This window comes from Capricornis sumatraensis, chromosome 4, assembly GCF_032405125.1.
Source record: "Capricornis sumatraensis isolate serow.1 chromosome 4, serow.2, whole genome shotgun sequence".
In the NCBI taxonomy this organism is placed as follows: Eukaryota; Metazoa; Chordata; class Mammalia; order Artiodactyla; family Bovidae; genus Capricornis; species Capricornis sumatraensis.
In genome coordinates, this window is record NC_091072.1 from 88,332,118 (window position 1) to 88,404,206 (window position 72,089).

General features: G+C 41.9%; 1 protein-coding gene across 1 annotated transcript; it reads left to right on the top strand.

The window, feature by feature from the left end:
* The first annotated feature begins 6,875 nt into the window (after positions 1-6,875).
* BEST3 (bestrophin 3) lies at positions 6,876-58,777 on the top strand. Its single transcript, XM_068971220.1, has 9 exons — positions 6,876-7,027; positions 10,324-10,418; positions 10,884-11,117; positions 24,491-24,645; positions 26,177-26,254; positions 26,364-26,516; positions 30,176-30,256; positions 31,939-32,090; positions 57,859-58,777. The coding sequence occupies exons 1-9, from the start codon at positions 6,876-6,878 to the stop codon at positions 58,775-58,777; spliced, it is 2,019 nt and encodes a 672-aa protein (XP_068827321.1).
* Positions 58,778-72,089: the final 13,312 nt, after the last annotated feature.

A 72,089-nucleotide genomic window follows, 5' to 3' on the forward strand; every position in this document is an offset into this window, starting at 1 on the left:
CTTTAAGAGAAGTATCAGTGCCAAGCGGATTCTTTACCACTGTGCCACCTAGGAAGCCCTATGTCTTCCCCTTATCTACACAGTAATATAATTTCCAGAATGGCCATCTTCCACCATTAAGGTACTGAAGTAACAGAATTTCACAGCTGTTTGGAATAAACATTATACTTGGCTTTGCATGCCTTTTCTTATAAAATTAAACTGATCTTTGATTGGCCCTATGTTGCAATTTTTTCTTTAGCCATCTGGAATGTGCCTGAGCTAAGCAGTACCATTGATTTGAGAAATATCATTGATTACAGAGTACAGGATACACTTTAAGCACTATCGTAATAGTTCTCTAGACTCTAGGCTTTCACCCCTAAAATAGAACAAAGTTTCCGTACCTTCCATTAGAAAAACTGTGGCCTTCAGAATGTGAGCTAATGCATTTCTGTTCTGTTGAGCTGGTAATCACTCTGTGTAAGGAAAGTAATGATGACTTCTCAAATAGCCAGTCTTCTGAGTTCAGACCTTCATCTGCAATAAAACTCAATAAGTCTTTCGAATCATCGGAGTTCACTATTTCTTCCCTGGAATACAGAGAAAAAAAGTAATTGAAAAAGAAAAACAATTCAAATCCACTTTAGTTTGATTTTTGACAGAGTTCACTCCAAGACCATGTAGCAGAAACCTCCATACATCTGGATTGACACACGGTTTATCCCAGTCGGCTATCTGTTATACAACTATCGCATCCATCATGGTAGCCAATAAACAGGGAAGAAAAAAACAAGAAAGAGTAAGGCATAAGTTCTCAAGAAACTTACAGTTCCCCTAAGCCAATAAAAATTTATCTTTAGGGAAAAAATATCACTGTGAATGATTCTCAGACCAACTGAACCAAGTATTCTGCTGACAGAAACAGTAATGTCTGACTGTTTGCAATTGAAAGTTTACTCTATGAATTTTTCTTGCACCTTTAGCGCTAACTGCTGTCTTTTTCTAGAGAGATCCAGCACATAACAAAGTGAATAAGTGCCAGAAGCAGTAACAGAAACTGAAGCTCAGCCAATTATATTTAATTCAATAACTTGATTTTTACAAACACATGAGTTCCTACTTGTGATTTTACTTTGCAACCATTTTTTTTCTAATAAAATGTTCCTATTTGCAAGATCAAATAAAACATGTCAAAATTACATGGCACCCTGCAAAGAACTGTGTCACCTGAACAAATTTGTTCTTCATGTGCAAACGGGCTCAAAGGACAAAGCAAGGGTCATATCAGACTTCTTCCTCCTCCTCCTCTCCCTCCCCCCACCTCCCTCCTTTCTTTCTCCTCCAGTTGTAGTTTGCTCTGGGCTCTCTCTCACCATCCTTCTTGTACTTTCCACTCACGCACCACCCCAGGTAATACTAGAACAAGCATAATAACTTCCAGACTGATTCCCTTCCTTAGTCCCTGCCCACTTAAATCCAGCACATTCTCATCTCATAGACTCATCTTTCTGCAACATAGACTTTTGTCAGACCCTTTTCCTGTTCAGGAATGTTTACTAATTCCTTGGTGGCTCAGACCGTAAAGCGTCTGTCTACAATGCAGGAGACCCGGGTTCAATCCCTGGGTTGGGAAGATCCGCTGGAGAAGGAAATGGCAATCAACTCCAGGACTATTGCCTGGAAAATCCCATGGACAGAGGAGCTTGGTAGACTACAGCCCATGGGGTCGCAAAGAGTCAGACACGACTGAGTGACTTCACTTCACTTCACTTCACTTCACTTATTCCCCATTTAATAATGCTCAACAATCTTAGAGTCAGAATAAAAAATTACAAAATACAACCATTTCTAACCTTTGGTTAATATCTGAATGCAAAGTTTCACATACATATGACTATGTTCAACCCAGTGCTCAAAAGAAATTTGGTAAAAGATTTTTCACATCAGTGAAAATGAATAGCTGGTTCCCTTTTAGGAAGTGGCGTGGTCTATTTAAATTTTATGGGTTTTGTTCCCTTAAGGAATAAAGGATGATTTATCTTGACATCTATGGATGAACATCAGCATTTCCATCACTTAGAAATGATCAGTTATTCTTTTTTTATGAATTGTCCTGTCACTAGAGGTTTACTGGAATTAAAGACAAATGTATTTATCAGGACTGCTGAAAACCAGAGTGGTCAGGATGGCCAAACTTGATGCTTGCTGTCAAAAGAAAATATGGCTAGTATGGTTATTTCATAGAGCCCTGACATCACATAAGCATCTACCACATTGTTTGCTATTTATTAGAGAATTTAAAGTGTCATCTGCAAAAGTCTAAAGAGATTAACTTTATAACTAAATGATTACCACCCCCCTAGGGAGGCATTATAGAGTATCACTCTGTGCTTTATATGTTGTTTTACATTTTATTTTTAATACACATGTTAACTTTAGAATCCAGAGGGGAAAAAATAGTATGCCTATTTAAACAAGAAACTTTAAAGTTTCTTGAAAAATTCATATAGGGACTTCCCTGGTGGTCCAGTGGTTAAGACTTCACCTTCCAATGCAGGGGGTGAGATTTCAATGCCTTGTTAGGAAGCTAAGATCCCACATGCCTCATGGCCAAAAAAAACAAAACAAAAAACCGAAGAAATGTAAAAAGCTCAACAAAGACTTTAAAAATGGTCCACACCAAAAAAAAAAAAATTTAAGTCATATGAATAGTTAGCTTTGCAATTTGGTGTTTGCCAGATGTTTGAAATTTGCTGTAGGAGTCGGTCCCCTCTAATGAATTAATTTCTGAATGGCATCTTGGTACCTGTTAGAAACAGCCACCAGACTCAGGGCTCAACAATGGGAGTTTGTTCATTCAATCTAGTCATTACTGACTAATTTGCATTTAGAATGCTAACTCAACCGTTACTTGGTCATTCCTGAAACCAGCCCGATTAGAAAGATAATTTCCCCTGCTTTAAAGTGAGACCAGCCAACAGTGGTCCATAGAGGAGGCCAGTTCCCCTGTTATTCAGTCATGACTGCCGGGAATTCAGCCACGTTTCAGGGCCACCATATATCCAGTAAGACACCCAAGAGTGAGATTCAAAAAAAAAAAAAAAAAAGCTCCAATGTTTCCATTTCATAAGCACTTGGGTTTAGATTTGCTCAAATTCTACGACGATCAGCCTTGAAAGCAACATCGGGTCTATCCAACCACTTTTCACAGTAATCCAAATATAAAATGTGCAGCAGTGTAGCTGTGCTTTTAAAATGTTCACAAACTCCCCCAAATGTACTAACAGTAGTATCAGAGTGACAAGGTGATAATCAGACGACAGATACATATTCAAAATCCAGTATGCACTGGACTCCGTGCTGGAGCTATGTACAGGGATGGGGGCAAGAAATCAGACACTTACAGCTCTATTTTTGCTCTAAGATACTTACAGTTTGCTAAAGAAATCAATCGAGTGCAAATGAAACTTGAGAACACTGTAGGAAATTTTTCAATTGTATTTACTTTAAGTTTTAAAATAAGCATCTTTTTTTCTACATCTTTCACCACAAAAACACATTTTCTTTTTTACAGTCATCTTATTTAAGCTTAAGGCACAATGCTTAGTGCACATGTTACTTTAGAAGATTGGAAAACTCCCAGGAATTGACCCTGAAATTATTTATTTCATGATTTAAAGAATGCTGATGAACACTCTCTTTCCAGAAGGCAAGTATAGAAGCATAATCAACCTGAGAGAAGGCATTTTGAATAATTAAAACATGTTTCTAGCAGACCACAGACAGATGAAATGAAAGGAAGTGTTGGTTGCTCAGTTGTGTCCAATTCTTTGCAACCCCATGGACTGTAGCCCTCCAGGCTCCTCTGTCCATGGGATTCTCCAGGCAAGAATACAGAGTGGATAGCCATTCCCTTATTCCAAGGGATCTTCCCAACCCAGGGATAGAGCCTGAGTCTTCCACATTGCAGGCAGAAGCTTTACCATCTGAGCCACCAGGGAAGCCCCCATGGAAGGATAGCACACGTAGTGAATCAGTGTGTCGTCAGTTTCCATTACTGTAATAATTGTCTATGTTGTTCTAAGATATACAAAACACATCACTCGCAAACATATGTGCATTTTGTTTTTAATAGAAGAGTGTCCTCTGCTGCTGCTGCTGCTAAGTCGCTTCAGTCGTGTCCAACTCTGTGCGACCCCACAGACAGCAGCCCACCAGGCTCCCCCGTCCTGGGATTCTCCAGGCAAGAACACTGGAGTGGGTTGCCATTTCCTTCTCCAGTGCATGAAAGAGAAAAGTGAAAGCGAAGTTGCTCAGTCGTGTCCGACTCCTAGTGACCCCATGGACTGCAGCCCACCAGGCTGCTCCATCCATGGGATTTTCCAGGCAAGAACACTGGGGTGGGGTGCCATTGCCTTATCCTCGATACTCCTCAAAAGAGTGAAAATACCGTTTACGTTCTTGTCTGCCCCAGTTTATGGCTTCACGAGAATTTGTTCTCCTTTTAAGCACACACAGACTGTACTTATTCCCGTTTTTGGTTGGTGGAGCCTCTTCAGAGCATGTTAGGGACAAAGGACTTTCTTCCTTGATCCCAGGATAAGGTCAGAATGAAAATAACAGTCTTAAATGACCCCAGCTCCTTCACGCCACCTCCAACTCCTCATTCAAAGGGGTGCTTTGGGTGGCAGGTGGAGTTATAATTAGAGATTAGAAAAAAAAAAAGCCATCTCAGCAGCTGTTGCTCCTGTTTGTTCCCGGCTATGGCTGTCACCAGTGGGCAAACTGGCATAAATAGGCCTTCGCAAGTGGAAAGTCATTTAACCCCTGTCCTTGTCACACTCCCAGTCCTCTCAGTGGCCAGAGAACAGAAAGAAAATCTGACTGTGCATGCGTGGAGGGTGAGCCGAGAGTACAGCCCCAACCCGAAGGCACCTCTGCAGGGGGAGCCTGCAGCCTGTCTTTCCTGTCGGAGAAGCCGGAGACTCCAACCCAAACAAATAGGTTAGTGCGCAGAGTAAACCTATGCATTTTAGCTCTGACCTCTTGTCGATGTGACCTGGGTTTTTCTGACAGAGCTGTAATGGAAGGGTGACTGTTAATGGAGAGTTATTTGAGGACTCATTTAAGACTCTGGTGCATATGATAACAAATTATGAAATTGGGCTTAATTTATGTTCCTCTCCCAATTTTGCTGTACTCCTATTAAACAAATAGACGAGATGAAGATGGAACAGTGGAACTGCTTTTCTAACCTGAGTCCCACAAAAAAAGTAATGGCACTTACTTTTGCCAAAAAGTCCTGTTTTCTTTGTTAAAAATCAGTCATGTTGAAGGCTTAGGTTGGTGATTACAAAAAATACAGCTTCAGAATATAGTTTCAAAATTTCACTTTTTTTTTTTTTTTTTTTTAGGGAATTTAGGTAAATGGGAATTAGATTGTTTCTTTACATCTGAATAAAGACAGAAGATGTCCTTATGGATGGTAAAATGTGTGCCATGTGGTACTATGTATATAAAAAATCTGCTATCGGATTTATTAGTTATGTCTAGTACAGTTCTACCTAAAAATTTCATAATTTCAGTCTAAACAGCTCTGTAAAATCCTCCACATAGATCCTTTCCAAAGCAAAAGGTTTCAAAGAAATTTCATTTTCTGTGTGCTACATGTCAGAGCTGTAGAGCAGGATTTCCAAATAAAGACCAGCTTCAGGGCATCTTCTCAAAGCCTGAATGTTTAGTGTCTTGGTGAAAAGCAATGGAATTCCAGAGAACTCACTGAAAACTAGGATTTGGGGCCCAGTTCTCATCCTACTTACATCCATGGAACAGATCCAGGTGGAAAGAGTCCTAAATAATGGCCTCATTTTTTTCAGTTCCAAAGAGAAAGTGACCTAAGCATTTTACATGAGACTTTTCAGTGGGAAAATGCACCTTACTTAGAATCACCGTGGCCTGATGTTTTTTCTACCTTTTGAAGTACACAGAGTGCACTCGGAGCTCCACTAAAGAGACAGTTAAATTAAAACCACCAAAAGTAACCCATCAATTAAATTCCCAAAAGGGGCTTGCTTCTCCTGATTTCTAAGAGAGCCATAACTTCCTTCAAGGAAATTTAAAGGCGAAATAAATGCCTATTTACATACTTCAGCAAATAAGACCCAAACTGATTTGGGTTTGACTATTGATTTTGAAACTATCAATGACAAACTGAGAGAGTAGTATTGAAACATATGCATTACCATATGTAGAACTGGATAGCCAGTGGAAATTTACTGTATGATGCAAGGAGTGCTCAAATCCAATACTTTGTGACAACCTAGAGGGGTGGGATGGGGTGGAGGTGGGAGGGAGGTTCAAGACGGAGGGGACATATATATACCTATGGCTGATTCATGTTGATACAACACAATGTTGTAAAGCAATTATCCTCCAATTTAAAATAATTAAACTTTAAAAAACAGCAAAAAAAGAAAATATCAATTAATATAACATATATCAATACCTTAAATCTTCCCATGGATGCAGAAAATATATGATAGATGATATTACAATGTATTTCATATATCTTATTTAGTCATTCAAATATTTATTGAGTGATAGTCATATAGTCCCTAAATAATATTTAGACATGAGGGCAAGCTTAAGACATCTAATATTACTTTTGCCAGAACTACTTTCCTCCCCTTTTCTACTAAAAGATTTAGTACTGAGGTCGCGGTTATCTCCAAATTGTTCAAGCTAAGAAAGGCAAATTAGTCAAGAAGACTAACTCATGCTGACTAGGATTTCTTTGAGATACAGATTTATGCTCTGTCTTAGACATCGCTTTTTACTTGTGTTTTGTCTTCTTGCTCTTCTAGAAAAACAAACAAACAAACAAACTGTCCAAGATGACTGTCACTTACTCCAGTAAAGTAGCAAATGCAACTTTTTTTGGATTTCATAGGTTACTCCTCAAGTGGAGAGGCAGCATCTACAAACTATTGTACAGGGAATTTATTGTTTTTGCTGTACTTTACACAGCAATAAGTTTGATGTACAGGTACTGTCCTTTGCATGTGTTCTTAAATGGCCATCAAGTAGCGTATATGAGTACAGTCTCAAAAATCCAAGTCCTTTGGTTGCCTCTGACTTTTGCATTATGTAATCTCCTCCTTTGCATGATTTTCTGTCGCCTTCTTCTCCCTGAGACTGAGTATCGGCCTGGCGTGCTGCGATTCATGGGGTCGCAGAGTCGGACACGACTGAGCAACTGAAGTGAACTGAACTGAACTGAACTGAACCATTTTTGAGATGTTAAATGGACTCTAACCCATCATGCTTAGGTGGCTCCCATTCCAGCCCCACTTTAACTGGTCGTGATGAAGTATTATTTGTGCTTCAGGAATTTTGCTCCAGGCAAAAAATGAAAGATTTATACCTAGATCCTTACTAAGTGATGATTTTTACCATTCAAAATCATTATTTTTGCCTCTCTGAATGATATCATTCGTAGTTTGAGTTTATGATTTGACTGCTTGCAGCGACTACTTACATAATTAACACTTTCATAAATAGTGCATATCAGGCAACTTTCGTTCCTTTTTCCTGGAATGACAAAATCTTATCTAAGATGGTGCCCCCAAACTTACCAATATCTCAATTAAAGAAAAAGGCTAAAAATGAATTTATTTTTGCATTATCTTCAAAGTTGAAGGCACATTATATCCACAAAAGATGTTTATTCTTTATAACATCACAAACTTTGCCTGTCAAATTGACAGGTAATTTCAGCAATATTACGTCCATGAAATACTTTTATGACTAAAAATTATAGTCTTAATAAAATTTTATCAGTATTATAAATGGGAAGCTCTGTGAGTTCTTTTAATTAATATTGATTGCATAATTTCTTCTCAGGGAGAAGTTAAAACTTAAAATAGAAAAGTTAAAGGTTTTTGAGGCTGTATTTCCACCTTTTCTGTGCTTATCAGTTTGTTCTTTCCCTTCTGCATACCATGAACAAATTTGCATGTCATTGCTCTCACCTGAATTCTTCCTTACAGTTACAGGACCCCATGTGAAGAAGAGGGAAGTTAATTTGACTGGTCAATAATGACCAAAAGTGAACAGTTACTGTGCTATATATCAAAACTACTGTTCCAAAAAATGCATATATTGGTATACATTTTGGCAAAATATCTTTAAAACGGAAGTTTTATTAAAAACCTCTAATGATTTTTTGAATACATCCTCTAAATACAGTATTATTTTGACAATTTATTTATATGTCATCCAATCCTTCACAATATCAAATGGTGGAAGACACATGACGTTTCAGGATAACTGTCTCATTCGTTTATTTTTACTAATGTGTATTTATTGCTGCTACTGCTGCTTAGAATAGAATAGCTCTTCGAACAGTTGCATCATAGCCAGAGATGCTCCACTGGGCCTTAATTTTGGTTCCAATGTCTTATTTATTTCCCACAAAACTGTATGCACATATTTTTTATAAAGACCAAAAAGTGCTTGTGTTTATAACAACCATTAGTTCAAGCCATTTTTCATACTTTAAATTTCAAATGTAAAAGCTTATTAAAATAGATCCTTTTATCTTGATCAAAGCTCTACCAAGAACTACAGGCTGAATCTGTTAAGAAAGTCAGACAGACCTGTAGACAAATATAGACATAGTTTCATTCTCATATCCACTAACAATGCTAAAGTTTTTTAATCCCATTATAAGCAAATAGTTATGCTTGACAACAAATCATAAGATAGAACCCAAATTCACTAGTTTGATTACCTCTCTTTGTATTTTGGGATACATTTGACAAAATACTTGCTGTAGTACCTTCTAGCTAGTAAAATTTCTATGTATCTATTAGCTTAATATTTTTTCCTTTGGCCAATTATTAATAGTAACAACCACTTTATTATTGACTATGACATTATACGCTAAGTGGTTTTGTATATCATGTATTCTTTAATCCTCCTAACATCTCTGATACACAGGTATTATTATTATTATCCTCATTTACAAATGAGAAAACTGAGACTCAGAGAGATTTAAAAATATGCTCAAAATCCAGATCTGTAAGTGGCAGATCTGGTTCTCAAACATGACTCTGTAAGGCTCTATGGTCCATGCTCTCCACATTTAATTCTCTCTGACCAATTCAATCTGAGTACCGGAAACCAATCTGGCTGTAACTTGTCATCAGCCTCACCTTGAGAGGCCTATCCACCAGGTGATGCCTTGCCTGTCATCTTCTCTTGACTGTAGAATTTCTGACATTCCCTCCAAAGCTAAGGCTGCGCCCTCAGCTTTGGGCACTCCAAGCCCACCCTGAATCCCACACACATTCTCAGCACCAGCTCCCAGCTCTTCACCAGCAGTCTGATTGGTGGCTCACTGTCACCTCATTATCCCTTCGCTTCCTTCCTCAAAGCTCTACTGACCCAAATAGGCCTCTGACATATGCCATAGTGTTTCCAAGGGAGTCCTGATTCTTTTGGAACAGGTGCATTCATTCATTTATTCAAATTCATCTGCTTTCTTTCCGGATTTTGATCATTATTATTAGCCTGCCTTGAGATATCTCTTCTGATTCTGAATCTCCCCCTTGAAACATAAATATCAATAATAGCTTTATTAAATGCATTCATGTTTACCAATACCAGAAAGTGGGTTTCTGTCAGATCTATAATATAAATTTTGACATTTTTATACTATAGAAATAAAAACTCACCACACATAATAATAAAAATTTCACTTCTAACTGTTGAACCTGTGTTGTTGTTTTATATTTTAAATAACTCTAGGCTTTAAAATAAACAGTTATAACATCCCTTGAGGTATAATACACATAACCAAGAATGTACTGAGTAGAATATTCATGAGAAAGTAAGATCAAGATGTCAAATCCAGGGTTATTATTCAATAATTACTTAGTAAGCATATTCCAATAATAAACATAATTAAGACATTCTTTTTTAAGTACATATGTTTAATAATTGGATAATGGACTCCTTTATGAAGTATTTTGCTCCAAATCCCATGCATTAATCATGTAAAAATTTTAAAATATAAAACATTCAAAATAAAATGGATTACTGTGTCCCACTGTCTAATGACCAATAACATTTATGTACTAAAAACATCAGTACTTAAAATGTTCAGCAGTTAAAAAGCTTTTGAGATATATCAGCTTAGGTATAAAAGGAAAAGCTACTGCTCCTTTAAAAAAAAAAACCGAGATTATTTTTGCTTAATTGTTTGCAGTGAATGTCACTTGCAAAGCAGGTGCAGAAGTATAATATCATAAAGGGCTGTGCATTTTATTTTTGCTCCAGATTGTTACTTACAGGAGCCCAAAAACGTTTCTTTGAAAAATTATCAATTTACTGTGACAGATATGCTGAACAAATTCCAGTAACCTTTGTGCTTGGTAAGTATAGGTCACACACAGCATGCAGCCACACAGCTGTCTCCGCAACAGTGACACCAGTGACTCTGCATGGGAGTGTTTCCAAGCTGAGAGGCATGCCTGAAAAGTCACCGCTTGCAGTAGAACCAGAATCATCCATAAGGTTTACCTTCAAGACTGCTTTTGCTAAGTTAACACCCAACAAGTTTGAGGTAATGATCTGCTCTTGGACAATTAAGCTTTCTCTTCACTAACTCTCCACTTTTTGCCATCAATATGTGAGTTCTAATATCCACTTACTGAATGTTATGCCATTGCCAGGCACAAATTACTTTTTTTTTTTCTGGAGGGAAAAATCATAAGATATGGTAACTAAATGTTTTTACACCCTGATCTCTAAAAAAGGCTGAAATTCTGCTAAAAGCATCAGTGTCAACAACGTGTCTTCGGTAAGAAACTGCTTTACAGTTTCCTCTTACTCTGCAGGCTTTTATGTTACTCTGGTAGTGAATCGATGGTGGAACCAGTTTGTGAATTTGCCCTGGCCAGACAGGCTGATGTTTCTCATCTCCAGCACTGTTCATGGAAGTGACGAGCATGGGCGCCTGCTCAGGAGGACGCTGATGCGCTATGTCAATCTCACCTCCCTGCTCATTTTCCGCTCAGTGAGCACAGCTGTGTACAAAAGGTTTCCGACGATGGACCACGTGGTTGAAGCAGGTATTGTGAATTACTCTTCCTTCGCCGGCGCTCCTCTCAACCTTCAAATTTCCTCTGAAAATATCTTTTATTCATTCATTCATTCATTCAAGAAACATTTACTAAATACCTACCCTGTGCCAGAAACAGTCCTAAGAGGCAAAAAAGGAATAAGCCGTCATTCCTGCCCTCAAGAGGTTTACTTGGGGGGCAGAGCAAAGGAAACAGCAATCAGTCAACCTCATATTAAGTTGCCAACAGTCATAACATAGTAATATTATATTACAATCTATAATATAATAATTATCCTATTCCATTTTCATATTTCATCCTATATCATTTTTAAAGAAATGTAAACCATCTGTAATATTATCTTACATTGTCTAGCACTTTATAGCTTATGCACTTTCACAAACATTATTTTGTTTGGACCTCAATAAAACCATGAGAGATTCAGAGAGGATATGACCTGCCCTGGATCACATTGCTCATTAATGGGAGAGTCAAATTTTCAATTAAGACTCAGAACTCCTAATTTAATACTTTTCCCCAAACATAGCAGATTCTGATAGGAAATAGCAAAGTGGGTTTTCATCTACACAGACTCTAAGTGGCAGTGAAAGGCAGCTTCAGTGGAGGTCTGTTGTCTTTTCTGTTCCTCAGAGTAGATGTAGTTTTGTACCTGGGCTCCAGGACACAGGATGCTGAGAACAAATCACATTTGAAGGATGGTTCTCTTTGCAGTTAATATTTAGCAGAGACGCTGTTAAATCAGCCTTCAAGGGGATAAGGATTAAATGAGATCATTGTTGGCATGTACAGAATAAAAATGGGTTGTTGTGCTGAGTTGTCTTTGATCGATCTGAGAGTATGTTGGAATGTATGAATGAATATATAGTAAACACAGGAACCATGAGATGATTTTGCCTTTATGTTGAGTACAGTCTCAAATTAGCTTTCATTATCCAGTCTCTTTTTCTGAAATGTCCTTGCAAATACATAGAGAGATGTATATATATTTTCAGAGTAGCATTTTCGCTTGTTTTTGGAGGTTTGGGAAGTTTTTGTTTGATTCGGTTTTGTCTTTTCAGATGACAATATAGTGACCAAGAACACAGAGTAAGAGTTCAACCCCTTCTCTACCCTTTTACCAGCCTCATAACCTTGTCTAAGTCACTTTACCTTTCTAATGCTTCAGTTTCCTCATCCGTAAAATGAGGTTATAGTGATTTTGTAAAACCCTCTGATCTCATTTACCTCCTAGCTTGTTGTGAGGATTAAATAAGATAATATGTGCAGTGTCTAGAAGCTTACTTGGCACATGGTATGACATGCATTCTTGCTTTTAAGAATGAAATCATCTAGTGCAAAGGCATAACACAGGCCTTTGATCATTTTAGAAGGAGGAATCATTTGATGTGACATCCCAGGTCTTCCTGATCATCTATGACCAGGAGGCTGTGCAAGTCAAGATGGAAATAAGGAAGGAACGTAGAGGCTGTTGTGAGGGGTACAGAGCAAGCTGTGAGAAAGTAATGAGTCAAAAGGAGTCAGTTACAGAGTCAGATGAAGGGTATAAATGACCACTTGATGGTCATTCTGAATGACCACTTGAAAATGCCACTTGATAGGTTAATTTTCTTACTCTAAAATCTAAAGCATAGAATGAGATAAGAATTTCGACCTCTAGAAAAAGTTCTAAAACAAATGAGAAAGATTTGGCTGATTCCAAAAGGATGAGTGAGAGCTAAAGTTTACTCGGATGGATAAAGGTGTCTCTAGTCCTGGCGCATCCTTGGAAAGAAGAGGGCACATTCTCAGAGCAGATCTCCTCCTCTAACCCTAACCCTAATACCCTAATACCTTCATATTAACAGCAAGTGGGGAGATGGCAGGGCAGCTGGCAGTGGAGCCCCTTCTGGGACCCCAAGTCAGACGTGAGCTCAACAAGGCCTGAGTTGTTCTCAGGTCTGAGGGGCAAGTAGAAATTGTGAGATGAGTGGGAGAATGATGTTTAACAATGTGAATTCTTTTCTTTTAGGTGCACTTTTCATAACGTCAATGCTCACTCATTACCAAACTTACACAGATGCCTATTTTGGCTACTTGCATCCACCCTCTCCCCCTTTCCAAGACATTCAGAATACTCCAATACTTCTTTCTGTCCAACCACCAGGACCCCAACCATTCCAAGGGCGTATGAAATCATTTGCTCCTTGATGTGCATTTAAACAAGTATGTCTCCAGGTATGATCTGCAGACCCATGGGCCCTTTACACCTTGAATAACTTGAGTTGTTTATTTAAAATGCAAACCGCTGGCCCCTGCCTCAGACCTACTGAATCAGAACCACGGAAGGCCTGGGAAATCTGCATTTAAACATGCTTTTGTGCTGCTTTGTTTATGCACTGGAGTTTGAGAAGTTCTGAATCTTTTCTGAGATGCTCATTCTTTAATCCTTTTTCTCACCCCTGGGGTAAAAAGCTTTGGCATTCACCAACTAATTCATTACTAAACACAAAGCTGTAACAGTTAATAAAAGGGTGAATTCAAGGTTTCGACCATGCTAGAGGCTCCAGAATTTGTAGGGTGGCTTCCGGCAGCAGTTTGCTCAGAGCCCATCATCTAGGGCAGCGGTCCCCAACCTTTCTGGCACCAGGGACCGGTTTCATGGAAGATAATTTTTCCATGGACTGATGGGGTGGGGGGTGCTTCGAGGTGTTTCAAGCTCATTACATTTATTGTTCACTTTATTTCTGTGATTACTACATTGTGATATATGATGAAATAATTATACAGCTCACCATTTTGCAGAAACTGACAGGAGGCAGAGCTTAGGCAGTAACACGAGCCATGAGGGTGCTATACAGATGAAGCTTCACTCACTCCCTTGCCGCTCAGCTCCTGCTGTGCAGTCTGGTCCCTAACAGGCCACAGGCCAGTACCAGTCCATCCCTAGGAGGTTGGGGACCCCTGATCTAGGGGACCTGAATTAGACCTGCCTGGACACAACAAGCATCATTCTCACTTTGGGTTTTTGGTCAGTTTGTGTGAAGAGTCTGAAGAAGGAAGAGAAGTGAGGGAGATAGGAGGGGGGCTAAAGCCTTTGCAAGTGCACTCAGGGGTCATAACTAATTCTCTCAGTGTAAAGGTCTCTACTACTCTTTTTCACTCACAAGTGTTTTCTCAAAAGGCAGAAAAAGGGGTGGTGGATCAGCACGTGCCCACAGAAACACCAGATTTACGTATTACATGGTGGGGCGAAGGTTCTGCCTTCCAAGCTGGGGCAGATGCTTCGGAGATAGGGTCCTTCCTGGCTGCCCCACTGCCACCCACGTGGGGGGCAGCCTCTCTGTCAGTTGGGGGAACAGACTTACCGGACCTCCTGCTCGTTTCCCTAACAGAGAGGGCTGACTCAGTCTGCACGTGGCGTTGGCTTCCAGGCTCTCCCAACCAGGCACATGTCTCCTCCTCTCTGTCCTTGGCCTGTGCCAACATTTCTGGGAAGAACAGGAAGTTCAGGCATGGCAGAAAATGTTTGGCAGGTGCCCTGAGCACAGAGCCAGGGCACCTGCTCTGCCTGAGAGCAGAGAGGGCTGGTAATAGAAACGGGGGCCCCTAAGGAGAGGGGACAGAGCGGGGGGGGCAATGTTGGGGGCACAAAAGCCTCAGTGGACTTCTCACATAAAGCCACCTGTCAGGGAAGTAAATGTTCTCGAACTTAAATCAGTATTGCTAAAACTACAGGTCCTAAGATACCACCCCTAGCAATTCAGTAGGTCTAGGAATGAGCATATATAACAAGCTTCTGGAGACTTCGAGGCAAGGGCAGGGGGGGGCGGTCTTTGGATCACACTCTGAGAAACAGTGGACTTTAGGGCAATGGCAGTTTCCTTCCATCCTCTTTGTATTGCTTCAGGGAGGGTCCCTGTCACAAAGATTCAGGACTAGCAGGAGAAAAAGAGGGAGAGGGTGGAGAGAATGAAGATCAGCATTTTCTTCTGAAGCATCTGGCTTCACTAGGGCTGATTGTTGAAGCAGTCTGAGCGCAGGTTGGAAAAGAATTTCCAGATAGAGTATTTTAGAAGACAGAATTTATTGAGAACAAAGGACTGAGGTAGTAAGGGGCACTGCACAGACAGCAGGCTGACTTCCTGACAGACCAGGAAGAGCTGACACAAGGGGGAGCGGAGTGAGAGATGCTGTTAGAGCAGCGCACCAGCTTGAGGGACAGCAGACCTTATGTGGGCTTGTGGCCAGTTTTTATGGCCTCAGGACAAAGAAAATTCCTATGAAAGAGGTGGTCATTGGTCGGGGGTCTTTTGGGTCTCCCTCTTGCCTCATATGGAGCTGGGAGCTAGCCAGTTAGGGACAGAATGGCTCATGACAAACAGGATGGCCCATGCCAGTGGTTGGCATGGCGCTTAGCAAATTCTGGAAATATTACCCTAAGACCCCAGCCAGGGGCTCCACACTCATGGACTAGGTCATTCACCTGCTGGTCCCTGAGCGTTCCTTGCTGTTAAGTTGGACACTCAAGTTACATTATTCCAGGAAATTAGAAGAATCATTATTCTGGGAAGTACATAAACTTTGATGTTACAGGTTACATTTCCCAAATTATAAATTAAAAGTTCTTTATGCTCCCATGAAAATAGAAATATAGCAAAAAAATGCAAAAAAAAAAAAAAGTGTTTATTATGCCAAAAGTTCCCTGCACTGGTCCGTTTTCAAACATTTATTTGCCAGAGGAGCTGCAACCCAGGATCTCCTGTTATTTTCCCTCTTGGCTGCAAACCTACCCTGGAAAATTCCAGTCATTTCAATCACCTGCCCTGGAAGATGTCACTCATTCCAAGTCAAGTCAGTGGCTCAATTCCAGATCTTTGCCAATTTAAGTGATGGCCTTAATTGGGTTTATGTTATGGTGAGACTGAATCAAAACATTTTATCTGGAGTTTCAGAGTGATCAGGAGAAGAAAACATTTCCCTTCATAATTCCTCACCAGAAGCACAAAAATAGGGAAAGGGAAATGGTATACATTCCTCTAAAAGAAACAGTACTAAATCTGTTTGCTAAATCTGTCATGCGTTTGCTCATTTAACAAAGATTTATTGAGTGGGTACAGTACACTGGGGCTTCCCAGGTAAAGAAGCCGCCTGCCAATGCAAGCAGGAGCTGCAGATTCAACCCTGGGTCGGGAAGAGCCCCTGGCGAAGGGCATGGAAACCCACTCCAGTATTCTTGCCTGGAGAATTCCATGGACTGAGCAGCCTGGCAGGCTACTGTCCACAGGGTCACAAAGAGTCAGCCACAACTGAAGCTACTTAGCATGTATGCCAGGCATTGTGCTGAGCTCTGGAGCACAGCTGAAAGCAAGTGTGGATATGGTCCCTGTCCTCAACTGTCAGTAAAGATTACTACAAATCTTTTCTTCTATGAATCATTTTCAGAAAGAAGCACAAATATATTTACAGTTGAAATTCATATCACTGCATTGCATTTAGGTTTCTCTGAAAAAGTGTCCTTCTGTGCATGGTAGCCTGTAACGATGGTTAAAAGACAGTAAAATTTAGGGAAAGGACACTTAACTGTTTTCTCAAAGCCCTGGAATCTTAACATGAAGTTCCTTGAGCTTCTGCTCTGATGAGAGAGAGCCTGTGGGCATCCCATCAGAAGTTTTAGCAACATGTATAGTTAACAGGCATAAATACAATCGAGTAAGCTCCCGATTATCAAATGACTGCTGAGATAAAAGTTCTAAGTCTAGATGCACTGACTGGAAGGCCAGCCCCACACTTAGATCATTTAGTCTGTGATCTTCTCCCACTAAGTAAAATAGACTAGATTTTGTGTAATGTTGACTTTCTGCCCTGTGGTCTGCTGTTCACATTTACCTGGATGCATTCTGTGGTGCTGGGGCTCCCTGGTCTCTCTGAAATTTCCCACTGTTCTGTGCTACAGGAGACATGATCAAGGGGACAGCGGTATTCACAGCTGTGCCAGTTTTTACTCCGTTGGCTGAACTTTAACAGTTTGAGTCAGTTATGCCTATAGTCTCACATGATGAGCCCAGAACAGTCTGAATGTCATCTTGTGAGTGAAACTTGACTCGCCTATTCACACTGGATCTACATGGGACAGAAAGCGCACACATCCTTGAATTAATGCCATGGATGGGCAGTCTTGGCTCAGTGTTTGAAGCCTCCCACAGCTCTATTTGGGCTTCCTTTGTGGCTTAGCTGGTAAAGAATTGGCCTGCAATGTGGGAGACTTGGGTTGGGAAGATCCCCTGGAGAAGGGAAAGGCTACCTACTCGTGTTTTCTGGCCTGGAGAATTCCGTGGACTGTATAAGAGTCAGACAAGACTGAGCGACTTTTAATTTTCACAGCTCTGTTTTAGGAGTTATATCAAGGCTCATCAATCAGTGCCTCTCAAAGGATGACCATTCAATGAATTATCAAGGATACTTATTTAAATTACATCTTCCCAGACAGCACTCTTGCCTGGAAAATCCCATGGACGGAGGAGCCTGGTAGGCTGCAGTCCATCAGGTTGCTAAGAGTCAGACACGACTGAGTGATTTCACTTTCACTTTCCACTTTCATGCATTGGAGAAGGAAATGGCAACCCACTCCAGTGTTCTTGCCTGGAGAAAATCAAGGATGGGGAAGCCCGGTGGGCTGCTGTCTATGGGGTTGTACAGAGTCGGACACTACTGAAGCGACTTAGCACCAGCAGCAGCAGACAGCCTATGAATCTGACTCTCCGGGGTTTGGGACCCAGAAATCCACTTCTAAACAAGCTCCCCAGAAGCACTATGTTTGACCCAGACCATTTCTGAAAGAGATGGGAATACCAGACCACCTGACCTGCCTCTTGAGAAACCTATATGCAGGTCAGGAAGCAACAGTTAGAACTGGACATGGAACAACAGACTGGTTCCAAACAGGAAAAGGAGTACATCAAGGCTGTATATTGTCACCCTGCTTATTTACCTTATATGCAGAGTACATCATGAGAAATGCTGGACTGGAAGAAACACAAGCTGGAATCAAGATTGCCGGGAGAAATATCAATAACCTTAGATATGCAGATGACACCACCCTTACGACAGAAAGTGAAGAGGAACTAAAAAGCCTCTTGATGAAAGTGAAAGAGGAAAGCGAAAAAGTTGGCTTAAAGCTCAACATTGAGAAAACAAAGATCATGGCATCTGGTCCCATCACTTCATGGGAAATAGATGGGGAAACAGTGGAAACAGTGTCAGACTATTTTTGGGGGCTCCAAAATCACTGCAGATGGTGACTGCAGCCATGAAATTAAAAGACGCTTACTCCTTGGAAGGAAAGTTATGACCAACTTAGATAGCATATTAAAAAGCAGAGATATTACTTTGCCAACAAAGGTCCATCTAGTCAAGGCTACAGTTTTTCCACTGGTCATGTATGGATGTGAGAGTTGGACTGTGAAGGAGGCTGAACGCTGAAGAATTGATGCTTTTGAACTGCAGTGTTGGAGAAGACTCTTGAGAGTCCCTTGGACTGCAAAGAGATCCAACCAGTCCATCCTAAAGGAGATCAGTCCTGGGTGTTCATTGGAGGGACTGATGCTAAAGCTGAAACTCCAGTACTTTGGCCACCTCATGCAAAGAGTTGACTTATTGGAAAAGACTGTGATGCTGGGAGGGATTGGGGGCAGGAGGGGAAGGGGACAACAGAGGATGAGATGGCTGGATGGCATCACCGACTCAATGGACATGAGTCTGAGTGAACTCCATGAGTTGGTGATGGCCAGAGAGGCCTGGCGTGCTGCGATTCTTGGGGTCGCAAAGAGTTGGACACGACTGAGTAGCTGAACAAAACTGAAGGATGCCAAAATGTCCAGCTTGCTGTGTGATTCTGCACTAGGTGCAGTTGTTCTCAAACTTTGTTATGATAGAATCACTAGGGATCTTTTAAAAATACTGATGCCTTGCTCGCATCCCCAGATATTAACATTCAATAGGTATACAGTGTAACCTGGGCATTGGGAGTTTTTAAAACTCCCTAGACCATTCTACTGTGCAGCAAAGTCTTGCGCCATAGCACATCTATTAACTCCTCCAACTTTATCTGCAAATTGTTTCAGAGCAGTTTACCCAGCACAAATGGAATTCTGGGCCACCTGGACAGGCGAGGAGTGAAGAGCACTGATTTTGTGAATGGTATTTCCAGTGAGTCATGTGTAGAAGGCAGTGAGCTACCAAATAGGATACTAATTTAGAGACAGGAATATGGCTGACTAGAGATATTTTTCTCACATTAGGAAAATAGAGGAGTTTCTGTCTGTGTTCAGCATTGCTACCCCAGAAACTGACTTTACTCAACCATATCCTATCTCAAGCTTTTCAAATTGTGGGTTGTAATTTATTCTTGGGTTCTTAAATCATTTTAACGGCTTGGAGCCAGCATTTTTATGGAATGGAATGGAACAGAGCAGAAAAATCAAGGGGCACCTCATCTAGAAAATCCAATAATTGTCTTGGGATAGCTTTCTTTCTGTGGTTCATAGAGAAAAAAAAATATGTCTGAATACTGCCTTCCACAATGCATTCATACTGTGATTGCATCTCTCTCTCAGTCACACTTTGCCTTCTCTTGGTTATCCCAGTTGACAGGGATTTCTGAACTTCTACCATTGAATTTAAAGAACAGCTGCAGCTGAATCTGGTGGCTTCATTCCATTCATTTGGAAAGTACAGAGAGGAAAATGAATCAGGCTCATTGCAATGCTTCTGAAGAAATCACCTCTCTGAGAACAGCTGAGATGCTGAATGCACAAGTTACTCTTTCAGAAAGAATTGGCAATAAACCCTACTAAAAGTTTTGAGAAGCAGAGCTCTTAGCTCTTTTCTTAATAGAGCCTGATGGGCATGCTCTGCTTTAAAGGCAAAAGACATCTGCCTCAGCTGCAACCAAATCTGCAATTGCTGGAATATTGTTGATTAATGGACTTAATTGGTCCTTTAGTTTGAAAGCAATAAAATTTTGCCTTAAAGTAGCAGATCCTAGAGAAGGCGATGGCACCCCACTCCAGGACTCTTGCCTGGCAAATCCCATGGACGGAGGAGCCTGGTAGGCTGCAGTGCATGGGGTCACGAAGAGTCGGACATGACTGAGTGACTTCACTTTTACTTTTCACTTTCATGCATTGGAGATGGAAATGGCAACCCACTCCAGTGTTCTTGCCTGGAGAATCCCAGGGATGGGGGAGCCTGGTGGGCTGCCATCTATGGGGTCGCACAGAGTTGGACACGACTGAAGCGACTTAGCAGCAGCAGCAGCAGATCCTACTCCATCAAGCCACAATTCAAGTCACAAGAAAATACAAACGTGTGTGTGTGTGCATGCATGCTAAGTCGTTTCAGTTGTGTCCTGTGGATTATAGCCCACCAGGCTCCTCTGTCCAAGGGATTCTTCAAGCAAGAATACTGGAGTGGGTTGCCATGCCCTTCTCCAGGGGATCTTCCCCACCCAGAGATCAAACCCATGTCTCTTGTGTCTACCTGCCTTGGCAGGCGGGTTCTTTACCACTAGTGCCACCTGGGAAGCCCCTGTGTGTATGCATAATTGTATATCTATCCATATATATATATTTTTTTACTCTGATTTGAAATATTAAAAAGTGTTCTTTGAGATAAGCAGTATGAAAATTGCTGAGCAGAGCTGAACTAGCCCGAAAACCAGAAGGAAAAGAGATCGCAAGAGAAATTCAAGCCAGATGCAATAGCAAGATAAAATAGCAATGTTAGGAGTGTGGATAGGGTCTGAGGAAATGTGGCATGAAGATAGATATGTGAAGGAGACAGGGTAATGTGAGGATCAGCCAACTGATGGTATTGCCAAACTGCAGCAAATTGATACCTGTGGTGAACATAGCCTTAGAGACGAGGATAAAGACCACATTCTGAAACTATCATTGATCTCTAGTTAAAATGGTCTGAGGCACTGATGAGGATGGCATTCCATTTAATAACAAATGCTCTCTGAATTGATTTCACTAACAATCTAGACTTTTCTTTCAAAGGACTAGTAACTCAATTTCCAAAGACAGGGTTATTTTGTGTAAGATGTATAACCCTGCAGGAAATAATAAAAATTATTCTGCCTATATACTCTTGGAGGACACATTAGTGTCCAGTTCATTTTTCACAGCACCTAGCAAAGTACTCAGTAAATTTGGACTGAACATTTAAAACCCCCTGCTTTCCTAACTCTACATGTCCCTTTTCAACCAATGGGTATGCTGACCGGAATGGGGGGAGCGGGGTACCTAACTCTTGCTTTAGTGTTTGCATTAAATAATTCCTCACTCTGCATATTTGCTTTCTGCTAAGAAGCCAAGAAAGGACTTGCCAGCACAATTTGATCCATACTCCTGAATAAAAAATAACCAGAGGTAAAGTTATTCTTTGGTCAAATGACAAAGATTTCAGCCAAGTATACAAATGCAATCATTTTTGGAAACTGCACTATAAATCCCAAGACTGTAACTGTTAGACAATTAATATGAAATGTCTGAGAATAGGCTTCTTAGGGAAAGGGTGAAAGGTTGCAGTAGGTCTTTAAACACAGAGCCAAGACAGGTCATCTAGTGACTTCTTATCATTAGATTTAATCATACTCTGCAAGTCTTTTAAAACAAAAACCCAAATGGATTATCTGGATCATGCAACAGCTTTGAAATGCACTGAGAAACAAGACAAGAATTCTCGGGCTCATTCTTACTTTTGACCACCAGAGAGAGTTCAGTTCCCCTGGCATGGGCAGACCTTTTCAAAGCTAATGTAAATAATCTGAGTATTATCTAAACTAGTCTCTTGTTGGTAAATACTCACCTTGTAATTGTTGCTCTGTTTATTTCAAACTGACTTAAGAGAATCTTCATTCAGTGAGGAAGTGATTTTTCAAGCGTCGCTGTAGTTCAGAATTTCCTGCAGAGATTTGTAAATGTGCAGCTGCCTGGACCCAGTTCATTAGATCACTCAGGAAGATTTAAAAGCATGCTTACCCCTGGACCTTACTCCAGACCCATTGAATCAGCACCTCTGGGGATAAGGCAAAGGCACTGGTATTTTCTAACAGGCATTTGGGCTAAGACACAGGCACACGAGGCTGTAAGGTGCAACACTGGGTCAGGAATCTTGCCCTAATGGTCTCATGGACACAGATAGGAAGGAGAGGGTGGGATGAATTGAGAGGGCAGCATTGACTTATGTATACTGCCGCTAAGTCGCTTCAGTCGTGTCCGACTCTGTGCGACCCCAGACAGCAGCCCACTAGGCTCCTCTGTCTTTGTGATTCTCCCGGCAAGAACACTGGAGTGGGTTGCCATTTCCTTCTCCACATGTGTACTACACGTGTGAAATCGATGGCGAGTGGGAAGCTGCTCGGCAGCGCAGGGAGCTCAGCTCGGTGCTTCGTGACAGCAGCTTAAAACTCTGTTCCGAAGAAGACTAGCTGTGTAAAATATTGTACAAAGCTAACTAGAATGCAGCCATGAAAAGAACGATTCTGCTCTCCACATCTTAACAAAAAAGTCTCCAAGATACAACTTGGAAAACAGAAGCAAATGGCAGACATGTATGGAGTATAAAGTCATTTGTGTTTTTAAAAATTTGGCCTGTGTGAAATCTGTGACGCTTCTCCGGAAATATACACAATAACCTGGTTGTAGTGATTTCCTTCAGGGAGGGAAACTGGCTGGTTGGGAAAATGAGACTTACTTTCCCCATTAATATTTCTTTAGCCTGTTAGGATTTTTGTGCCCACTGAACTACTCAATCGAATTAAAAAAAAAAAAAGGTCAAGTATAAACAGTAAGCTTTTGAAGCATATATTTATATGAACAAAACTTTTTACATAGTAGACATTCCATAAATGTTCGCTAATAAATAAACCTGCTACCTTATTTTCCCTCTCCTGTTATTCAAGTCTCTTCTTTCGGTGTGCAGGCGGTGGAGGGCGAGTCAAGTTTCCCATAATATATTATGTGTTCGCACTTACTGAGTGTTATTTATGTGCAAAGTGTTATGTTAACCTCTTGACATATGTTCCTCATCTCAGGTCCTTCTACAACATCCTTGTGAAGTAGACATTATTATCTCTTTTACACGTGAGAAAACTGAGGCTCAGAGAAGTCACTGCAAGCTGAAGCAAATTGTGTTATGCACACACACACGTACACACGTACATACATACACACATACACACAGGGAGACACACAAAATCAAAGAAACGCTTTTAAAGTATATGCAAAATGCTGTGGGAACTGTGAAGATAATATGCTTTTTGCCCTCCCAAAGGGTCTTAGCAGGGGAAACATTTGTGTCTAACACGACCGTAACCTGAGGCAAGAGAGAGCCCTGTGGTGATTTGAAGGGGAGAGGCAGAAGGAATCAAGGAAGGCTTCTCAGAAGAGAACCTGGTTACTTAGGTGTTTGAAAAGAAGCATCAGGAGGAAAAGTCATGTGAATCACCTGTTGGGCAAAACACTAAGTGCTTTGTATACATTACCACCTTTTATTCTTTAAATCTGAACAATTCTTTTTTTTTTTTTTACTTTATTTTACTTTACAATACTATATTGGTTTTGCCATACATTGACAAGAATCCACCACGGGTGTACATGCGTTCCCAAACATGAACCCCCCTCCCACCTCCCTCCCCATAACATCTCTCTGGGTCATCACCTTGCACCAGCCCCAAGCATGCTGTTTCCTGCATCGGACATAGACTGGCGATTCGATTCTTACATGATAGTATACATGTTTCAATAAGTATTCCTGTTCTCAATTTTACCAAACCCTAAAGAAGAGGCATTCCCTTGATGTCCTAGTCCACATTTAATGTCCCCTTGCTTCCTATTGGCACTACGATCACACACACGCACGCAGGGTTATATGTTGTTATATAAGGCAATGCATGTAAGCAGTCCTTACAGAGGTAAATAGTCCTTTTCTCTAAACAAGTAAAAACTACTTGAGACAGGAACCGCATTATTTTTTATTTCTTGAATATCCCCCATTCTATGCTCACATGGTAGATGCTGAAATATTTAGGGTAATATATTAATGCTAAGGGGCTTCCCTGGTGGCTTAGATGGTAAAGAATCTACCTGCTACGCAGGAGACATAAGAGATGCCAGTTCAATCCCTGGGTCAGGAAAATCCCCTGGAGAAGGAAACGGCAACCCACTCCAGTATTCTTGCCTGGAGAATTCCATGAACAGAGGAGCCTGGCAGGCTACAATCTATGGGGTCACATAAAGTAGGACACGACTGAGCAACTAAGACAAGCATTAATGCTAAATCAAGTGTGTATAACCTATCTCTTTTTATTTTGTGTAAAGGTTTTATGACAGCAGAGGAAAGAAAATTATTCGACCACCTCAAATCTCCTCATCTGAAATACTGGGTTCCATTCATCTGGTTTGGAAATCTTGCAGCTAAAGCCCGGAAGGAAGGTAGAATCAGAGACAGTGTTGATCTTCAATCACTGATGACTGTAAGTACTTTGCAAACATCAGTTAAAAGATATGACTCAGACACCAGCAGGGACTTGGATGTAAAAGGCTGGATCTGGACAAGTCTGCTTCGTTCAATCCCGGTTCCAAAGGAACCAGAAAGTCTGGGCAAGGATTAGAACCCTCAAATGCAGGAGGAGAATATAACACAGTTGTAACTGAGGTTCACTGGAGGTGGTTGCTTAGAGGCTGTTTTAAGCAGAAGTAGGCTTTGTAATATGGACTTCCCTGGTGGCTCAGACGGTAAAGAATCCACCTGCAATGCAGGAGATTCAGGTTCAATCCCTGGGTCAGGATGATCCCCTGGAGTAAGGAAATGGAAACCACTCCAGTTTTCCTACCTGAAGAATTCCATGGATGGAGGAGCCTAGCGGGCTTCAGTCCATGGGGTCGAAAAGAACTGGACAGAACTGAGCGACTAACACACAGGCTTTGTAATAGGCTCTACAAGAAAATGTTCCTTGATTGATCAGCAATGTCTGCAAAGGGCTCAGAAGGTTCTGGCACCCAAGAGGCATATTTGCCATCCCTAACTCCAGGATCCTGGACCCAGATCCCCAGTCAGCTCCCCAAAATTGGAATATCCCAACGTCAATCTCCTGGAGGAGGAAATGGCAACCCATTCCAATATTTTTGCCTGGAGAATCCCATGGACAGAGGAGCCTGGTATGCTACAGCCCACCAGTTCACTAAGAGTCGGACATGACTGAAGTGACTTAGCAAAGTTAATCAGCTTTCCAGATGACCCAGGAAACAAAGCTGTGTTTTCATTAAATGAAATAATCCTGAATGCATTTGAGAAACAAATTTATAGATAGGCTAGATAGATTTGTGCCATGACAGTCTCCTGCCTTCATTAGGCTAAAAAGAGTGAATGATTTTAAAATAGCTCCCAAACTAACATATACTCTTTCTCAGTCTTAATAATAACTTGTGTTCAGTAGTGAAAAAAGAAATCAATGGATCTCAATCCTTTCGGCTTTAACAGAGATAGATTTTCTATCAATAGAAGTATTCTAAAGTGTTCATTTGTTGGGGGGAAAGGCATAGATATATTCAGGCGTTTTTCCAAGATCTTCAGTAAGCATGTTTTCAAAAGAGAGGAAACAAAAAATAATCTGCTCTCCACCTAATTTAGAAATGATTTGTCTGAAATATTAACTACTGCATTTCCACCACCCCTTTGGGCCTATATATATATATATAGTGGGAAATTATGAATTCAATAGAGTAGGGGATATTTCTATACCATCCTGATTTATCTTAATATATTTTTTAAACTGTACAACGGTACTTATCCCTTTTGCACATCATTGAATGATGTCAAAGCTTGTCATTTTCAAATTTGTCCTTTTGGAGTGGCCTTCAGAACCAATTTCTAGTCTTTTGAAGTCACGATCATTATTTTATAGGTGTATTTCTAAAAGCCACAGCCATATTCTGAACCCCAGTAAATGTTATTTACCATACCCGTCATCTTAGTAAATCATATTTTATCTATTTCTGGCTTAGGAAATGAACCGATTTCGCTCCTGGTGCAGCCTCTTATTTGGTTACGACTGGGTTGGGATTCCGCTGGTTTACACACAGGTATCAAATCCTTGGCACGTGATTTTTTCTTTCCGTTGCCCACTTTGGCATGCTGGCTCTCTCGGGGCAGCCAGGGCTGTGCTCTCAGTTGGGTTTCTCTCTGTTTCAGGTGGTCACGTTGGCCGTCTACACCTTCTTCTTTGCCTGCCTGATCGGACGCCAGTTTTTGGATCCCACCAAAGGCTATGCGGGGCATGACTTAGATCTTTACATTCCAATCTTCACTCTCCTACAATTCTTCTTCTATGCAGGATGGCTCAAGGTAGCCAACAGTTTCCATGCCTGAGACCCTCTCTACAATCTAGGTCCTGTTCCAAACTCTGCACACTGATCCCTTACTGAATCACTCATTCATGAGTGACTCCAGGGTAGATTTAACATTTAATAGCTGAGATGTTACTATTTTTCAACTGGGAGTTCAAGCGGCAGGGATGTGAGTCCTGCGCTGCAGAGATCTGAAGCAGCTCATTTATGCAAAGACGCTGCTCTTTTATGGCCATTGATTGTGCTAAGTCTTTGTGTGCTCTCACTAGGATTACAATAGTGTAATTAAGGTATTAAGTATACCTGCATTGATATTTTATACCACAACAAGCGACTAGGCAGAGTAAAAGAAAGTAAATAAGAGGTCTTGTATCTCAGACTTAAGCATGATTATTATATTTTTATCTTGCTTCTGGGCTTCCCAGGTGGCTCAGTGATAAAGAATCTACCTGCAATGCGGGAGATGTGGGTTCAATCTCTGGGTCAGGAAGATCCCCTGGAGAAGGGAATTGGCACCCCACTCCAGTATTCTTGCCTGGAAAATCCCATGGACAGGGGAGCCTGGCAGGCTACAGTTCATGGCTTGCAAAGGATCAGACACGATTGAGCGACTAAACAATCTTGGCTCTGCTCAACTCTAAATAGTTAGCTTCTATTCCCTGAAATCCCACTAGCTGCCCCACGACATTAAATGCATTCCATTTTCGAAACCAGAACTGAGACTCGAAGGAATTCATCGGAATCAGAACCAGAAACACCAGGATTAATGACAACATGTGGTTTGCCAGGAAATTAAAAGCAGGTCAGAGCAATGAAAAGAACTAGTCCGATCATCAGCATTAAATTTTATTTGTTCCCACCACCATCTCCCTTCACCCCAATATATGTAACAATATCAGAAACCTAATTCTTCCCTCTCTTTAGTATGTGACAGAAAAAGGTCAAAGATGATGCCTTCTTTAAGGTAACTGAAATCTAAGGACAGTTTGAAGATAACTGTAATAAAGTAGAATTTCAAATGTCTGACCTTCCAAACAACCACGTGTCGACATGCACGTCCGGGTCTTCCATGTTGTTGCAGCCTTTTCCCTGCAGATGCCTTTACTTTCATTGGTTTGAATCTTAACCAGGAAAAAAATAAATATGTTGGCATTTCAAGTTACCCTCCAAAGAGTAAAGGCCTTTCCTTTACAAATGGCAAAAACATTTTTAACCAGATGACAGTGAGTGGATTATTTTTACCCATTTAAGACGAAGAGCTAAAGAGACTAACAGCTCTCATTTCTCATTAGAGAAAAACTACACCCTACCTTTATAAACAGAAAATTGCCACAACTGGCCCAAACACTCGATCCTCAATCATTCTGGTCTTCTATTGTCCTTTTGCCTGAGTTGTGCTGAGCTTTATTCTTCACTTTGTGCCCATGTGAAGTGTTCAGCCAGGCTGGAAGGAACAGTCAGCAGTTCTTGCCTTCTGAAGTGCTCTCTAATATATTAACCTTCTTGGGACTTCCATGGTGGTTCAGTGGTTAAGACTCCTGCTTACACTGCAAGGGACATGGGTTCGATCCCTGGTCAGGGAACTAAGATCCTGCATGCTGTGCAGAGTGGCCCACCAAAAAATAAAATATTAACATTCTTTTCCTTTATAAAATATTTTTGAAGGCAAAATATGAAAAGAAAATCTTAGCTCCATTGAGAGATAGGCGACTCTAAGAGAAGGGAGTTTTCCCATCCAATGGATTGTATCTCAATTTCTAAACAGCTGTTTTGTCTTGACCATTCTAATATTTATAAATATTGAAGTGTAGAAAACCCAGCTTAACCTTATGAACAGTCTATTACTCAGTTATTTGCTAGAAACGGAGCCTCAAAGTGAGTAAAGGCTATTTTTGTGACAGTCAGTTAAAAATCATGGATATCATTTTGGTAGTTAAATGTAGACTGTAATACTATATGCAGGACTGATGTCAGAAAAGTGAAATTCTGGATGTAACAAAAGTATTTTCAGGATCCATCCAGTGGCCCATTTTATTTAAAGAAAATCCCAGGCAAAAATGGGCTTCCCAGGTTGGAATCCCTGGGTTGGGAAGGTTCCCCTGGAGAAGGGCATGGCAACCTACTCCAGTATTCGTGCCTAGAGAATTCCATGGGCAGAGGAACCTGGAGGGCTAAAGTCCATAGGGTCACAAAGTGTCAGACATAACTGAAGCAACTTATCATGCGTGCTCGCACCAGGCAAGAAAGGGTAGACAACCCCTTGGAACTTGCATTGACGGACTCTTCATGGATATTGCTGTGCGGCTGACTGATCCAGGCACCAGCCCTGCCAGGGCCACCCCTTAGAACAGAGGGATATCCTTCCCTATCAGTGGTTCTCAACAATGGCCACACATTAAAATCTCTTGGGAGCTCTACTCATTACTGATGCCTGGTTCAGCTTCACACCCATTAAATCAGAATCTCTGGGGGAGGGACCTAGCCATCAATTTTCTTTAAAAGCTTTTCAGATAATTTTGATGTCCACTCAATGTTGAGAACAGATCTAAGTGATTAGACTTAAATCCTAAAAAATATATAGATAGATCTTTTTTACCAAGAAGTCTCAGCATCTAGGAACTCAACTAATCAATGGTGCTTTTATTTTCTACCCTTGTAAGTTTTTCACATTTAAGCCCAATGTAAAACCACACACATGCACACGCGCGCGCACACACACACACACACACACACACACACACACACACATCCAAATAATTTAAAAATCAAAGGGAATGAATCAAAAAGAAAAACGGGTGAGTCTCATTTGGCACATGAATCTCTCATCAAGAAGGCTATTCAGGGGCTTCCCTGGCAGTCCAGTGGTTTAGACTCTGCCTTTCCACTGCAGAGTGTGGAATGGGTTTGATCCCTGGTCAGGAACTAGGATCCCACAGCATGCAGTGCAGTCAAAAAAACGTTGCTTTTAAAAGAAGGCTGTTCAATTCAGGAGCATGGTAAGAACATCTAATACTGACCAACTATTAGAAGATATTTGATAAAAACCTATGTGACTTCTAAGTAACTTTCAGTAAATCCTTTAAGTTAAAACTAAGTAAGAAAAAGTCCAGCTTTATGACTTACTAGCACTGACTCATTCACTTAGTAGTTATGTCCAGTTACTGTGAAATCTCCTTGTAATATTTTCTTTATGATTTAAATCTTTCTTTGCTCTATAACCTTGCCCACAGTTACATTTTCTCTCATCACCTGGGCTTTTGTAAATTCTTTCAGAGCACAGGCTCTGCACCCCTTGAAGTGCCTAGCATATTGTCAGAACTCCTTCGATATTTGCTGGCTGATTTGTACTTGAGAATCAGTCTTTTGGTTCCTAAACAGCCCATGGCTTCTCCTGGATGGGACCTGCATTGTCACCAGCTGAATAGACAGAGACTTTGAAGAGCAGTCCCATGCAGGTGCACGATTGATGGTCTGAGAGTTCAGTCTTGCTGACTGATAAATACCTGTGTATTTATCAACCCACTCCCACTCTGCTCTAGGCTTCCTACTGTGAAAGGTGACAAAAGAAATCAGAGAGTGAAACAGGAATCCTCTCCAACCTCCACTCTTAGTTTTCACAAGCATCATGGCAGACTCATTCTATGTTCTCAATTGCAGGTAGCTGAGCAGCTTATCAATCCTTTTGGAGAAGATGACGATGATTTTGAAACTAACTGGTGCATTGACAGAAATCTGCAGGTTAGAGAAGCTTTTCTGTCCTTCACAAACATTAATCATCTAAACAGATTCTGAACGCAGGCCTCTGAAGTTGAGAGCTTTAGCCACAAACGAAGAGGTTTTTGCTGTTCAATATGTTGCTTGCAGGTTCTTTTGGAACCTTACAAACCTCACTGGGTCTCAGTTCCAGTGAAATTCCATCCCTTTTCAATAGAACTTCAATCCAGTTTTCTTTGTAAGTTTCTTTATTAGCCTCTTTATATAGCCTCTTCCATCTCAGTACAGACCCATATTTTAAGACATTTTTAATCCGTTTCCAGTTGCCACCTAAAAAGATTAACAGTGACATAAAGTGGCAGCCATAATACAATGTGAGTTCCAAAATGCAGATCATGTAGATCCCTACAGTCAGATGTCCAGCAGCTGGACACTGAGAATGTGGGGCCAGGCCAGCCTGTGACTCAAAATCTCCCTTAATGGCACCAGATGGACCCCAAGGCTTTTACGCTGAAGCATTATTCCAGAGAAGTTATTCATGAAGAGGTAGCATGAGAGAATTTTTATTTTAGGCAAGATTCTCCTCCAACCATTCTCTTTCCTGAAAACCTAACTAAGAAAAGGCCTTCAGCTTGTCCATTTGTTTCAAGTCCTTACTCGGCTCTTAAAAACAGTACTGAACATTTTACTGTTGGTTCACAAGCTAGCCCCCGTACACGGAGGGAAAGGGGAGACCAAAGGAAAAGGCAGACCGAGTTAGGCTGGCATGTGACAGTTTTAACAGGCTAGGGAACTTACTCAAGAGGCTTGTCTTGGGTAGATACAAGGTGAATAGACCTCCATATCGACCTGCCAGAATCCTAAAATTTGACATAGAAGCCTTACTGGGGTTCAGTCATGTAGTCAGTCCAGATGGTCTCAACAACACATTGCTCTCTCAAGATTGTATCCTTGAAACAGCCCCCACTATGGGGACAATGGGCGGAATGTATATTCCAAGGACAGGGGAGAGAATCTCATCCCATTACCCTGGTACAGCTCACAGATCATGACCTCTGTATGACCCCCAACAATCACACTGTCAGCCTCTTAAGGAGGAATTGTAACACCTACACCACTCACTGTAAAAATTGGATACCCAGAAGTTTAATAATTTATTCAAACATCAAATAGTCAAAGTCAAGAGGAGAAGACCATTATGACTGCAAGCAGTATAGACTTGTTGATATATTTTACTAAACAAACAAACAAAAATTCATGGCAAATAAGAAGTGATATCAAGTATATATGTACTTATGGAATCAGTGAAATGGTATATTGAAATCTTCAGCTTCCTATAATATCTGGGACTATGTGGTTGCTGTCAGGATACCACTAGACAATTAGCTAATTTTGAGCAAAGAATAAAAAGGTGTCTCTCCTGCCGCCAGATAAGATGTGCTCCACTGTCGGGTATGTGGCTTGATGAATCTAGTCTGGGCAGCTCCATGGCCTCACTTATCCCCACTGCCAAGTGCTCTTGTGAACAACATGTACGACTCTCTGTAGCAGCTCTAGTTGTAGCAAATATAAACTGTGGACATTTATATACTCACTCATTCACACTGTGTTCTAGCCCATCCCAAACTTCATTCACCCACTGGAACTTATTCTTTCTTAATGCAATTCACATCAGAATTATTCTAACACTATACTGATGATTTTAGGTCTCTCTTTTGGCTGTGGATGAAATGCACATGAGCTTACCCAAGATGAAGAAGGATATTTACTGGGATGATTCTGCTGCTCGTCCACCATACACACTGGCAGCTGCTGACTACTGCATACCCTCATTTCTGGGGTCAACCGTCCAAATGGGGTAAGTGCATTTCTAAAACTCACCAACATTTAGAAAATAAGTAAGTCATCGTTCTGATCTTTTTATATTGTGGTCCTGAAGTTACTTTCATAAGAACTCTCAATTATTAATATCCCATAATGGTAGACTTTTCAAATTTTCAGACATAATTAATATGTCCAAGAGTGTGAGTAATTAAAATGACTGTAGTTTCTGGTTTAAATATGGAGTATGTGTGTGTGTATTTGGGGGTAATTTGCATTTCACCTTGCTTTTATACCACAGCAAATTTTTCTAATAGTTGTGAAACTATCTTTTTTTTCTTTTCCTTGAAACTATTTTTTTTCTTTTCCTTCCAACTTGGGGTAGTTATTTAATTACATTGTTGCTGCTGCTGCTGCGGCTGCTAAGTCGCTTCAGTCATGTCCGACTCTGTGCGACCACAGAGATGCCAGCCCACCAGGCTCCCCCATCCCTGGGATTCTCCAGGCAAGAACACTGGAGTGGGTTGCCATTTCCTTCTCCAATGCATGAAAGTGAAAATTATATTGTTATTTATTATTTAATTATGACCATCATAATGAAATGCATTTTTAAAAGTATTTATCAAGCATATACCATGTGTAGGCACTGTGCTAGACTATTTTGAGACAAGTAAGCCTTAAGGTAAATTTTATCAAAAAAGCTTCCTCCAAGATTATGCTTTGATCAAACTGACTTGTTTAGTGTACATGCCAGTCTCTGTTCAGTGGTTTGAACATAACAATCTGTCCATATGTCCTGTGAGCTTTAAATAAATGGGCTGAGGCCTTCAGTAAATCATGCACAGTTCTTGAATAATGTTATTAAATCTGATCATGTATTTGATTTTGCAGAAATGTGTGAATGTGGAGGAAGTTTAAGTATATTTGCTGAAGGCAGATGCCATGGTTTCCAAGTAACTTAAAAAGAAGAGTGTGGACAAATTTAGAAAAGCAAAAAGAACCCCTCCAAAAAATTATAGAAAAAGGAAAAACTTTTACAGAATTTTTTAATAATTTTTGGCAAAACTGTAGTTCATTTTTCCCTGAGGCCAGCTCTAGGCAGATTTATGAAGTGAGATCATGTCTAAAGTTGCCACCTGTGACCCTCTTTCTCTCCCTCTCACACTGTTCAGCCCTTCTCTTTCGCTACTGTTAAAAAGCAAAATTCAACTGGGTGAAGTTTTTTGAAATTCCCTCCTTAAGGTTTTTTTAAATGTATTTATTTTTAACTGGAGGAAAGTTGCTTTACAACATTGTGCTGGTTTCTGCCACACACCAACATGAATCAGCCATAGGTATACATATGTCCACTCCCTCTTGAACTTCCCTCTACTCCCCACCCCATCCACCCGTCTAGGTTGCCACAGAGTACTACACTGAGCTCTCTGTGTTTTACAGCAATTTCCCATTAGTGATCTATCTTACGTATGATAATGTATATGTTTCCATGCTACTCTCTCAATTCATCCCATCCTCTGTGTCCACAAGTCTGTTTTCTATGTTTGCATTCAACTGAGTAAATTTTAAAGGTCTTATTGCTTCATTCACCGATTCTTGAATTGGGCAGCATCCAATCTAGCAAAGACAAAGGAGCTCCACAGAACTATACAAATGAAAGCCTTTCATAGGTAGAAGGGAGCAGGAATAAGGAAGTTACACATGGCAAAAAACTGGGCTGTTTGTTGCAAGGTCACTTTCCTACAGGAGATGGCAAGGGTCTAACAGGCAGAATACCTAACCAGTGCTGATGAGGCAATTCCTGATTGACTGGCTTAAGATTCCATTTCTGGGAAAACCAAAGCTGTAATTAAGTCTTGGGTTCGTGACATGGTGCTTAGCATAAGTGACTCCATTTGGGGCCTATTATCTTGTTTTTAATGCTAATATGAGAATATTTAGCTTCAATCCAGTCCATATAATGCTTTACTCTTAGCTGAGTGTCTCCTGCCCGCTGCCTGCTGCTGCTGCTAATTCACTTCAGTCATGTCCAACTCTCTGCAACCCCATGGACTGTAACCTGCCAGGCTCCTCTGTCCATGGGATTCTCCAGGCAAGAATACTGTTGTGGGTTGCCATGCCTTCCTCCAGGGGATCTTCCTGACCCAGGGATCAAACCCATGTCTCCTGCATCTCCAGCTTTGCAAGTGGAGTCTTTATTACTGAGCCACCAGGGAAGCCCTGAATGTCTCCTAGGGCTCCTAGAACCTCTGAGGCTGAAATCTCTTGAAGACTCAGAGGAAAACATGACTGAAAGTATAATTTCAGGCGTTGTGGCAAATAGCGAACAACGTAGGAGACAGGAAACTCGCCTTGCTGCTCTCCAAGCACAGCTTGGTAAAGGTGGCTACTCCAGGCTGGCCTTGTTTCTGCTTCTAGATGCCTGCTAAGCCTGGGCCCTCCTGTCCAGGGCCTCCTCCTGGCCAAGGTACTCATCCCGACCCCAGAGATTGCTTAGTCTCTGTAAATAGTAATTCCCTGCTGTCTGCACTTCTCAGTCTTTTGTAATATATTCTGCAGTGGTAGTTTCACAGATATCTGGCAACCCTCTCAGTTTTGGAAATTAATAGATGTTTTTCTGTCAGTTTGTTTTTAGCTCACTCTATAAGCTTTAACCTTCCCCTCCTCTCCCGTCATTGATTAATGCAAAGTATTTGAAGATCTGACTTGTAAAAGAAAGGAGACCAGCACCATTGATGGGGCTGGGGAGTCATGAAGACTCTGTTAGGACTGCAAGTGCCACTTGCGTCCATTCCTGGGTGGCTCAGTGGTAAAGAATCTGCCCACCAGTGCAGGAGACACAGGTGATGTGGGTTCAATCCTGGGTCGATCCCTGGGTCAGGAAGATCCCCTGGAGAAGGAAATGGCAACCCACTCCAATATTCTTGCCTGGAGAATCCCATGGACAGAGGAGCCTAGTGGGCTACAGTCCATGGGGTCACAAAGGGTCAGACACAATTGAGTATGCATGCATAAAATGAAGATTTTTTTTTTGTTCTCAAGATTTAATCTTGATCTACATATTCATCCTAATCATCATCATTTCACATTCCTATGCAATTCGTCCGTGTTCTTTAGAAAATATTAAATTATGTATTTTGGGAATTCTCTGGAGATCCAGTGGTTAGGACTCCATGATTTCACTGTCACGGGCCCAGGTTCGCTCCATGGCCACACAGGCTGTGTGGTGCAGCCAAAAAAATATTAATAATAAAACAAAAATATGTATTCCTCCTATTTCTAAATATAGAAACATAGTATTAGGAATTTAAAAGACCTTGGAGAAAATACATAATCCAAATGATTATTGGGAAGATTAAACAAGATGGTAAGCATAAAAACACTCTATAAATAACTGAAGAGCATTATAATTGTCAACTAGTACAGATCTCTTATTTGTGGGTATCAAACTTTGGCACAGAAAGATTGAACAAGTCTAAGCTATTTTTCATATTTAACTAAGCCTGGAAATCTGTCACAGAAAATAAAATGCTTGAAAGCAAACCAGGAGGTAAGAATGAAGCAAACAGTTACCAGTTGTCAGAGAGATCCTGTGGTTAGGTTGGCATATTCACTACTAAATAAGATGACCTACTTACTACTAGTTACAATGGCCTATTTCAGTTCACTTCAGTTCAGTCGCTCAGTCGTGTCTGACTCTTTGCAACCCCATGAACTTTAGCATGTCAGGTCTCCCTGTCCATAACCAACTTCCAGAGACCACCTAAACTCATGTCCATTGAGCTGGTGATGCCATCCAACCATCTCATCCTCTGTTGTCCCCTTCTCCTCCTGCCCTCAATCTTTCCCAGCATGAGGGTCTTTTCAAATGAGTTAGCTTTTCGCATCAGGTTGCCAAAGTATTGGAGTTTCAGCTTCAATATCAGTCCTTCCAATGAACACCGAGGACTAATCTCCTTTAGGATGTACTGGTTGGATCTCCTTGTAGTCCAAGGGACTCTCAAGAGTCTTCTCCAACACCACAGTTCAAAAGCATCAATTCTTCAGCTTTTAGCTTTCTTTATAGTCCAGCTCTCACACCCATACATGACCACTGGAAAAACCATAGCTTTGACTAGATGGACCTTTGTTGGCAAACTAATGTCTCTGCTTTTGAATATGCTGTCTAGGTTGGTCATAACTTTCCCTCCAAGGAGTAAGCGTCTTTTAATTTCATGGCTGCAATCACCATCTGCAGTGATTTTGGAGCCCCCAAAAATAAAGTCAGCCACTATTTCCACTGTTTCCCCATCTACTTGCCATAAAGTCATGGAACCCGGTACCATGATCTTAGTTTTCTGAATGTTGAGCTTTAAGCCAACTTTTTCATTCTACTCTTTCACTTTCATCAAAAGGCTCTTTAGTTCTTCCTCACTTTCTGCCATAAGGGTGGTGTCATCTGCATATCTGAGGTTATTGATATTTCTACCAGCAATCTTGATTCCAGCTTGTGCTTCCTCCAGCCCCACGTTTTTCATGATGTACTCTGCATATAAGTTAAATAAGAAGGGTGACAATATACAGCTTTGACGTACTCTTTTCCTGATTTGGAAGCAGTCTACTGTTCCATGTCCAGTTCTAACTGTTGCTTCCTGACCTGCATACACGTTTCTCAAGAGGCAGGTCAAGTCGTCTGGTATTCCCATCTCTTTCAGAATTGTCCACAGTTTATTGTGATCCACACAGTCAAAGGCTTTGGCATAGTCAATAAAGCAGAAATAGATGTTTTTCTGCAACTCTCTTACTTTTTCGATGATCCAGTGAATGTTGGCAATTTGATGTCTGGTTCCTCTGCCTTTTCTAAAAGCAGCTTGAACATCTGGAAGTTCACGGTTGAAACCTGGCTTGGAGAATTTTGAGCATTACTTTACTTTACTAGCGTGTGAGATGAGTGCAATTGTGTGGTAGTTTGAACATTCTTTGGCATTGCCTTTCTTTGGGATCGGAATGAAAACTGACCTTTTCCAGTCCTGTGGCCACTGCTGAGTTTTCCAAATTTCCTGGCATATTGAGTGCAACACTTTCACAGTATCATCTTTCAGGATTTGAAATAACTCAACTGGGATTCCATCACCTCCACTAGCTTTGTTCATAGTGATGCTTTCTAAGGCCCACTTGCCTTCACATTCCAGGATGTCTGGCTCTAGGTGAGTGATCATACCATCGCGATTTTTCTGGGTCATGAAGATCTTTTTTGTACAGTTCTCCTGTGTATTCTTGCCACCTCTTCTTAATCTCTTCTGCTTCTGTCAGGTTCATACCATTTCTGTCCTTTATCGAGCCCATCTTTGCATGAAATGTTCCCTTGGTATCTCTAAATTTCTTGAAGAGATCTCTAGTCTTTCCCATTCTGTTGTTTTCCTCTACATGCATTGATCGCTGAGGAAGGCTTTCTTATCTCTCCTTGCTATTCTTTGGAACTCTGCATTCAAATGGGTATATCTTTCCTTTTCTCTTTTGCTTTTCACGTCTCTTCTTTTCACAAGTATTTATAAGGCCTCCTCAGACAGCCATTTTGCTCTTCTGCATTTCTTTTTCTTGGGGATGGTCTTGATCCCTGTCTCCTATACAATGTCACAAACCTCTGTCCATAGTTCATCAGGCACTCTGTCTATCAAATCTAATCTGTTTACTATTAGTTATAATGGCCTATTTACTACTAATTAAGATGGCCTATTTACTACTAGTTACTATCGCCTATTTACTCAAAGGCACAGGCAAAAGCTAGGGTCTTTTAGGGGAGGTTTTTGTGAGAAGTTTAACTGGATTCCACTAGAACTAACTGTTCAAGAAACAACTAGGCAAAGTTTACTTGATCTTGACTTTCTGCACGAATGAGAAACCTAAAGGGGGGCCTCACAGTCCAGGAAAGGTCACTGCAGGAATTCGGGCGTTTGGAGGTCAGGAAGAATGTCCTCTTCAATCCATTAGTGTCGCTTTTTCCCATGAGTATGTTATTAGACAAGATGTTTCTGGTTGCCAATAATAGAAAACCAACTCAAGATAGCGTAAGCAAAAAGGGATTTATTGGGTCACATCCAGAAAGTGGCCTAGCTTTGGATGTGGCTGGGTCCAGAGGCTCACGTGTGTCACCAAGACCTGCATTGCCCTCTCTGTCTCTCAGTTCTACTTTTCTCTCCACTGGCTCAGGTTCCGGGCAAGCTCTCCCTTCCTGATGGCAGACAGACAAGATGGTAGCCAGCAGCTCCAGGTGTACAACCTATCTTCTCAACAAATGCTGTGGGAAAAACACATCTCTTTTCCAACTCTGAAAACTAGAGTACCGGATTCATTATGATTGGCTAGGGTTGGCGAACATGTCTGTTTCTGAACCAATAACTATCAACAAGAAAACACGATAATTTGATTAGCTAATGTCATTTCATGCATCCGTCTTTGGACCAAGGGGTATGGTCAGCTCCAACCAATAATATGGAGCAGGTGATGCTGGCAAGAAAGATGAAGGTGCTATTACAGGAGAAGGGTGAATGGTCTGCTGGGCTGGCAAAGACAATAGGTGTCCTCTAAAATCTTAAAAGATAATTCTCTAAGTAAATCAAGTAAATCATCTGAGTGAGGTTCAGGGAAAAGGCAGTAAAAGTAAGGGTTATTGTAGCACAGGCGGTTGATGACGACTGAGCCAGTAAGTTTTTCTCACATTGGATGAAGACTAGGTGTCGACATGGTATGGATGCAAACATCTCAATGGGCATTTAAAATCCCTTCCTGAATATTTTTTTTAATTTTCTTATTCTTTTTAAGATATATACTCCCAGCATATTTAATTCAGAAATCAGATTTTCCTCATCTTTTCTTATCAATGTTTCAGGTTTGTAATCACAATTCCCATGATTCAGAAATTCCAAAATGGAGGCAATGTCTTTCCGTAACTGAATAACAATATTACTATCCAAGGGCAACCTGAGAAATTACTCCGCTTCATGCATTTTTTCACATTTAGCACGCTATGCATTTCCACATAAAAAGGAAACTCCTTGGAGACAATCTCTTTGTTCTCTATATTCAGGAACATGTTCAAAATATTGCTCTATTTTCTACACATTTTTCAAATATACATTACTGAAATAAAGTAAGTCCTCTTCTCATTTTTATCTCAAGTGCAAATTTAAATTATCAGTTTCCTTGTGTCTTCACATATGCAGCATACATGTTCATTTACTCAAATGAAATTTTCATTTAGAGCCTAGTATATGGTAGGTTCTATGCCAGATGCTGCTGCTGCTAAGTTTCTTCAGTTGTGTCTGACTCTGTGCGACCCCATAGACGGCAGCCCACCAGGCTCCCCCGTCCCTGGGATTCTCCAGGCAAGAACACTGGAGTGGGTTGCCATTTCCTTCTCCAATGCATGACAGTGAAAAGTGAAAGTGAAGTCACTCAGTTGTGTCCGACTCTTAGCGACCGCATGGACTGCAGCCTTCCAGGTTCCTCCATCCATGGATTTTCCAGGCAAGAGTACTGGAGTAGGGTGTCATTGCCTTCTCCAGTGCCAAATGCTAGGAATAGGCAAAAACAAAAACAAATTTAAAAAAAACACATCTTTTAAGCCCTCAGACACAATGAGACTAGTTATAAAACTATGTGGTAAATGCGGTGATAGAGAAATGCTGAGAGTTTTATGGGAATAAGTGAAGGTACACTTCATGGGGTCTGATAAATCAAAGCAAGCCCCTTTCAGCTGGGGAATGTAGTATGCATCCCATTTTTAAATTTTTATTCTTTAGACTATGAGATGTGGCATGTGGGATCTTAATTCTCCATCCAGGAATCACACCTGCATCCCCTGTATTGGAACACAGAGCTAACCACTGAATACCAGAGCAGTCCCTAATATGCATCTTTAAGAATGAATTTGGACACTACTATATGGGCTTCCTTGGTAGCTCAGATGGTGGAGAATCTGTCTGCAATGCAGGAGACCCGACTTCAGTCCCTGGGTGGGAAGATCCCCTGGAGAAGGGAAATGATTACCTACTCCAGTATTCTTGCCTGGAGTATTCCATGGACAGAGGAGCCTGGCAGGCTACATGTAGTCCATGGGGCCGCAAAGAGACATGACTGAGTGACTAACACTTTCACTATATATAAAATAGATAACTATTAAGGACCTACTGCATAGCCCAGGGAACTCTACTCAATGCTCCGTAATAGCCTATATGGGAAAAGAATCTTAAAAAAAGAGTGGCGATATATAGATAGGTAGATATAGCTGATTCACTTTGCGGTACACCTGAAACTAACACAACATTGCAAATCAACTACAGTCTAATCAAAAAAATGAAAATAAGATTTTAAAAAAAGGTGGTCCAGTGGTTAGGACTTGGTGCTTTCACTGCCAGGGCCCAGATTTGATCCTGGTTGGGAGACTAAGATCTTGCAAGCCACAAAGCACAGTCAAACAAAAAAAGAAAATCAGTCAAAAAAAAGAAAAAGAATGAATTTGCATATAGCACATAGACAGAAGTGGGGGATGCAGCAGAGAGCACATTCTAGGCACGAGCAAAGACAGAAAGGAATGACAGTGTATTCAAAGAAACAAGTTTTTAAAATCTCAGCTTTATTGCAATGGAGTTGACATATAAAATTATAAGATAAAGTGTACATTGTGGTGATTTGATATATGTATACATTGTGAAAGGATTCCCCCATCTCATTAATTAACAAATCCTTTTCCTCACATATTTATCTCTTTTTTTTTTTTGGTAAGAATGTTATAAGTTCTACTGTCTTAGCAAACTGCAATTACACAATACAATGTTATCAACTATATTCACCATGTTTTAATTAGATTCTCAGACCTTATTCATCTTACAGCTGAAACTTTGTACTTTTTACCTATTTTATCCCTAGTTCCCCCAACCTCCTAGCCCCTGGCAGTGATTTTTCTACTCTGTGTCTCTAATGTTGTTGTTGTTTAGTCACTAAGTTCTGTCTGACTCTTTGTGACCCCATGGGCTGTAGCCCACCAGGCTCCTCTGTCCATGGGATTTTCCAGGCAAGAGTACTGGAGTGGGTTGTCATTTCCTTCTCCAGGGGATCTTCCTGACCCAGGGATCAAATCTTCTTCCGCTGCATTGGCAGGTGGATTCTTTACTTCTGAGCCACCAGCGAAACCTGTTTCTATTAGAATAACAATTTGATATGCAAAGCAGAAAAGCCAAGAAATAAATCTGGAGAGAGGTAAGGAAGGATCCCAGAGGGTTTTAGAGTCTAAGTAAAGAGTTTCAGCCTTTTCCCAAAGCTATTAAATGACATGGTCACATTTGTGTTTTAAACAAGTTGTCCTATCAACTGGCTGAAAGATGGATGCCTAGGAATAAGACTAGAGCCAGAGAGACCAGTGAGCAGGCCATTGGTATAGTTTAGACAGGAAAGCGTAAGGGCCAAAGTAGCACAGTGCTTCAAGGTATGTTGACAGTGCAGATGGCAAAAGGGACAGATTTGAGAGAGGAGAAGGAGTTTAAAATGATGGAGTGCTTGGTAATGAACTAAGGATGATAGAGAGTAGTGAGAAAGAGCTGCTGAAAGGGAAAAATATGAGCCAGCTTCCTTGCACATGGGCTGCATTTAAGGCATCTGTGGGCAATTCACATGGAGATGTCCAACAGGCCGGGAGCACAGAGACGAAACTAAGCAGCGGGATGCCTTTAACTGTTATCACTACGTGGGTGTGTTAGAACCGAAAGAGCCGGGGCGAGCACCCAGGAACCATGTCAAGTGAGTAGGACAGAATACAGGGGGTGGAACACTGCCACTTAAAGGGTGATCAGAATAAAGGAGTCCTTGAAAGAGAGTAGGAATCCTCACTACACACGCAGGAGAAGAGCCCCAAGAATGCCCTGTCCTAGAGACCAAGGCTGGAAGTTTCAACATGAAGCCTGAAAAACACCATAGGAGTTTGCATTTTAAAGCGACCGGAGACCTAAGTAAGAGTGTGAGGCAGAAGCTAAATTACAGCAGGTTGAGGGGTGATTGGGAGGCAAGAAGATCAAGATTGCCAATGTAACCTATTTTTCCAATAATTTTATAATAGAAAAACTCAAACATATACAGAAGTAGACAACAAACTATAATAAATCTCAGGTAGCCATCACCCGCCTTCAGTTATCAATTCATGGCCAACCTGGTTTCATACATCTTCCCACTCATCTTTACCCACTGTGAAGCAAATGTAACCACAATGCCACTTTCATGCCTTAAAAACAAAAGACCCAAAACTCAAAATAATTCCTTAACTCGTTAACTATACATGAACTCTTTTTCTGAGAAGTCTGGATTGTGGAGAGGAGATATACTAGACAGTATCCAATGAGACATAAAGTCAAGGACAATGCCACATTTTTAAATTGTTTTACAACATTTTAGGATGGGAACACCTTAAGCATGTTTACAGGAAAAGGGGAATCTGCCCTCCCTATGCTACCACCCATCCTTGGGATTACTTTAACCATGTCTACAGAATTTCACTTTGCTGTTACGCCCTGTTCTTGTCTGGACAGACCCACCCGGACTGTATGGGATTTACTGTAGCACTGTCCACTGTATGTGCACTGTATGATTTAGCATCCCTTTTATCAAAGCATCCATGGAAAAATTTATCTCAGCCATCCATGGGGAGAAAAAAAAAAGCTTTGCCTCGTATGGGTACCTCTTACACTATTTCTCTTACAGACTGTGGCTCTTATAATTGATGGTGGTCTTTTCATCTTGGCTACTGAAAAGTGAAAACCAAATCCACAGTCCGCCTTTAGTCCGCCTGTGGGATTTTCTGGCATGGACCTCGAGGCTCCCTGTCTGTTGGCCTCATCTTGTTAGTGCTCTTTATTCTTTGCTGTGGTTCAGTCACGAAGTCCTGTTTGACTCTTTTGTGATTCCATGGACTGTAGCCCTCCAGGCTCCTCTGTCCACGGGATTTTCCAGGCAAGAATACTGGAGTGGGTTGCCATTTCCTGTCCCAGAGAATCTTCCCAACCAAGGAATTAAACTGCATCTTCTCTGTTGGCAGGCAGATTTTTTTTTACTACTGAGTAACCTGGGAAGCCCGTTCCTTATTCTAGCCCTGTCTTTAGATAGTATTGCATTGTATTATCTTTATGAGCCACCCTAAAGTCTTTATAACATGAAGTAAGATATAAAGAAACAAATGAACGTCTCTTTTTGCTCTGATAAAGGACTGAAAAAGGACAGGCAGAGTGAAGGGAGAGGGGAGGGCAGACATGGGAGCCAGGGGAATTGACAGAGAAGGGCCTAGAGAAAACCTGGGGGGCAGCAGGGGCTGGGGCTGCTCACAAGGAGGGAGGCCTCAGAGCCTGAGTTGGAGGGAGGCACTGAGGATGGATGTTGCAAAGGGCAAGGGGAAGCAGTACCTGTGCAGCCAGTGAGGCAGGAATGTATTCTCACCACATCCAATCATTATCATGTCTTTTTTTAATGTTTATTTTTATTTATTTATTTGGTTGCCCCAGTCTTGGTTGTGGCATGGGAACTCTTAGCTGTGGCATTTGGGATGTAGTTACCTAACCAGGGATCAAACTAGGCCCCCTGCATTGGGATCACAGAATCTTAGCCTTGGGATCACCAGGGAAGTCCAGTTCAGTTCAGTTCAGTTCAGTTGCTCAGTCGTGTCCGACTCTTTGCGACCCCATGAATCACAGCACGCCAGGCCTCCCTGTCCATCACCAGCTACCGGAGTTCACTCAGACTCACATCCATTGAGTCCGTGATGCCATCCAGCCATCTCATCCTGGGTCGTCCCCTTTTCCTCCTGCGCCCAATCCCTACCAGTATCAGAGTCTTTTCCACTGAGTCAACTCTTCGCATGAGGTGGCCAAAGTACTGGAATTTCAGCTTTAGCATCATTCCTTCCAAAGAACACCCAGGGCTGATCTCCTTCAGAATGGATTGGTTGGATCTCCTTGCAGTCCAAGGGACTCTCAAGAGTCTTCTCCAACACCACAGTTCAAAAGCATCAATTCTTCGGCGCTCAGCCTTCTTCACAGTCCAACTCTCACATCCATACATGACCACAGGAAAAACCATAGCCTTGACTAGATGGACCTTAGTCGGCAAAGTAATGTCTCTGCTTCTGAATATGCTATCCAGGTTGCTCATAACTTTTCTTCCAAGGAGTAAGTGTCTTTTAATTTCATGGCTGCAGTCACCATCTGCAGTGATTTTGGAGCCCCAAAAAAGTAAAGTCTGACACTTTTTCCACTGTTTCCCTGTCTATTTCCCATGAAGTGATGGGACCGGATGCCATGATCTTCGTTTTCTGAATGTTGAGCTTTAAGCCAGCTTTTTCACTCTCTTCTTTCACTTTCATCAAGTGGCTTTTTAGTTCCTCTTCACTTTCTGCCATAAGGGTGGTGTCATCTGCATATCTGAGGTTATTGATATTTCTCCCAGCAATCTTGATTCCAGCTTGTGTTTCTTCCAGTCCAGCGTTTCTCATGATGTACTCTGCATATAAGTTAAATAAGAAGGGTGACAATATACAGCCTTGACGTGCTCCTTTTCCTATTTGAAACCAGTCTGTTGTTCCATGTCCAGTTCTAACTGTTGCTTCCTGACCTACGTACAGATTTCTTAAGAGGCAGGTCAGGTGGTCTGGTATTCCCATCTCTTTCAGAATTGTCCACAGTTTATTGTGATCCACACAGTCAAAGGCTTAGGCATAGTCAATAAAGCAAAAGTAGATGTTTTTCTGGAACTCTCTTGCTTTTTCCATGATGCAGCAGATGTTGGCAATTTGATCTCTGGTTCGTCTAACTTTTCTAAAACCAGCTTGAACATCATGAAGTTCATGACTCACGTATTGCTGAAACCTGGCTTGGAGAATTTTGAGCGTTACTTTACTAGCATGTGAGATGAGTGCAACTGTGTGCTAGTTTGAACATTCTTTGACATTGCCTTTCTTTGGGATTGGAATGAAAACTGACATTTTCCAGTCTTGTGGCCACTGCTGAGTTTTCCAAATTTGCTGGCATATTGAGTGCAGCACTTTCACAGCATCATCTTTCAGGATTTGAAATAGCTCCACTGGAATTCCATCACCTCCACTAGCTTTGTTCATAGTGATGCTTTCTAAGGCCCACTTGCCTTCACATTCCAGGATGTCTGGCTCTAGATAAGTGATCATACCATTGTGATTATCCAGGTCATGAAGATCCTTTTTGTACAGTTCTTCTATGTATTCTTGCCACCTCTTCTTAATATCTTCTGCTTCTGTCAGGTCCATACCATTTCTGTCCTTTATCGAGCCCATCTTTGCATGAAATGTTCCCTTAGTATCTCTAATTTTCTTGAAGAGATTTCTAGTCTTTCCCATTCTGTTGTTTTCCTATATTTCTTTTCATTGATTGCTGAAGAAAGCCTTCTTACCTGTCCTTGCTATTCTTTGGAACTCTGTATTCAGATGCTTATATCTTTCCTTTTCTCCTTTGTTTTTCGCCTCTCTTCTTTTCACAGCTATTTGTAAGGCCTCCCCAGACAGCCATTTTGCTTGTTTGCATTTCTTTTCCATGGGGATGGTCTTGATCCCTGTCTCCTGTACAGTGTCACAAACCTCATTCCATAGTTCATCAGGCAATCTATCTATCAGATCTAGGCCCTTAAATTGATTTCTCACTTCCACTGTATAATCATAAGGGATTTTATTTAGGTCATATCTGAATGATCTATCAGTTTTCCCTACTTTTTTCAATTTAAGTCTGAATTTGGTAATTAGGAGTTCATGATCGGAGCCAGAGTCAACTCCAGGTCTTGTTTTGGTTGACTGTGTAGAGCTTCTCCATATTTGGCTGCAAAGAATATAATCCATCTGATTTTGGTGTTGACCATCTGGTGATGTCCATGTGTAGAGTCTTCTCTTGTGTTGTTGGAAGAGGGCGTTTGCTATGACCAGTGCATTCTCTTGGCAAAACTCTATTAACCTTTGCCCTGCTTCATTCCACATTCCAAGGCCAAATTTGCCTGTTACTCCAGGTGTTTCTTAACTTCCTACTTTTGCATTCCAGTTCCCTGTAATGAAAAAGACATCTTTTTTGGGTGTTAGTTCTAAAAGGTCTTGTAGGTCTTCATAGAACCATTCAACTTCAGCTTCTTCAGCATTACTGGTTGGGGCATAGACTTGGATTACTGTGATATTAAATGGTTTGCCTTGGAAACGAACAGAGATCATTCTTTCGTTTTTGAGATTGCATCCAAGTACTGCATTTCGGACTCTTTTGTTGACCATGATGGCTATTCCATTTCTTCTGAAGGATTCCTGCCCACAGTAGTAGATATAATGGGCATCTGAGTTAAATTCACCCGTTCTAGTCCATTTTAGTTTGCTGATTCCTAGAATGTCGACATTCACTCTTGCCATCTCTTGTTTGACCACTTCCAATTTTCTTTGATTCATGGACCTGACATTCCAGGTTCCTATGCAATATTGCTCTTTACAGCATCGGACCTTGCTTCTATCACCAGTCACATCCACAGCTGGGTATTGTTTTTGCTTTGGCTCCATCCCTTCATTCTTTCTGGAGTTATTTCTCCACTGATCTCCAGTAGCGTGTTGGGCACCTACTGACCTGGGGAGTTCCTCTTTCAGTATCCTATCATTTTGCCTTTTCATAGTGTTCATGGGGTTCTCAAGGCAGAATACTGAAGCTGTTTGCCATTCCCTTCTCCAGTGGACCACATTCTGTGAGACTTCTCCACCATGACCCGCCCGTCTTGGGTTGCCCCGCGGGCATGGCTTAGTTTCATTGAATTAGACAAGGTTGTGGTCCTAGTGTGATTAGATTGACTAGTTTTCTGTGAGTATGGTTTCAGTGTGTCTGCCCTCTGATGTCCTCTTGCAACACCTACCATCTTACTTGGGTTGCTCTTACCTTGGGCATGGGGTATCTCTTCACGGCTGCTCCAGCAAAGTGCAGCCACTGCTCCTTACCTTGGATGAAAGGTATTTCCTCACCATATCTTAATTCAAAGAAAGATGTAACTGACAAAGCTCATCCTTCTCTGTTGAATCTGATTTGAACATTTTTAAAGATGTGTTAAAGGCTTCTCTTTTAAAACAGCATTTTATAATTTCTAACACCAAAGCAATGCTGAAGTTCCATCTCCCAGTACTTGTGCTTAGCACCCAGAATAGAAAAGCTTTCACAGATATATTTGTTTGAGCATTTAATAAACCACATTATTTATTGCACAGCTTCTCATCTCCACTTCATAAACCATTCTATGAAATAATTGAACAATGAAAAAGAATCTTTCCTGTTTGAACTCCATTCCCATTACCATACCTAAGATGATTTCAATTGAAGCTCTTTGTTCTTTGTCATAATATAGAGTGCTATTTTGATTGAGGCATCGTTTCATTAGCTTAACCATGGAAACACTAGTAACCAAGATTAATAAGGCACCCACAAGCAACCAAAAGAGTTGTCCATAAGATGCACATCAAGAAAACATACCCAAACCCTTAAATGGAAACATTATTAGATCTTCTTCAGGCAATCGCAGACACTTGACGCTTGATAAACCTCACCTAACCAAATCAACAAAGGTCCATCTAGTCAAGACTATGGTTTTTCCAGTAGTCATGTATGGATGTGAGAGTTGGACTATAAAGAAAGCTGAGCATCAAAGAATTGATGCTTTTGAACTGTGGTGTTGGAGAAGACTCTTGAGAGTCCCTTGGACTGCAAGGAGATCCAACCAGTCCATCCTAAAGGAGATCAGTCCTCAGTGTTCACTGGAAGGACTGATGTTGAAGCTGAAACTCCAGTACTTTGGCCACCTGATGTGAAGAACTACCTCATTAGAAGACCCTGATTCTGGGCAAGATTGAAAGCAAGAGGAGAAGGGGATGACAGAGGATGAGATGGTTGGATAGCATCACTGATTCGATGGACATGAGTCTGAGCAAATGAGTCTGCGAAGAGCTGACTCATTTGAAAAGACCCTGATGCTGGGAAAGATTGAAGGCAGGAGGAGAAGGGGACGACAGAGGATGAGATGGTTGAATGGCATCACCGACTCAACAGACATGAATTCAGGTAAACTCCAGGAGTTGGTGATGGACAAGGAGGCCTGACATGCTGCAGTTTACGGAGTTGCAAAGAGTTGGACACAATTGAGCAACTGAACTGAACTCAACTGAACCAAATCAAACCTAAAATATTCAAACTCAAGTCAACTTTGCTGAAAATAAATTTCTCTTTTAAGCAAACAAAAAATAAGATTCAGGCCCAGGCCACCACAGCTAGCATGAGGGAGAATGCTTGTCTTCACATTTTACCATCATGAGTTCACTCCAAAATTCTTATTATTTTTTAGATACTTGGATTTATCTGTTAGCACATACTTTTAAGGCTCTGAGGAATGGGATACATGGATATTAAAGACCTGAAGTCTCATAACTCCCTTTAATCCTGTGTTGGAAATCAAAGCAGCCAAGAGTTAAGCAGCAAAGACTCCTTTAAGGCACTGGAAAAACCCTAACAAAATATTCATCAATAACAGCTAAAGGACTTGAAATTCTGGAGAAGAGAGGTTGCGCTGCTTAAGAAGTGAATCACTCAAGTGTGTTGTGAGGGGCGTCCACGTGGGGCTGTGCTCACAGTGTGCTGCTAATCTAAGAGCAGCTCTCAGTCTGGCAACCTTAAACCTGCTGACTGAAGTCCTCTTCAAAAATCACCGCTGTATTGGGCTTTCTGCCATAATTCAAGTATGTCAAAACTTCCTCACATTGGTAGTGTTCTCAAGGAATAGGTCTGTGAAGTCAACTAAGTATCCACTTAACGAAGAGGTTGTTGTTCAGTCTCTAAGTCATGTCCGACTCTTTGCAACCCCATGGATTGCAGCACTCCAGGCTTCCCTGTCCTTCACTATCTCCTGGAGCTTGCTCAACCTCATGTTCATAGAGTTGGTGATGCCATTCAACCATCTCATTCTCTGTCGTCCCCTTCTCCTGCCCTCTGTCTTTCCCAGCATCAGGGTCTTTTCCAATGAGTCAGCTCTTCACATCAGGTGGCTGAAGTATTGGAACTTCAGCTTCAGCATCAGTCCTTCCAATGAATAGTCAGAGGTGATTTCCTCTAGGATTGACTGGTTTGATATCCTTGATGTCCAAGGGACTCTCAAGAGTCTTCTCCAGCACCACAGTTCAAAAGCATCAGTTCTTTCGTGCTCAGCCTTCTTTATGGTCCAAATCTCACATCCAGTAGACAACTACTGGAAAAACCACAGTCTTGACTATATGGACCTTTGTCAGCAAAGTGATGTCTCTGCTTTTTAATATGTTGTCTAACCCCAGTCTCTTATGTCCCCTGCATTGGCAGGTGGGTTTTTTACCCCTAGCATCACCTGGGAAGCCCTAAGGAAGAGGGCTTCTTTCCACCTGGGAAGAAGACAGGTATTCAAATTTCCATTAGAGTTCCTTCTGGGTAGGAACTGAGGACTTTAAGATTTATTCAGTTCTGTCAAACTACAACCACATACCCGGAAATCATTCCAAAAGTTCTAAAAATATGTAGAAATAATACAATTACTTTTTGCAGTTATACATATATGTATTTAATGTGCACAAAGCATTTAAGATAGTACAGTACATTTGGAAGTATTCTTAGTAATATTAGTTCAAATTTTCAAAATATGTTTTCAGGCAAGCTGACTGTGTCGAAATGTGGTTAAATATACTTCTAGATGGATGTTTTATTCAGTAATCCCTTCTTAGCCAACTATATTCAAACATTTTAACAAGAAAATACATAGTCTGAAATATATATATATACATATATCCTATTGCATGCGTGTGTCATAAACAACCAAAAGTATCTCAAAATCTGAATCACTGACTTCAACAAAAATGTATTCTTGGAACATTGATTTTCACTTAATGTACAAAAGAAGAAAGAGAGATGGAAATTCCCAAGGACGTGAATGTGCATTAAGTTTGTAATTGTAGAACTTGGTCAGGGATTTTTTCATATACCGACACAGGGTCACAGCTGATGCTTAGTTTTCAGTGTCTGAGTGGTATGAGAGGTACAGGCAGCTTCATATCCTTTTCTAACAAAACTCATAGGATACAACAGTATTGAAAGGTGGGGACTGTAACTTTGGGCCACAATTTCTTTTCGCAACAGCCAGTGTAGACTGGGTCAGCAGAACCAAAGTGATAACGTGAGACTGGATATACCTGTTATTTAACCAGATTTGCCATAATCCTTGGTCCAAACTAGCAGAGAGGCAACAGAAAGGCCTCTGGAGGATGGCCAGCTCTCTGGGCTCAGCAGCCTCCCATGATGCTTCACTGCTTAAATCTCTCTCTCATCAGGGAAGGAGCAGGCAGGCAGGTTGTGGGGTGACTACAACCTCTGTCAGCCTGCCTCTATCAACTTAGCATGAGCGTTTTTACTCATTTGATAAATCCCTGGTTAGCTTTGACAGTGATTCTGCAGTGCAGAAGGTTAAAAATAACAATGTGCACCTCTAATAGGTTTGAAGAGTACATTTGCTTTGCCCATGAATAAACACTCCTGCACACGTGTCTCTACCCTGATAGATTTTCAGGCAAATTCCTGGCTCCCTCCAAAGCAGCTGCTTGACTTTGAGGACACTCACAATTTCAAAACAATAAATCTGACATGATACGTAGAGCCCATTGTATTAAATATCATTTTCCTAGATTTCTCATTTCCGCTCTTTTAAAATGACCTCTTATTATTTTAATTTAAATTGTCAAAATACCACTTCAAAAGTGGCCACAAAGAAAGAGAAACATCATCTTGTTTTATTGTTTGAAGTTCCGTATTTACCTGATCACACTAAAGAGAAGGGGATTGTTTTGCAAAAGGCTTGCTTTGAAAAACTACATTAAATCTTTCAAGTCTTGGGGGCCATTTTAGTCTTTCCATGTTAGACACGCCCCAAGAAGTCTGGATGTCAGCTGCCATCTTCTGCAATCCTGTGCCCAGCCTCTTCTTTATTTACTCAACATCCTCATCTCATCATTAAATGACTACAGCAGTCATCCCTTCCAACATGTTAATTGTTAGATGGCAGCTTGGAGGTGTAGTAACATTTTAAAGGACACTCTTAAAGGAGAGAAGGGAGTGACCTTCAGACAGACTCTATTATTTCTTCCAACCATATGTAGCCACAGGAAGTGACAAGCGTTCTGTACTCCTGAGCAACCCAAGCACTTTTCAAGAGGCCTTAATTATATCAGAGCCCTCAGATATTAGTCATTGGCCAAGGAGACTGTGGAGTTGGTGGTTTTGTAGGTATCCAAAAGATATTCTTTAAACCTTTATCACTTTATTTTTTATTTATTAAAAAATTTTTTTTTCTTTTTGGCTGCACAAGGTCTTCGTTGCCATGCAGGTTTTCTCTAGTTGCAGCGAGTGGAGGCTACTCTTCATTGCAGTGTGCAGGCCTCTCATCGCAGTGGCTTCTCTTGTTGTTGTGGAGCACAGGGCTCTAGAGCCTGGGCTTCAGTAGTTGTGGAGCACGGGCTTTGGGTGTTCTGCAGCCCGTGGATGTTCCTGGAGCAAGGACTGAACCCACCTCCTCTGCTTCGGCAGGCAGATTCTTAACCATTCTTAACCAGGGAAGTCCTCAATAGGTATTTTAAAAACTGTTTCTTTTTAACCTTTGAGATTAAATTAAGAATGCATCCCAATTCTGACGTGTAGATATGGCTTGTAGAAATAACGCATGCTCTCCCTCCTTCCAGAACAAACTAGCCTGCTGAGCTTGATATAACCTCTTCTCTCTCCCCCATGTATATTCCTCCTCCCTTTCAAAAATAGCCCAATACATGTCGCAACCTTTCTCATTCTCACTTTTTCTACACTGATAATTTATATTGTGCCATAAATGGTTTATTTTTTGCAGGATTTGACAATGTCTGCAAATGGCACCCAAAACAGTAGTGGGAGGCAAGTGAGGGCAGTCCCACCATCTGATTGGTTTTATCAACTTTCTCTCAAAAACCCAGTTCCTCCTAGCCTTTCATTTGCCCTCCATCTACTCAACATCCTCATCTCATCGTTAAATGACTATAGTAGTCATCCCATGTTAATTGTTAGGTGGCAGCTTGAAGGTGTAATAACATTTTAAAGGACACTCTTAAAGGAGAGAAGGGAGTGACCTTCAGACAGACTCTATTATTTCTTCCAACCATATGTAGTCAGTGGTGCTTTAGAAATCATCTCTGAAAGTTTGCCAGTCATTGACAGAGTCCTTTCTATATCGTCTACTCTTCAAAGCTTTTCCATATATATTATTCCTTTTGAACTTCCAAACACCCTTGTAAAACAAGTTGAGTATTATTGTCATGGTTAGTTTCTCACACATCATACTTAGTTTCTCAAGCATGATGCTAAGCCACAGGGAGGTTAAGTGACTCTCCAAAGGTCACACAGCTAATTAGCATCAGCCTGGACAGCAGTCATCCTGGCTCTGCAAGCTCCTGAAATAAATTATCTGCCTCACCACAGAGGTGATTCTCAAATTCCATCCTCTGGACACTAATGGCTTCATGGCACTTTCTATGAATGTCCTCCGGTCTCTAATTACCTGCCTATCTCAGTCCGAGTGAATTCCAGAACATAAGACAGATTTTCAGCTGACCTTCTCTAATATATAGCAATATAATGAGGGTGCTTACATTCTATGACGTAACGTTTCCGCTATAATTGTTTGGGGGCATTTTAAGTGGTGTTATATTTGGGCCTCAGGACTGTACTTATCCTGTACTAAAGGTACATTTAAAAAATCAAATAAGGAGGAGAAGAAAGTCTAAAAGTTCTTAAAAGGTGCTTGGGAATAAAGAATCTTTAATATATTCTATTCTGCATTTGTTTTTATGTAATTGGCTGCCCTGGGTTTTAGTTGCAGCATGCAGACTGTTAGCTGTGGGATCTAGTTCCCTGACCAGGGATTGAAGCCAGGCCCCTGCATTGGAAGCACAGAGTCTTTGCCACAGGCAAGTCCCTATTCTGCATATTTTAATCGTTAAACCATTTTGTTCTCAAACCACAGTTTTTATTGTCATATTGGGAACCATGACTGTCAGAGAAAGGAGATGGGCCTTGGGGGTTGGCGATGAAATCTTCCATCACAAAAACATTTGGAAGAGAGGTCATTAAGTCCATTGTGCAGGGGAGTTTCACTTTGGCTCTTTGATAACACGGAGAGCAGGAAGGCTTCCTTCATCACTCCAGCATGTGGTTTGTAAAACTGGCCCCAGATCACAGACCACCAAGTGTTCTTCCAAAGACCCACTAAGAGGTCTTTCTGACTAACGGTATGGGAAGTTTCCACCTGAGGTTTCTTATCCAAAGCATTTTTGGATGAGAACACTCAACAGTGTTGTTCTCCATGTAGCTTTTCCTACTGGGGTGCGACCACCAAATGACACGGCTCTAGATAGGCCCTCCACTCCAGAGACAACCCACAGCTGCCCACTGCCCCTGGGGTAAAGTCCTAATCCTTCTACTTGGTATATATGACTCTTCATAATAAAATACAGGGCTACCAGTTTTATGCCTGACACTATTCTGTGTTTGACACAAATCCAAGTATTTCCTATTCACAAACACCTAAAGTTCCCTGCTGTCTCATTTGCTCAAGTCACTTTTTCCACCTGGAATATTCTTTACCTTCTCTGATTTCCCTTTATCTGATTCCAGTGCAGTGTCAAAGACAAACTCAACAACTTACTCTAGGAACTTCCTTGGGAGTACAGTGGTTTAAAATCTGCCTTGCAATGCAGGGGATGCAGGTTCGATCCCTGGTTAGGGAACTAAAATCCCACATGGATTGGGGAAACTAAGCCTGTGTGCCATACTGAGCCTGTGTGCCGCAGCAAAGAAGCCAAGTGATGCAACTAAGACCCAACATAACCAAATAAATGCTTTTCTAATGTAATTTGTCCCCAGTTTAGCTATTTATAAACATGTCTTCTTCCTTCTTTTAAATTATGTTATATAGAATTTAAGGCAACAAATGTGTTTGTGGTAGATGCTCAACGCATTCAGTTAGGTATGTGGATAAATCTCATGTGTCCGTTCCACAGTCTCAGAGGCAGGAAGGTGCAATAGGACCTCATGGATAATCCTGCCCAATGTCAGTGGGTTAATCAGTAGAACAGCAGCAAGAACACTGACCTTTCTGGCATTTGCTCTTTGCAACTGATTTGTTTTTCTCCAGTGCATGACCCAAGGCCTTAATCCTTTGCCTCAGTTGAGTGTATACATCCACCACATCAGTGCATAGTTTAAAAGGTTTTCTATAGGGTTCACGAAGTTTTGAAGTAATAATAATACTAACATTTTTTCCTAGAAGATTTTGTCATTCTTACAAGGTTGTGTGGCTTGGAAATAGTTAAGGGAAAAAAAGAAGATAAAGAAGATAAGCTTCCTTGGTGGCTCAGATGGTAGAGAATCTGCCAGCAATGCAGGAGGCCTGAGTTCAACCCTTTGCTCAGGAAGATGCCCTGGAGAAGGGAATGGCAACCCACTCCAGTATTCTTGCCTGGGAAATCCCACAGACAGAGGAGCCTGGCAGGCTACAGTCCATGGGGTGGCAAACACTGGGATACAACAGTGTGACTGACATTTTCACTTTAAGGAAAACAAATCCCAAATAAAAAGTCAAGATCCCACACGGAGGACAGAGGTCTGTCTTGTAAAGAGACGTTGTCAGGTGCGCCTCGGTTCCCAGGGCATGTCCAGCATGGCAGTCTTAGGGACCCACTGCTCCCATGTTCTCTGTAACTAAATGGGTTCCTGGAGCATGACTGGAGATCTGACCCAGTGAAATGCACCAAGTAGTGTCACTAAGGCTGCTGAAGCATGAACCTGGTGTTTCTCAAGTCGATGTAACAGAATCTGAGCTGTGCAGGCTGGAGGCTGGGCCAGAAGGCTATCTGGTAGCCAAGGGCACTGCCAGGGCTTTAGAATAACAGTACAAGGTGGTAATGGGATGCCATCCCACCACATTTAGCCAGTTAATCATCTCAATCATCCATCTTTTATTCATTAACATGGAGGAATGACATTTTCTTTGGCCGCTCACTTTGCCCTTTCAGGTTACACCAATATTATGCTGTTCCATTTTTTTCCTCTATGTCTCATAAAAGGCAGCCAGTTTTAGCATCTTGTCACTGCAGATGTCAGTGCGAACACTGGAATGGGATGGCCAGGTCACTGTTGCTCCCAGAGTCAGCAGGAGCATCTGTATAAGAGCAAGTCTTTAAGTAGTTCTTTTGGAGCTTCCTTAAGACTGCACGTTCACAGAGATGTGAGACAAATCACCACGTGATCCAAGGCAGGAGCCTACCTTACTAAACAGTATCCCTTACTGTTATCTCAATCATCCATTTATTTCAGCCTTGAAGGAGAAGGTTAAAAATGGTAGGGTTATTTGCGCATACGTGTGTGCCTGATCGGTCGTTTACGTGCTCAGTCATGTCTGACTCTGCGAGCCCATGGACTGTAGCCCTCCAGCCTCCTCTATCCATGGAATTCTCCAGGCCAGAATACTGGAGTGGGATGCCATTTCTTCTTCCAGGGCATCTTACAGACCCAGGGATTCAAACCTGCATCTCTTGCGCCTCCAGCATTCTGCACTGGCAGGTATTCTTTATCACTAGCTCCTCCAGGGAAGCCCAGGATTACTTATTTTATGTCTCAAGGTTAAAAATTCAACAGAGTATTCTTCAAAATACCAAATCAATCAGACTTAATCACCAGTGGAGCCCAACCACATCGCAAGTCCATACCACCTCCAGGGAAGTACTCCTTCCACAAGTACAGAAACACAAAGCAAGGGCAAGGAATGATATCAAAGACCTCTGTGCAAAGAATATATTGTACATATTATTTTGTCCCTGGGCTCTACCTCAACATTTGACACCTACGTAGCAGAGTTCATATAGAAGGGATTAAGAACAAAGGCTTTGGCACTTATAGTACTTATAATTTTTTTAAGGGGACAAATGTTTGAGAGAGGGGACCATTTTAACAATTATTTGTTGCTGTCATGTTGCAAATGTCTTTTTCCTGAACTTTATTTCAAATTCCATAGTTGAATTTTTTGATGGAAAACAAGATGCAAGAGGTTCTGTTTGTGGAAACAGAAAGGAGTGTACGTGAGGGGCAGAGTGCGTTTTGTTTGGCAGTTCTTGTGCTAGCATTTTGTTTTTGTTTTTAGTGCTGGAGGGCAGCAGGGGCAGCAACTTGGCAAGTAAGGCTCTAGTTAGCTTCATACTGTATTTACAGCCAGTTCAGTTCAGTTCAGTTCAGTAGCTCAGTCATGTCCGACTCTTTGCGACCCCATAAATTGCAGCACGGCAGGCCTCCCTGTCCATCACCAACTCCCGGAGTTCACTCAAACTCACGTCCATCGAGTCGGTGATGCCATCCAGCCATCAACTATGGGTTAAAATGTCTGTGATGCATATAGAATTAGCACTCAACTTCTGTTAAGAATGAAAGCTTAATGTCTAATTTCAAACATTCCCTGAACATACCTCCTCTGTCTAATCATACATTAACTTCCAGCAACTTTTATAAAGTATACACAAATGGATTATTAGGAGAACCAACAAAGGTTTTGGAATCAGATATTCTGTGTTCAGCCCTCACTAACTGTATATAGTCTTAATGAATCTCTAGGGCCTCAGTTTCCTCACTTGCAGAACGTGAATAATAACGGCACAAACACGCGATTACTGGGATAACTGTTTGAATTAGTACATCGGAGGTGCGTGGTCAGTAAATGTTAGCTGTTGTTTGCATTGTCTTGAATTTAGCTAGGATCCTTTGTTTTGGGGGGTTATATGTACCCTGGGAAAACATGGCTTCAGTTCACCTGTAACAAAAGAGATCAGTCCTGGGTGTTCTTTGGAAGGAATGACTCTAAAGCTGAAACTCCAGTACTTGGGCCACCTCATGCGAAGAGTTGACTCATTGGAAAAGACTCTGATGCTGGGAGGGATTGGGGGCAGGAGGAGAAGGGGACGACCGAGGATGAGATGACTGGATGGCATCACGGACTTGATGGACGTGAGTTTGAGTGAACTCCGGGAGGCCTGGCGTGCTGCGATTCATGGGGTGGCAAAGAGTCGGACACGACTGAGTGACTGAACTGAACTGAGCTGAACAAAAGAGAAAGAACACAGATTATATCTTTTTCTTTTTTTAATGTCCAAGTCTCTAGATCTGTGATTCTCCAAATCTGGGCGGGGACCTCTGGAAATCCCCCAAGAACCGAGACCCCGAGATCCAAGTCCTTAAGGTCAAAACTATTTTCATAATAACAGTAAACTGTTATGTGCCCTTTTCACTCTTGTTTTTTGGTGAGTATACAATGGAATTTTCCAGAGGCTACATGCTATGTGATGATGTCATCACTGAGTTCATGGAATGTGTGCTTGTACATTCTTGTGCTTTTTTATAGTCCTCAGGCATCATTTCCAACACTGTAAATAGCAGTAGCTACAACCACATAAACCAATCCCTCCAGGGTACTCAGCCACTTTTAAAAGTGTAAAAGGTGACCCAAAAGTTTGAGAACCTCTGCTAGATTATCTCACATTAAAGTACCCCACTCCCTCCTCCATTTCAAAATCTGTCATGTGAAAATAGCACACTCGGGCCTTAATTTTGAGACTCTACTTGGGCTTTGACTCCCAAGGTCAAGCCCCTGAAGCTGCTCTGCCTGCATTTTGTCCTCATGTGTTTCAGGCTGTCTGGGTCCGACCTGCCGGGTGACGAGTGGCTGTGGGATTTTGAGAAGCACGGTCATCGCCGTTCGGTGATTAGAAGAGTCAAGAGGTTTCTGAGCGCTCACGAACACGCCTCAAGCCCCAGGAGAAGCTACGGGAGGCAGGCCAGCGACAGCTCCATGTTCTTCCCCCCGAGCGACCTCAGCCCAACCAGGGATCTGCAGGATGTGCCTCCAAGAAGCCCTCACCGTGCCTCGGCCGCTGGGAAGCACCCCCAGTCTCCAAAGGGAAGCCCCAAGCTGCGCTCCAGCCTGGGAGAGCTGTCCACCATCCGAGAGACCAGCCTGAGTCCACAGTCCAGCGTGAGGGGCTCCCCCACCAAAATGCCGCAGGTCCCCGAGGTACTGGTCACAGCCACCGAAGCACCAGGGCCTGCGGCAGAGCACGACCACCACGACTCCACGGCCTCCATCCAGAGCTCCGACTTCACCGGGGTTCAGCCCAGCAGGCGTGGGCAGCAGGAGGACCCTGTGGGGTCAGTCCTGTTCTCCTTCAAGAAAGGGGTGCCTCCTAGGGACCCTCGTTCCCAGACTGTTCCAGCCAAAGCTGAGAAAAACAGCCTCAAGTCTGCCTCTGAGGAGGACCCTCATGAGAAGGACAAGCCCCCCCAAAAGTGGAGGCTCCTGGACTCCAGCCGCACCTCCCTGGCAGGCCTGAGTCTGGATCCCATGAACCCTGAGCCACTTCCTTTACTGGACCCAGAAACATCCTCAGAGACCAGTGGAATCACCTTTGCGGCTGGTTCTCGAGTCTCTCCTGATGTGCTGTATTTAATAGAAAACGTAGATACAAAAGAAACGGATATTGTAGAGTTCAACAATGAGCAGAAGGAGGAGTCTCCCAAGGGAAGGCCAGAACGCTCTAGGACCTGGTTCTAGCCCAGATTCTTACTTCCCCAAAAGTTCAAGCAGTAGTTCCAGAACATACCTGGGTGCTGGTCAATTTTTTTTGAAATGATCATACTGTGTAAGCTACTTAAAACTTTGAAGGGCATTAAGATACTGACATTATGGGAAGATCAAACACATTCATGCTATCTACCACAAAGTGACTTTCATGGAAGTTACACAGACCACAGTGATGTAACCTTAAACAAATAAGGAATCATATAAATTCATAGATTGCCTTATAAATTCATAGATTGTTAAACTGTGAAAAAGGCTTTATAGATCCCAGTCTGATCCCCTAGTTTTGCCAAAAGGGAGACAAATGATTCTCTCTTCCCCTTTTTTCCCCCTTTCTTCTTTTCTTCAGTTATAAAGACAGGGAGATGGATCATATGATGCCTCAAAAGCCCCTTCCTAATGCTGATTTCCCTGTGTGAGGCTTTTTAACCATCTTACTCTGCTTTCTGTAACTATCATCATTTCCTAATTCTTAAGTTTCATCAGCATCAGAAAGCTCCATCTCCCTTCAATTTTCAGGACTTTATTTTCCTCTCATCTGCCTTTATTTCCTCATCCTTTTATCCTTCTCATCCCCCTAGTCTTTCTCCTGGAGAAGGCAATGGCACCCCACTCCAGTACTCTTGCCTGGAAAATCCCATGGACGGAGGAGCCTGGTAGGCTGCAGTCCATGGGGTCGCTAAGAGTCAGACACAACTGAACGACTTCACTTTCCCTTTTCACTTTCTTGCATTGGAGAAGGAACTGGCAACCCACTCCAGTGTTCTTGCCTGGAGAATCCCAGGGACGGGGGAGCCTGGTAGGCTGCTGTCTATGGGCCACACGGAGTCGAACACGACTGAAGCGACTTAGCAGCAGCAGCAGCAGTCTTTCTCCCTCTCCAGTGACTCTATTCCCTCCCCCGTTTTCAGGTTGTAACCTTTTCTCCGGCTGACTCTGTTGCTTACTTCCTGCCATGGTTTTCAAGGAGGTTTTGGCAAAGTTTCCGACCAAGCAATTGAAGTGTCAGTAAATCCAGCCTGACTTCTCCCAGCCTTGCAGGAAGGGGCATAGGAGCTTGCTGTGTCCCGACCACCCCCTCTCCACCGTGGCCATCTCCTTCTGCAACCTCTCTTAGGTCCTGAATACTGAAGATGCAGCGAAGCCATGAAAACTGCATAACCAGATGCTTCAGAAGCAAATAACAAGGTTTGGAACTGTTCCAGTCAGACTCCTTAAGTAAAAGTCCCCATTATGTCACAACACGAGACCAGTTACTGTGTCTGGCAGGTCGTCTGGGATGAAGTAGGGTATTGGAGCTGGGAGGTTAAAGGAGTCCAGGATCACAATGGGGAGGGGACGCTGACTAACTTCCTCCAAGGAGTTCTTGGTCTTATCGTTGGGGGCTCCCAACTTTGCCCGGAAGGCCATGTCTAAAGAATGCTGCTCTATTTCTGTCATATGATGAAGCTTGACTGCAAGCTTAAGAAACAAAATAATCCTAATTGCCACCACTTATTGAGTGTTCACAAAAGCACGTAAAGTTCACAGATAATCCTACTAATCCTCATAGGAATCCCATGAATTTGATATACTATTATCTCTATTATTATTATTTTTTGACCTTGGCTATGGAAGTCACATTTATTTTTTAGTTTTTTTAACTTATTTTTAATTGAATGATAATTGCTTTACAGAATTTTTTTGTTTTCTGTCAAACATCAACATGAATCAGCCATAGGTACTATTTTTTTTACCTATTTTTAAAAGGAGTCTTTCATTTCTTAATGTTAGTTGTTATTGTTATTCTCTTATTGAAATAATATGCCTTAGACCAATGCTTGTTTGCTTTCTTTTTTTTTTTTTTTGACTACATGTCATGTGGGATCTTAGTTCCTGGACCGGGGATTGAACCCCAACCCCCTGCAGTTAAAACCATTGAGTCTTAACTACTGGAATACCAGGGAAGTCCCTATCTCCATTTTAAGATGAAGGAAACAGAGGCTTTAGAGAAATAATTTGACTAAAATTACCAAACTAGGAAATGGCAGGGCTCAGATTCAAGCCCAGGTTTCTCTGACTCAGAGCCCACATTCTGGTCCAGCATGCTTCATCCCTGATGCATGCTCATCCCCGTTGTCTGTAGGGCCCTGAATCTGCCAGGACTTTGCCCAGAATTCTGGAGGATGCCCCACAGGAGCCGAGCATAAGACTCTCCAGCCGCAGAGGCCTGTCTCCGTCCTCCCCATTGAAGTCTACCTTGACCTTTTATGTATGCACACAGGAGGGCAGTGTTCCAGCATGAAGCCTAGCCATGGTCCTCTTCATTTCTGAGGACAGAAGAAAATTAGCAGAACCCTCACCACCCTTCCCCAACTTCTCCCAACAAGTAATGTTATATATAGCACATTTTTATAAGACGTGGCACCCAATGGGCCACCCCAGCTGCATGACAGCAATGACATTTACTTGAACTAACTTTTTGCAAAAGGCTAAAAGGTCATAATATTGGAAGAAATGGTATCCATTGATGGTTCTCTATATTGGTCAACAGTGTTACACCTGGGAAAAGTACCCACATTCCTGAAGCATTATCTACAGACTATGAAGTCAGGCCCCAATGCAACAGGGCTATGACACGGGAGCCCTAACCTTTCCCACACTCTTTTCTTTAAATACTTGTTTATTCGGCTGCGTCCCATCTTAGGTGCAGCATACGGGCTTCTCTAGTTGCAGAGCACGGGCTTCTCTCCAGTTGTGGCACGTGGGCTTAGATGCCGCATGGCACGTGCGATTTTAGTTCTCCAACCACAGATGGAACCCAAGTGCCTTGCTTTGAAAGACAGGTTCTTGCCACTGGACCACAAGGGATGTCTCTCGTCCAATCTCTAAATGCTATTTTAATGGGTGTTTCTATTTAAATCTTCTATTCTCTTCTCTTTGGCTTTATCTATTGCTCAAATTCAAATAAGCTTCTACTTAGCTGCTTTTGAAATATAATCAATTTCTGTCCCTAAATCCAAGGTGATAAATTATACACAACTGCAATCATACATTTTGTGGAGGACTAGGAGGGTTCATTTATCTCTGCCTCCCTCCAACCTTTATACACCTTTGTCCAAAGAATTATTTAACTTCCTCAGCATTTCATCAAAATTTGAGGTGGCCTCTATTTCCTCCTTGCACTGAAAACTGAATAATGGCTCATTCAATGAGTCCATGTGGTTGAATTCAGCTATAAATTCCAGCCAGCTGTTGCCTAGATCAGATGAAGAAATTCTCTATAAACTATAAGGTGAGTTTATAGAGACAGACCGAAGTGGCAAAAACAAAATGATTTCTTCTCCTGTGCCTGATTTTATTGTCTGCCTAGCCCATTTTCACCTAAATTCTGGAAACTTCCACCTGCTGGACAAATGCTCACAACAACCAGCAGCTTAGTCATTTGGGCTTATCCTTTCCAAGAACAGGCTCAGCTCTGCTCTGCATTAAATGTAATCCGCAAGCCAGAGGTGTAATGAGGCCAAGCCCTACTTATTGCATTCTTCTCTGTTCTCCAGAAATGACAACTCTGCCCTGTTCCTGAAGTCCACAGGTCAGTAAAGATAAAGGCCCAGGAGCTTTTTCTCTGTCATCTAAGAATTTAGGGATAACTGCCCACTCCAAAACAAAGAAGGCCATTCTCTCCTCTCTGTAATGGTCTTGTCTATTTCTTGCGTCACGCCTCCACTGCTCCAGGCATGCACTGCAGTCCAGTTCAGCTAAACTCTATAAAATATATTTTAAATAGAATGGAGAAATATATAATTTACCATTAGTCTAAAGAAAAAATTCACTTAACCTTCATGCACCACTCTTTTTTAGTGTTTCCCCCTCTAGCTTCCTCCTTTTCCAGAGAAACTGATTCAGTCCTCAGTCATCATTCTGAGACCTTCCTATCACAAACTCTGCTTTCTGAGCATCTGCTGAGGCCAGACAGCCGTGTGGTGTGAGTGACTGAGAACCAGACGCCAGTGTGTGGCTCCCCTCCCAGGGGCTTTGTGAGCTCAGTGAGCCCCCTCCTTCTGTCTCTTATATTCCCATCTGTGGAATGGGTTCTCCTCTGCCCCACCTCACTGGCCATCGTGAGGAACTGAGGGAGTTTATGTGAAAGGCAGGGGGCCCAGGCAGCACTGTGTGGCTGAGGGGCCTGGCTGGGAATTGAAGTCTCCATGGATCCGGCACCAACTGCAGAAAAAAGACGTCAGTCATTTGCTCTTCAGGATCCCCTGTTCTCCAGGATTCTAATCTCTTCCATCCAGAAAGCTTGCAGTTTCTCTTTGGGCTTCATTCCCACCCACTCCCCCACCCTCCCCCGCCCAAACACTTCTTGATGTCTCATACATCTTCCTTTTCTCCAGTTTTTCTCATTTCTTCAATCCCCACAATAGACCAGCCTCATCACCATGGTGACAAACTCTGCCCCTAATCCATTTTACGTATCAATTCTCTCAATCAAGATTTGGAACTAGAAAATTTCCTGGCTGTCCAGTGGTTAAGACTCTGAGTTTCCACTGCAGGTGCTGTGGGTTTGATCTCTGGTTAGGGAACTAAGATCCCACAAGCCATATAGTGCAGCCAGGAAAAAAAATGAATTAGAACATGAAGATGTTCTAACCTAAAATAAATAAATAAATAAAGTGGAACTAGAGAGTGATCAATTGCCTTTGTCCTTTTCACTATAATTCTAGAGGATTTAACACTCTTTTTTGTTTTGCTTTCTTTGATTTTTTTATTCTCTAGTTTTGGGGAGTGGCAGTTTCCCTCTAGTTGCTTCTCATTGCAGTGGTTTCCATTGTTGCAGAGAACCGGCTCTAGAGCACACAGCTCACTAGTTGTGGCACACAAGCTTAGCTGCCCCTTTGCATATGGAATCTTCCTGAACCAGGGATCAGACTCATCCCTGCATTGGCAGACAGATTCTTAACCACTGGACCACCAGGTAGGTCCGAGGATTTAGCATCTCTGGTTTGTGGACCCTCTTAGGGCATCAATCTTCCTAAACCTGGCCCTGTATCAGTTAAGAGTGAATAATAACTACAACTGTAAAAGAAATTTCCAAACGAGAGCAAAATTAAAATCTAATTCCCTTCCCTCTTCGCAATCATCATCTGCACAACCAACCTCAGTCATTTTCTGCTGTGCTGTGCTGTGGTATCAATAGGAATAACCACAGATTTTCCTCATTTTGTCTTTCGAACAATCTCAGGTAGATCGTCAATCCTTTCACATGCTTTCCATTTTTCTTGGTTCTATGAACCCTAATTTTTAGGATAGTATTTTCATGGGAATGATTATTGAATCAAAAGAAGCCATTCAAGAATACCAAGATTGTTCTTGTATTGCAAATCTTAGAAAACCCCAGCTGTGGCAAAAAGAAAACTGAAGCAATTACCCTGGAAAACAGGGGCACAAAAAACACAGGGGCCTTAATTATTCTATCAGTTCTGTTTGGAGATTTAGTTTTTGTGTTTTGCTTCTGAATTAGTTCAGAAAATGGGCCCCAGTTCTCCTTTCACCACAAGTATATTTGGCCAGATGATCACCTAGAACCATTGTTTCTGTTTCTTTCTCTTTGTTTTTGGCTGTGTGCCATGCAGGATCTTAGTTCTCCAGCTAGGGATCAAACCTGTGCCCCAGCACTGGAACCAAGGAGTCTTAACCACTGGACCACCAGGAAAGTCTCTGGAACCACTTTTTTGAACATCTAGCGGTCCCTGGTGGCTCAATGGTAAAGAATCTACCTGCAATACAGCAGACACTGGTTCAGTCCCTGGATTGGGAATATCCCCTGAAGAAGGAAATGGCAACCCATTCCAATATTTTTGCCTGGGAAATCCTATGGACAGAAGAGCCTGGTGGGTTCCTGGTTTCCTGTGAACCCAGTTCACAGGGTTACAAAAGAGTCAGACACGACTTAGTGACTGACACACAAGTTTAAGATATTTACCTAACAGAAGCAGCAAAAGACATGTTGTATCTTGTATCCTGAAGATGGATAAGAACATTTCTAAAATAGCTTTTGAACAGAAACAATGATGTGTCCCAAGTTCTTTGTCTAGCTAATGGTTATTGAACTGAGGTGATTTTTTTTTTGTCCCCAGGAAATATTTGGCAATGTTTGGAGACATGTTGTGTTGTCACACTGGGGAGTGTTACTGGCATCTAGTGGGTAGAGGCCAGTACATTGCTAAACATCCTGCAATGTACAAGACAGATGGTCACAACCATGGAGCCCAAAATACTCAGGTTAGGAAATTCAATTTAGGCCAAAGAGAGATGGGCTTCCCTGGTGGCTCGGTGATAAAGAACCCACCTATTAATGGGAGACAGGTTTAATCTAGGGATTGGGATGATCCTCTGGAGAAGGAAATGGCAACCCACTCCTGTATTCTTGCCTGGGAAATTCCAGAGACAGAGGAGTCTGGTGGACAACAGTCCATGGGGTCACAAAAGAGCCAGACACAACTTAGTGACCAAACAACAACAGAAAGGTAAAAATGTGACAGCCACCAAGCAGATGCGTGAAGAGAGGTGTGCTAAAGGAAGAAATAGAACCACGAGAGAACAGGGAGCCCAGCACCTGGCTAACTTATTTTCCTGTGTATAAACTATCAGTGAATCACCATTTCTCCCATTATGCTAAACAATCAGTTCAGTTCAGTTCAGTCGCTCAGTCATGTCCGACTCTTTGCGACCCCATGAATGGCAGCACGCCAGGCCTCCCTGTCCATCACCAACTCCCAGAGTTCACTCAGACTCACGTCCATCGAGTCAGTGATGCCATCCAGCCATCTCATCCTCTGTCGTCCCCTTCTCCTCATGCCCCCAATCCCTCTCAGCATCAGAGTCTTTTCCAATGAGTCAACTCTTCACATGAGGTGGCCAAAGTACTGGAGTTTCAGCTTCAGCATCAGTCCTTCCAAAGAAATCCCAGGGCTGATCTCCTTCAGAATGGACTGGTTGGATCTCCTTGCAGTCCAAGGCACTCTCAAGAGTCTTCTCCAACACCACAGTTAAAACGCATCAATTCTTCGGTGCTCAGCCTTCTTCACAGTCCAACTCTCACATCCATACATGACCACAGGAAAAACAATAGCCTTGACTAGGCGGACCTTAGTCAGGAAAGTAATGTCTCTGCTTTTGAATATGCTATCTAGGTTGCTCATAACTTTTCTTCCAAGGAGTAAGCGTCTTTTAATTTCATGGCTGCAGTCACCATCTGCAGTGATTTTGGAGCCCCGAAAAATAAAGCCTGACACTGTTTCCACTGTTTCCCCATCTAATTCCCATGAAGTGATGGGACCGGATGCCATGATCTTCGTTTTCTGAATGTTGAGCTTTAAGCCAACTTTTTCACTCTCCACTTTCACTTTCATCAAGAGGCTTTTTAGTTCCTCTTCACTTTCTGCCATAAGGGTGGTGTCATCTGCATATCTGAGGTTATTGATATTTCTCCCAGCAATCTTGATTCCAGCTTGTATTTCTTCCAGTCCAGCGTTTCTCATGATGTGCTCTGCATATAAGTTAAATAAGCAGGTGACAATATACAGCCTTGACATACTCCTTTTCCTATTTGGAACCAGTCTGTTGTTCCATGTCCAGTTCTAACTGTTGCTTCCTGACCTGCATACAGATTTCTCAAGAGGCAGGTCAGGTGGTCTGGTATTCCCATCTCTTGAAGAACTTTCCACAGTTTATTGTGATCCACACAGTCAAAGGCTTTGGCATAGTCAATAAAGCAGAAATAGATGTTTTTCTGGAACTCTCTTGCTTTTTCAATGATCTAGCGGATGTTGGCAATTTGATCTCTGGTTCCTCTGCCTTTTCTAAAACAGGCTTGAACATCAGGAAGTTCACGGTTCACATATTGCTGAAGCCTGGCTTGGAGAATTTTGAGCATTACTTTACTAGCGTGTGAGATGAGTGCAATTGTGCGGTAGTTTGAGCATTCTTTGGCATTGCCTTTCTTTGGGATTGGAATGAAAACTGACCTTTTCCAGTCCTGTGGCCACTGCTGAGGTTTCCAAATTTGCTGGCATATTGAATGCAGCACTTTCACAGCATCATCTTTCAGGATTTGAAATAGCTCAACTGGAATTCCACCACCTCCATTAGCTTTGTTCGTAGTGATGCTTTCTAAGGCCCACTTGACTTCACATTCCAGGATGTCTGGCTCTAGGTGAGTGATCACACCATCATGATTATCTGGGTCGTGAAGATCTTTTTTGTACAGTTCTTCTGTGTTCTTGCCACCTCTTCTTAATATCTTCTGCTTCTGTCAGGTCCATACCATTTCTGTCCTTTATTGATCCCATCTTTGCATGAAATGTTCCCTTGGTATCTCTAATTTTCTTGAAGAGATCTCTAGTCTTTCCCATTCTGTTCTTTTCCTCTATTTCTTTGCATTGATCGCTGAAGAAAGCTTTCTTATCTCTTCTTGTTATTCTTTGGAACTCTGCATTCAGATGCTTATATCTTTCCTTTTCTCCTTTGTTTTTCACCTCTCTTCTTTTCACAGCTATTTGTAAGGCCTCCCCAGACAGCCATTTTGCTTGTTTGCCTTTCTTTTCCATGGGGATGGTCTTGATCCCTGTCTCCTGTACAAAGTCACGAACCTCATTCCATAGTTCATCAGGCACTCTATCTATGAGATCTAGGCCCTTAAATCGATTTCTCACTTCTACTGTATAATCATAAGGGATTTGATTTAGGTCATACCTGAATGGTCTAGCGGTTTTCCCTTCTTTCTTCAATTTAAGTCTGAATTTGGTAATGAGTTCATGATCTGAGCCACAGTCAGCTCCTGGTCTTGTTTTGGTTGACTTTATAGAGCTTCTCCATCTTTGGCTGCAAAGAATATAATCCATCTGATTTTGGTGTTGACCATCTGGTGATGTCCATGTGTAGAGTCTTCTCTTGTGTTGTTGGAAGAGGGCGTTTGCTATGACCAGTGCATTCTCTTGGCAAAACTCTATTAACCTTTGCCCTGCTTCATTCTGCATTCCAAGGCCAAATTTGCCTGTTACTCCAGGTGTTTCTTGACTTCCTACTTTTCCATACCAGTCCCCTATAATGAAAATGACATCTTTTTGGGGTGTGAGTCTAAAAGGTCTTGTAGGTCTTCATAGAACCGTTCAACTTTACCTTCTTCAGCATTACTGGTTGGGGCATAGACTTGGATTCCTGTGATATTGAATGGTTTGCCTTGGAAACGAACAGAGATCATTCTTTCGTTTTTGAGATTGCATCCAAGTACTGCATTTCGGACTCTTTTGTTGACCATGATGGCTACTCCATTTCTTCTGAAGGATTCCTGCCCACAGTAGTAGATATAATGGTCATCTGAGTTAAATTCACCCACTCCAATCCATTTTAGTTCACTGATTCCTAGAATGTCAGTGTTCACTCTTGCCATCTCCTGTTTGACCACTTCCAATTTGCCTTGATTCGTGGACCTGACATTCCAGGTTCCTATGCAATATTGCTCTTTACAGCATCAGATCTTGCTTCTATCACCAGTCACATCCACAGCTGGGTATTGTTTTTGCTTTTATGATATGTCAAATCCAGAAAAACTGGATGGAAACCCTGAGGTTTACCCTTAGAGAATTCCATGGATGGCTTTTACCAGTAAGAGTTGTTTAACACCATTGCTAGCATGACTATAATTTTCTCAGAATGTATGTTATATAAAGGGCAACAACAGTACATTATGCCAAATATTATTCAGGAGTTTGTGCCAGTAAACTGCTAGACCATGGACTGATAGCTGATCCAGCTTTGGACTTTATATATGTCTTACTTAGGATCAAACAAGTAAACCATACAGATAATCTGGCACTTTATTTTTCAGTAGAGAATAGTTACAGTGGGTAGGATCAATATACCTCCTGCCCACGGGCCAAGCAAACTCACAGGTCTCTCTACCTTATACGTTCTCCAGGAGAATAACATCAGAGGATTAGTGAAGTTCTGAATAATGGCACGAGCTGGACTTTTATTCAAATCATTCACGAGACCTTAGTGACTCAGACTGTCAGGCATTTAGCTAAAGCTGGGAAGTGGGAGACTGGCCTCTCCATCCTCTCCCACCCATCTGTCACTGTCTTCTGCAGGTCTAGGTAAAAATCAAAATGGTCTCTGAAGTTCAGCCAGCTTACTTCTTCATATGTCTCTTTGTTTGCTTCCTTTCATCCCCAGTCTTGATCCCCTTCCCAACCATTTTTATTCATTTATGTAAAGCCCTTTGTTTGCATTTGTTGTTGTTTAGACACTGAGTCATGCCTGACTCTTTTGGGACCCCATGGACTGTGGCCCACCAGGCTCCTCTGTCCATGGGATTTCCCAGGCAGAATACTGGAGTGGACTGCCATTTCCTTCTCCAGGGGATCTTCCCAAAGCCAGGAATAGAACTCGCATCTCCTGTATTACCGCTGAGCCATCTGGGAGATTCGTTACCGCTGAGCCATCTGGGAAGCCCTTTACATTCTTACAAAAGATGTGTTACTGTTTTGTGTGCAAAGTTTCTTAACCTCTGTAAGTACTTATACTATAGGCCTCATCCATCTCTTTGTTGATTTTGTTTTTTAACTTTCTCTTTTGTATTGGAGTTCAGCTAATGAACAATGCTGTGATGGTTTCAGGTGAATAGCAAAGGGACTCAGCCATACATATACATGTATCCATTCTTCCCTAAACTCCCCTTCCATTCAGGCTACAAAAGAATATTGAGCAGAGTTTCCTCTGCTATACAGTAGGTCCTTGTTGCTTATCCATTTTTAATACAGCAGTGTGTACATGTCGATCTCAAACTTCCTAACTATCCCTTTACTTGCTAAACATTTATTCCATGCAATGTCTTAAGATCCTCCCAGGTTTCCTGTATAGGCTTCCCAGGTGGCACAGTGGTAAAGATTCCACCTGCCAAGGCAGGAGATACAAGAGATGCAGGTTCAGCTCCTGGATCAGGAAGATCCCCTGGAGCAGGAAACGGCAACCCACTCAGTATTCTTGCCTGGAAAATTCCATGGACAGAGGAACCTGGCTGGCTACAGTACATGGGGTTTCAAAGAGTCGGACGCCACAAACATACACACAGACACACACACAGACATTCCCTGTAATATCTAATCCATTGTTTCTAACTCCCATATGGTCTAAGATGTCTCGGAGCCTACTTATCTACTCCGCAGGTTGCCTCCATCCATCTCCACAGTAAGCACCTCAGATATGTTCCCTTATGGCCCCGTAGAAGAGTTTCTTTGAGGTGTAAGCCCATGAACAGAGTCTCTGGGTCACAGGGCCGGGATACATGTAACCTGACTGCTCTTGCCAAATAGTGCTCCAGAATAGCAGTACCAGTTGGCACTCCCCCGCCCCCAAGCTGCACATTGTGTCTCCGCTACCCCCTCCATGCCACACGCTTGGCATCACCTACATTTCTAATTTTTCCAGTCTAACAAGTGTAACATGGCACCTACTTGCTGTTTAACCAGGGTTTACCTGCCAATTAAACAGTACTGGTTACTACATGACATTTTTCTGATTTATTAATGACATCAAGTATCTCTTCATATACTTGTTAATTCTTTGGGGAACTCCTCTTCTGAAAAATTGCCTTTTCAAATGCTTTACCCTTTCATCTAAAGGGGATTCTATATTTTTTCTTGTTGGCTCTGGAGAGTCCCTTTTATATTCTAGAATAATAGCAGACCCTTATTAGTTTGGGACATTAAAATAATCTCTTCCAGTTTCTTGTGCGTCCAGTAAAAGTGCCCATGGTGTTGTTTGTTGAATAGATATCCGTAACTTTGATATGATCAAATTCATTCATTTTTTTTGTTTGTTTTATATTTTTGAAAGTTTTTCCACATCTGTGTCACAATGCTCTCCCACCATTTTCTTCTGTCATCTTTAGAATGTTAGAGCGATCTGGTTTTATTTTTCTTCATAGAATGAGCCAATTTTCCCCCCAACACCCTCAACTAAATAACCACATATTACAAGCTCCATGTATTTCTTATGAATCAGATATACTAGTATGGAACAAAATAGTGTCTGAGAGAACCGAGCGATAGGGTGTTATAAATAGAAAAAAAAAAAAAAAGGCTGAGCCTTAACTTCATAGAACTCAGGCTCCTCCCCACTAAATACAAGCTTTCTTCAAAATGCATTCTCCTGCTGTTATCTTTCAACTGGTGATCTTCCCTGTTTTGTGTGTGGAGTGTTTAAACTCTTCCTATTACACCTACCTCTGCACAAAACCTCACTAAAATAGGCCATCTCTTTGACCAGACTGAGACTAAGCTGCACAGGTATAGCTTGATACATAAGGAGCCTTTGGTAAAGAAGCAATGATGGTGTCACAGGGGTAGTCTGGGGTCCTTCAACACTCAAAAGGAGTCAGGACTGAAGCCAGAGGGGTGGAGTCCACGATCAAACTCTATTTAGGGCCCAGGATTAGCAGAGGAGGAGGCGCTGTGCCAGGAGGCCAGTGTCATTTGCTCACTGCCTGAGATCTGCCCTGAGCCTTCAGGCTTCCGCACAGTCTCTCTCCCACGAGTCTCGACTCTCGATACATGTACATGTGTGGCTGAGTCCCTTTGCTGTTCACCCGAAACTATCACAACACTGTTAACCAGCTAAACTCCAATACAAAACAAAAAGTTTTTTAAAAAAAAGAGAGAGAAGCATTGCATACGTGCATAAAAGAAAGGTACCCTCCCCCTCACTTCCATCCTCCCTACAGGGAACACAGACCTCCCAGTGACTTAGAGATGCCAGATGCAAAGCCCACTCAATTAGTCCCAATTCCAATGTGCTGAGAGTGATTCTGGTGCTTAAAGACACAGCACTAGAATTTCCCAAACAACTTGGCTCCTAAACTCTAGCCAACCATTTCATCTGCTGTTCAAATGAAAGACTTCCAACAGTTTTTAACATCCAGGCCATATGGACTTCCTGAAAAAGGTAATTAATAATATGCCTGACAGGGAACCTCCCTAAGAGATTTTCAGTAGCAATTTTCACAGTACCAGTGTTCTCACTCTGTGCTGACTTTAGGTCCTAAACTCGGTATAAGGTCAATGTGACTTGTTCATCACCCAGAGGTTTATACTGGAGCATTCCAGAACCATTTCCATGAAGAGAAACTGCAACAGTAGACGCACTTAAAAACAATGTTATCAAATCTGATTTTGTCCTTTTTTTCACATTAAGTGGAACGTGTGTGTGTGTGTGTGTGTGTGTGCATTCATCCCTCGGT

Excerpts from the sequence above, each read along its gene's own strand:
- BEST3 (XM_068971220.1), top strand. The coding sequence starts at position 6,876 with ATGACTGTCACTTACTCCAGTAAAGTAGCAAATGCAACTTTTTTTGGA. Across the intron at positions 7,028-10,323 it reads GCAATAAGTTTGATGTACAG|ATTGTTACTTACAGGAGCCC; the intron begins GTACTGTCCTTT and ends TTTTTGCTCCAG. Across the intron at positions 30,257-31,938 it reads GCATTGACAGAAATCTGCAG|GTCTCTCTTTTGGCTGTGGA; the intron begins GTTAGAGAAGCT and ends TGATGATTTTAG.